The sequence below is a fragment of the Microtus pennsylvanicus genome, chromosome 14 (genome assembly GCF_037038515.1).
Source record: "Microtus pennsylvanicus isolate mMicPen1 chromosome 14, mMicPen1.hap1, whole genome shotgun sequence".
NCBI lineage: Eukaryota > Metazoa > Chordata > Mammalia > Rodentia > Cricetidae > Microtus > Microtus pennsylvanicus.
The window spans coordinates 14,348,467-14,418,777 of record NC_134592.1 but is presented as its reverse complement, the minus strand read 5'-3'; the positions used below and the strand labels follow the sequence as shown (position 1 = coordinate 14,418,777).

Here is a 70,311-nt window from a genome sequence, read left to right as displayed (position 1 = left end):
TTTATTTTAATTTATGTATATGTCTGCATGGTGCAGGTGCCTTTGAAAGTCAGAAGCGGGGCAGGGGGGGAGCTGATACCCTGGAGCGGGAGTTACAGGTAGTTATAAGCTGCCCACGGAGGGTGCTAGGGACTGAACCCAGGTCTATTCCTTGGGGAAGAGTTCTTAACCACTGAGCCATCTCTCCAGCCCAGGATGAGCTTTTTTAAAGAGAAAAGCAGCTGGATGTGGGATGCAAGAGTTTTAATCCCAGCTTCAAGGACTCTGCTCCTAGCCTGATCTACATAGTGAATTCCAGGCCAGCCAGGGCTACATAGTGAGACCCTGTCTCAAAAAACAAACAAACAAACAAACAAAGGCAAAGAAGTACAAGTGGAGTCCAGGAAATAATAAGTGCTTAGTGTTGAGTCAGTGAAATTCTCAGGCGCACAGGGTAGAGTTCATGTGGTACTAAGTGCTCAGTACGGAGAGCATAAAGGACTAGGTGTACCGGGTGCTTAGTGTGGAATGCCAGGTGTACCAGGTGCTTAGTGTGGAATGCCAGGTGTACCGGGTGCTTAGTGTGAAATGCCAGGTGTACCGGGTGCTTAGTGTGGAATGCCAGGTGTACCGGGTGCTTAGTGTGGAATGCCAGGTGTACCGGGTGCTTAGTGTGGAATGCCAGGTGTACCGGGTGCTTAGTGTGAAATGCCAGGTGTACCGGGTGCTTAGTGTGGAATGCCAGGTGTACCGGGTGCTTAGTGTGGAATGCCAGGTGTACCGGGTGCTTAGTGTGGAATGCCAGGTGTACCGGGTGCTTAGTGTGGAATGCCAGGTGTACCGGGTGCTTAGTGTGGAATGCCAGGTGTACCGGGTGCTTAGTGTGGAATGCCAGGTGTACCGGGTGCTTAGTGTGGAATGCCAGGTGTACCGGGTGCTTAGTGTGGAATGCCAGGTGTACCGGGTGCTTAGTGTGAAATGCCAGGTGTACTGGGTGCTTAGTGTGGAATGCCAGGTGTACCGGAGGCTCCATGTAGAGTCCACAAAGGACTATGTGCTCAGTGTGGAGTCTGTGACACTGTGATTAAAGCCAGCATCTCCGGGCTGACAGAAGCATTGGAAACTTGGGCCCAGAAAGGAGAAGTAAGAGCAGGCCCAAGTTCATGAGCAAGACATGGAGACTTTTAACTGCAGCTTCAGCTCACATGGAAGGAGGTGGCACTGATGGAGAGGGACCAGGCTGCTCTCAGACACACATAGAAAGGGGAGTGTGTTGGCTTGCTGGGGCTAACTTTGGGAGTTCTCGTTTTCTTCTAACAAGGTTTAACATGTTTTCTTGCACAGTGTTTAGGCTTTGAGGCAGCTGTGGATTCAACCCAGGCACTGTGGCTTGTGTCACAGAGTCACATAAGTGTCCCTGTCTGTGTGCTCTGGGACCAATGGTGAGGCAGAGAGACTATGGGTGTCTTAGCTGCTTAGAAAGAACAAGGGTGATGGAAAAGCACAGGATAGCCCCAGCAGACAACGGGCCAAGTTCCCTCTCCTGCAAAAACACTTTAAACAACCAGCATGAGTGCATGCAGAACCAAGTCCACTCAGAGGCAAAGGGGCAGGCAACAGGAAGACGGAAACCAATTTTTATACCTCATTTCTGCAACCCACCTGTAGGTATCCGAAGACTCCCGTGAAAGCTAGCATGACATCCAAGTCCCTGCAGAATAACCTAGGCCACTGTTGTATCCTCACATGAGAGGCGTCCCCACACCAACAATGCTACACGGTGACGGAAGGAAACTAGTCATGTTCTGCCCAGCTGTTGTGGAGACAGGGTCTCAGCTAGCCCACCTTAGCTTAATAACGACCAGGATGACCTCAACCTCTGAAGCCTAGAGTTCTGGAATTAGAGAATGCTGGGATTAGGGGCCTGGACTTCACGGCCACTGAGTTGACTGCTTGTGTTTTTGTCGTGATCATTGCCACGTAGAATTTTAATGACCATTTCAGGACGACTCTGATGATGGAATCGCTTGTTTGGGGCCGGCAACTCCAAAAGGCTGAAGTCCAAAAAGCTGTGTGTCTCCATACACGTGGCCAGATCACCGCCCCACACCCTCCTCACCTTCCAGTCACGGCTACCCCCGCCCAGCACACTTTGCCAGTGCCTTCAGCATGCCGGACCTGGGAGGGAGCTACCACAGTCACATGGTTCGAGTTGGATGCCAGAGCAGGAGGTGGGTAGCCTTAGCCAGGCCCTGGCAGCGGTGACTCACTCACATGCCAGTGATGGCTGAAAGGGAGGGAGAGGGGTGTTCGGAATCCCGGGGGACGGGACAGACTGGCAAGGCTGGGTGGGCTTGGGTTTTTGGAAGTTAGCCCTAAAGGGCTTGATCTGGAAACTGGGGTCTGGGTGGGGTCCCTGATAGCTGAGTCTACACTGGTGTCTAGGTCTGGGGTCTCTAGGTAGGGCCGGATGGTCTCAGAACCAGCCAGCGTCTGCTCCCAGGATATAGGTATCTGATGGTTGGTGGATAGTACAGGGTTGAGGAAGTCCTGAGTATGGGGTGACAGTTGGTGTCACAGAAAGACCAGTGGTTATGATATGAGGGTCTCTGTGATGGAGGGGTGTCCAGGAAAGGAATCCAGTCTGATAGGACATCAGGATACAGTGAGAAACATAGTTGCTAGGTCCCATGAGGAATCAGGGGACCAGTGAATGGGGGGGTACCTGCTGCAGGGGTCTAGCCTGCAACCGTGTCACCACCTGTGTTAAAGTCAGTTCTCCTCCATGGAGCACAGGCTGGGAACAGCAGTGTCCAGGGAGCCTCGGCTGTTGGAGAGGGCTGGGGAGGCTTCCCGGAGAAATCAGACCCAAGCAACACCCTGTGGCGAGGGCTGAGCTTCCACATGGCCTTCCTTCAGACATGTCTGCTAGAAGCGCCCACACATTCTCACCTGTACCCCTGAAGTTAATCTGCTCAGAGCTCCCACTGACTCCATATTGCAGGTGGAGTGAGTTCAACCAAGCTGTCATGTGATCTCAGCTGCTATGCCTGTGTTGTAGGCTCAGGCCCTTCCAAGGAGCTCAGCAGCTCAGCTCCCCAGGAGGCCGTGCTCACTTCAAGGGTTCTCCCCGCTTCCCCATGGCAGAATTATCCCCTCGCTCCTTTCCAAGGCTGTTGCAGCCCATGTTCTGTATTGGGTTTGTGTCTGGTAATTTGGCATTTCTTGCCTCTTCCTTCCTAAACACCATGGGAAAGGCTCTATGTGCAACAGGGTGGGTCTTGTCTCCACTGCTCTCCCCTACAAAGCCCTTGTGCTCACTCTGGGGCTGCTGGGTGTTTGTTCTTTGTCTACTGTCACCTCAGAGAGGCTCAAATTTAGAAGGGACCAGTCCTCCTCAGTTTGACCTTTGCCCTCCTCATTTCTGAAGTGTTAGCCGTTTCGGCACTAGGGAATTTCTGTCCTTGGTCATGGACTGACGCCCTTCCATGGGCTCTGTGCCAGGGAAATGCCATGGCATTTCAGACTAGGTCTGAAAAACAGCTCTGTTCCCAGCCAGCCAGCACAGCCCTCCCTGGAAAGTTACTACCTCCTCAGGTCTCTGTTCCCAGTCTCCGAGATGCTGACGAACTTTCAACCAAAGCTGGGATTTGAAAAATGAAAAGAGGTCAACTCAGTTAGAGGCAGTGGTGAGTCTGCAAATTACATGTGGAAATGGGAGGCTTCAGACAGGCCTCAAGTGGATGATACTTCTAGAATCTTCCATCTGCCCCAGCTAGCCAGTGGTCTTTGCCTGGGAAAACTGGCTTCCTGTACTTCCCCTGTCCCCAGCCTTCCACCAGGGCAGGAAAGCCACAGTGTGACCCAAGGACAGTTCCAACAGGGTGAGAGAAGCCTCAGGGTGGGGGCTTGTGAGTTTGTGGAAGGCTACAGACCCCGGCTGGGGTTCAGAGAGGCACACTGACAGTTGGCGGGCCCGGGCAGTACTGAGCTGGCATCTTCCTCCAACCTGGTGATTCAGCAACCTTTGGAAAGTTCCAAAGCTCTTCCACTGGCCCAGGGTGTGGAAAATCCCACAGGAGCCACGGGAAGCGCAGAGGTGCTCGGTTGGCTGGCACGGACACTGCCTCACAGCAACCCGGTGTTGCCAACAGGCAAGGCAGGGCACCCCACACCGACCTCAGGGCAACCTCCACCTTCAAACCCAACCCAGGCTTCTCTGGGGGCCTGGACACGCCTAACAAAGGATTCCAGGAGCAGGATCCCTGCTTGGCTACATGACCCACACCTGGAGGGGTCGCCTCCCCCCACCACCTCCCAAGGGACATATCCTACAGCACATTTAAATAGCCGGCTTGTAGTTTTATTGCGGGCCTCTTTTCCTCTGTTTCCTGCAGAGAATTTACTCCTCCTGCCTTACTGGCCGCCTCCACCAGCTTTGGTCCCCTCCCACACAGTCAACATCAGGCAGGAGGATGAAAGGACTGTTTGATGAAGCTCTCAGGACTTCCCTGACTATCCAGAGAGCTTCCCAGGGGCCCTCCAGAGTCAGGCCAGGCTGAAAGGCTGCCTGGAGATGTGGGGATGGAGCCCTACAAGGGCTGTGAGGCTACCGTGGCTTCTGACAGGAAAAGCCCGGGCCCACCTGAATTCAGCTTGCTTCTAGGAAGTCTGTGGTGTTCTCAGCAGAGACAAGAGAAAGCTGGTGAGAAATAGCTCTGCCATGGCATTTAATCAGGGAGGAAGCGAGGCTGAAAGCCTTGACCGGGAGTCAGTACATCGAGTTAGATGTTCCCCATCCACCTGGTACCCATGCCTGAAGATTCAGCCCTGTGCTTTTATCTCAGACAGCTCTGCAAAGTGACGATCAGTACCAGTCTGCTCTAATGCAAGCACAGCCCTGGGGATCTAGATGGAATGTTTAACTCTTCTAACCTTCCATCATCTCTAGAAATAGACTTAATTCATCCACATGGGCTGTTACTGGGAATAACGGTGCAAACATCAGGCTTAATGTTAGAAGTTAGGAGCTGGACAGATGGTTTAGTGGGTAAAGAGCCTGCTGCATGGGTGTAAGAACCAGAGTTCAGATCCCAGCAAAAACTGATTGTGGTGGACACATCTTTAAGTCTGGCACTTGGATGGAGGCAGAGACATGAGAATTCCTGGAGCTTCCAAGTAGCCAGTTGATGAACGTTCAGTGCAGGAAGAAATCCTGCATCAAAAGACAAGGTGGAGTCTGGGAGTGGAAGACACCAGCACCAAACTCCAGCTTCCACACATCTGTACAACCATCTACATTCATACTCTCATGCACATGTGCACACACATACAACACACATGTACGTATATACTATACATATACATACAGAGATAGAGAGAGAGAGAGCTTGGAAGTTATTCTTGTTTTTACTGATAATAGCAAAATGATATTTGCTTGTAACCTAAGAGTTTTGTGAGGATTTGAGGGAGTTTTGTTGTTGCTGTTGTTTTGTTTTTGTTTTTGCTTTTTGGTCTGTGTCCCTTGAATCTTACACAGAGAGGAACTTAAATAAATTTTAAAAACCCTGTTAGATAAATGAATGAGTGATTGTTATTGCCTTCAGGAAACTGTCCTGTTAGCCTATGAAAGAAAATCCAAATTTGTCCAAGAGCAAAAGTAATAAACATTGAAGTGGCCACGTCATCAGTAATGATTCTGTTTGTTTTGGCCACTCACTGATTCAGCCTCTTTTGTCTTTCTGCCCCGGAAGGCAGAATCCACGTTCTTCATCTCCAACATGCTCTGGAGGTTTGTAATATTTCTTTTCTACCAGGGAAATTATTTTCAGCCTCCTCTAGGGGGCAGTAAGGATGATAGCGGTGATGGTGGTGACTGCAATAGTAGAACTGGTTGGCAATGGTTATGACGGTGGCGATGGTAGTGATGGAGGAGATGGTGGTGGTAGCGGATAATGACGATGGTGGTGATGAAGGTGACAATGACGATGATAATGATAACTGACACATTGATAGTTATGGTAGTGAAAATGACAGTGAATGAGATGGCAATAGTGATAATGGCGGTGGTGGCGACCGTGGTATTTTAGATGGTGATTGTTATGGTGGTGATAACTGTAGTGATAAAGATACTAATGGTGATGGTAATGGCAACGATTGTGATGATGGTGATGGAGATGATTATAGTGATGGTGGTGATGATGAAGAGGGTGGTGATGATAGGGGTGATCGTGGCCATGATCGTGATGATGGAGGTGATGATGCTAATGGTGATAGTGATAATGGCAGTCAGAGTAGCTGTGGCGGTGCTGATAGGTGCTAGTAGTAATGATGATAACGACGATGACAGTGATATCAATAATGACGACAACCACGGTCTGATGGCTGTAGGAGAGACAGTGACTGTGGGTTTGTGAAGGTGATGGTGGCGGTGGCAATGTGAGGATGATGGTACTGATGGTGGAAACGATGATGGTGGCCATGCTAGCTGTGATGGTGAGGATGCTGGAGTAATGATATCGATCCTGATCATGGCATAGCAACCGTGATGGTGGACGCAGTGCCAACGCTTGTGATGATGGTGCTGATGTTCTCGACTAAAAAATTTCACCCAAATAATAATTTTATCTTAATATCACATGGTAGAAAGATCAAGAACTACATTATATACTCTCTCCACATTCTAAATTTTGAATGCTTTTTAATCTTTAGAGACTATCTTGACCTGTTCTTGGTCATCTATCCCTGAGTGATGACAAATGGCTGGTGTGTGTGCTGATGGTTGAGAGGGAAGCGGCCATGTGGGAACTCTTGCCTAGCTGCCACATAGCTCACCAAAGGTTCCAAGTCCCAAGTAGCCCTATGTGGCTTTCCCAGCTCCCATTTCTTTTTTATAATTATTTTTATTGAGCTATATATTTTTCTATGCTCCTCCTTTTCTCTTCCCTCTCCTTCTATTCTCTCCCATGGTCTCCATGCTCCCAGTTTACTCAGGAGATCTTGTCTTTTTCTATTCCCATGTAGATTAGATTCATGTATGTCTCTCTGAGGGTCCTCCTTGTTGTCTAGGTTCTCTGGGACTGTGGATGGTAGGCCCAGCTCTCGTTTCTTATGGGCCACTCATGCCACCACTGTCCATTAGCCATTCCACCCAGATTTTTGGCAGCCACCCTAATGCTCCCAGAATGGCCTAATGCCACCAACTTTCTGGGGCTGCCACACCTCCAAAGCCATTTCTGGGTGTTATTTTGACCAGGCCCTCACCAGGTCACTAATTACTGCAACACTTACCTAATGAGTAGTCCTTGCCCAGATCCAGCGTCTCTCCTATCTAAGCCATCTGTCAATGCCAAGCTCACCTGCCTCCCAAACTTCTCTCACCTCTCATGTGAGGCTACAGGACCTCTGGAAAAAGCACTGTGACTGGGGCCTGTGGTAAATCCTCAAATCTCATCATTCTGGCAGGCAGAAGTGACCATCAGGTTGTTGCCAGACTGCGCTCCCTCTAAGTTTCTGGGGAGGCTCCTTGTCTTTGCCCAGCTGCTGCCAGTGGTTGGTTATTCCTCATCACTCTGACCCCTGCCTTTGCCATCCTCTAGCTGGCCTCTTGGAGTTCAAGGTCTCCTTTCAGGAAGGACACCAGTCACGCTGGATTAGGGCCCACCTTGCACCTAACATTAATTTTCCTCTGCAAAGATCCTAATTCCAAATACAATGCCATCCTAAGCTCCTGGGGTCGTTGAGACTTCATATCTCTTGTGGGAGGGGAACACATCTTATCCCTAAGAGCTGCCCTTCCCTTCCCTTTTGCCTTAATCACATTCTAGTATCTATTCTTCCCAAGGAGTCATCTCCTCTCCATCCCTATCTGTTGTGTAATCACTTAGAATGGAAACATTCCCTGCTGGAGCGAGGAGGGGGCTCGTAAGACTCAGGCAGTTAAAGAAGTAAGAGTCATGAGGTCCTTAGCCAAGGCAATGAAGGCAATAAATAATTGCTGGGTAGGGTAACTCTTTAGTGGAGCTACCTATAAGCTGTGCAGGAAGCTCCCAGGATATGTCTTTCCTAAGCAGTCACCCACGCTGGGGTGAACTTTGCAATGATACAGTTGCCTTTGTGTTCCTCCAAACGACCCAGTCACCAAGCTAGACTTGAGTGTGGTGAAGGAGAATTGTCTGTATTCTGTCAATTATGTTTTAAATAAATGCCGATTGGCTGGTAGCCAGGCAGGAAGTATAGATGGGAAAAGCAGACAGGAAGCAGAGGTGGGGCAATGAGAACAGGAGTATTCTGGGAAGAAGGAAGCCCATTCCTCCCCAGTCCTGCCCAGACCACGGAAGAAGTCCCCACTGAGAAAGGTACTGAGCCATGTGGCTAGCATAGATAAGAATAATAGGTTAATGTAAGCTACAAGAGCTACTATGAAGCCTGAGCTAATGGGCCAATCAGTTTATATCTAATGTAGACTCTCTGTGTGATTTTCTTTGGGACTTGCTGGCGGTGGGAACTGGGCAGGACAGAAACCCCAACAAGCCGGCCCTCATCTTACATGGGTGGGATCGTTTCTTTGGTCTGTTGCTAGTGCCGTGTCTGAGGTGACTGCCCATTTGTTCATATCTGCCCAGAAAAGTCACACGACAATCTCCAACGCCCTGATTGTTGGTGCTCAGCCTTCTTTGGTCTTACAGCATAGCCTAAGTCTACAACAAAGCCCCAACAAAGTAATACAGAGCTGTTTATGGTTGAAAGGACATGCAGTGGTGGCGGGCGGGGAATGGAACCCATGTGCACATACCAGCTATGGCTCATTCACTAACTCTTCTCTAAGGGAGTCAGGGTGTCAGACCCACTGTGGAGAAACACTACACCACAAACCCTTGACCAGCTACCATCTGAGATTCTCAGGCTCGCACATCTGCTTCTCCAGGCTTCAATCCAAATGCCAGAGACTTTTCATGGTGACCTTGCAACAAACGCTGATCCCTTCTGCAACCCGGTCCTGCTAGGTACTATCTTAGTGCTTGTTGCCTAGTAGCTGTTTGCTCTCTGTCTCCTGCACACACTAGCATCACCTCCTCAAGGACAGGTTCCTTATCTTCTGGGCCCTAAAATGGTACCGTGCAGGAGTGGATGCTCAATAAATATTTGTTGGAGAGATGGCTAGACATATCTTGCATTTAATAGGGGTACTGAGACATGATTGTGCAGTTCAGGGAGTAAGCTTGGATGGCTGTTCTTTGGGTTTTGAGTAAATGAGTTTGCTGAGCACACAGCAAGTAGAAGATTGGGTGGGTGGTGGTCAATAGGCTTTGACAGAGTTGGGACATAGAGGGAGCTATTCCTTGCTTCCAGGATTGGTCCCTGCCCCCAACACACACCACACACACACACACACACACACACACACACACACACACACAGAGAGAGAGAGAGAGAGAGAGAGAGAGAGAGAGATGCTAGGAGAGAGCAGTGAAGGAGGAGTGGGGAGGGAAGAACTGGAAACTTTAAAAGTGAATTCCCAGGTCTGGAGCCCCACCCATAACCCCCAATGGGAGCAAATATCCAAATTAAGTTGATTGTTTTATATTTTATCTCTCAGTGACCATTGCTTTAACAGGTTTCTGCTTCTCTCTCCCTCCATCTCTCTCTCCCTCTTTCCCTTTCTCCCCTCCTCTCTCTTTTTCCTGCCAGCTCCTAGGCAGGGTCTCCCAGACATTCTTCCACCTCACTTCCTTTCTCTTGTCTCCACTTCCATTCTTCTTTCTAAACTGTACAACCACACGACCCCCATAAACTGGATAATATGAAACAGGTAGCAGGGAGAGAGAAGCAGCAGACAGGGAAACACAGATCACTTGTTTATTTAAGGGGTGTGGCTCTCTGGAGTATATGGGAAGTACTGAGAGTCTTCCATCAGAAATGTGTGGAAATTCCCCAGGTAGGCCCATGATGACCCAACATGGGAACTTGTGCTGGCTCTGGTTAGACCTGGAGGTCCTTGAGGAGTACTCACTCAGCCAGAGAAAAATATGGGAGAGCCATTTTCCCTAGGGTCTGGGGCTAGGAATCTTATCTAGGAAGGAAGTAGTATTTTGTTCCTATTGTTCTTTGAGCCAGGGTTTTTGTTGTAGCCTAGGCTGGCCTAGAACCCTGTATTCTCCTGTCTTGGCTTCCAAGGGGTGAGGCTGGCCCTATGTGCTCCCATGGCCAGGTCTCATTATTGCTAAGGACTGTTGAGAATGTTAATTTTGTGTTCTTTGTACATTAAAAACACTCTTTTGATGTTTTAAATGAGCAAATTGCCAAAAGTAAGTCAGGCTGTCATTTGATTGACAGCTGACAGACCCTTCCCATCCTGCAGCTGCTCTCATTGTGGATGGGCTGGGGGAGCTTCGCTTCTCCTCCCCGGTTTCTTAACAAAAAGTCTGTGATTGGCAGAAATGAGAAGCTTGGGGTTGGCACCACACATAAGCCAGGCTATGGTTGCTGAACTGGAAGCCATGCAGGAGTGATCTGCACCATTTTTCTGGCTATGTACACGGGCTACTTTTCAACAATGTAGGGTCAATCTGAGAGGCTCCTCGTCTGTGTACTAGTCCCCAGTGTAGCATAGCAGCACTGGGTCCCAGCAAAGGCTTCTCTACACACCTTCTATCGTTGGATCGCAGTCTTCTTCACAGTTGGAAGGGACTGGGCTGCCACACGAAGAGCAAGGTCTTCTGAGGGATTTTAGCAACAGTGGGAAGACAGTTGGAGAGTCCAGGAGAGCAGCCGAGGGCAGAAACTGTACAGCCAAGACCAAGAAACTATAACACTGTGTGGTGGTTTGAAAGAAGATGCCCCCCAAAGGGAATGGCACTCTTGGGAGGTGTGGCCTTGTTGGAGTAGATTTGGCTTTGTTGGAGGAAGTGTGTCACTGTGGAGGTGAGCTTTGAGACTCTTTTGCTCAGTGTGACAGACTATTTCCTGTTGTCTACAAGATGAAGGACTCTCAGTTACCTCTTGAGCATGTCTGCCTGCATGCCGCCATGCTCCCCACCATAATGGTAATGGACTGAACCTCTGGGCTGAAAGCGGGCCACCCAAATTAAGTGTTTTCCCTTATAAGAGTTGCCATGGTCATGGTGTCTATTCACAGCAATAGAAGCCCAAACTAACACAGAAGGTGAAGTTGTAAGAGCCACCATGGGTTAGTTAAGGGCACAGAATTCTGACAGGCAAAACTCAGGGACCACAGGACTAGCTGACTGGGGATGGGTTGCTAACACCCAAAGCCCAGAGAGCTTAGCCTCTGCCAAGAGCACCTCTTCTGTCTGAACACATAAGCAGCAAGTCTGCACCTACAAATCCACGGCAACTCTTGTTGCCACATTTTTCTCTGGAATGTAAAAGGTCCATCTTTATCAGTGAAAAATGTAACAGAGACAGTGACAGAGGGCAGCCGCAGTGTGGGCTGCCAGTCCCTAAGGTTTCTCAATCAAAGAGAGCCAGGAAGCAAATCAAACTTCAGTGACGCTGGCCTTCAGTGACCAGCTGAGAGAAGCCCCCACCCTGACTCCCAGTTCTGCCACTACCATCCCAGCTAGCAGCCACAGAAGAGGTCTCAACATCGGTTTGAACTCCTAAACTCTGAAGCAGCTGAGTGTGAGAAGAACCAGGCTTTCCCAGTGAGCAGCTGGAGTCCACAGTAACATTGGACCAGGTCTGTGGGCTACTGAGAACACGATCGGGTTTGGGTTTGCTTTTGCTTTTCCTGATTGGTCCTATTCTATGCATAATTTGCATGTAATCATGTACACACACACACACACACACACACACACACACGCACGCACGCACGCACGAGTCAGTCCATCTTGGTCCTGCTGGCTCCGTATAACAGGGTACACATATGGTTTTCTCTAGTCTGGCTCCTGCTAGACTGAGGCTGGGGTCTAACCATCTAGCCAACTGCTAGGGCTCTTCAGAAGAGGGAGACTGAAGATGCAGGGCCAGACTGAAGATGCAGGGCCAGATTCATCACATCTCTTTGCCCCCTGGAGGAGAAAACGAAGGGAGATTGCTCCAGCCCTCAAGACCCCAACAAAATAGCAAGAGCTGCCGGGGATGGGAGGTCCATTGTCCCTGCTACTCTAGCCAGTGACCCATTCTGTATAGAACTGTTCTGTCAGAGACTTCTCTTGGCAGGTACCCAGAAGATCAATCAGAGTTTCAGAGTGAAAACATTTGCCCACAGGTTTTTTTGTTTATTTGTTTGTTTTTGGCTGGCGCACTTGCACACCCTGTTGCCACCCAGGGCTTCAGTTTCCACTGTCCATTACAATTTCCACTCTCCTATTTACACTATTTCTGAGTTACAGATCAATGGAAGTTCCCTGCTGTGCTGAGTTGAATGAAGACCATTCCCCCTTTGTCTTGGGCATCTGAACACGTTTTCCAGTAGGTGGCGCTGTTTAGTGAGAGTTGGTGGGATAGCCTTGCTGGAAGTACGTACTGAGGGCTGAGAGATCAAAAATTGCAGAGATCCGATTCCAGTTCTCTCTCTTTGCTTCATGCTGTGGTTGAAGATGTGACCTACTAGTTTCCTGTTTCCGTTGCCACACCTGCTATCCCACCTCCCTGAGATGATGAACTACAAACTCTCTGGGTCTCTAAGCCAACATCAACCCCTTCTTCGGTCAGTTGTCTTGGTCATGGTGTTTTCTCAGAGCAACAGAAAATTAACAGACACACTATTGTTGGTTTTTCCTCCATTATCTGTCCACTGCATTCTTAGAGGTGGGGGCAGAATAACACTCAAAATTTAGAACTGACCATACGCCAGGGACTGTGATATGGTAACAAAATTCTGGTTCACACTTTCTGGTTCACAAGCGACTCCTGGTTATTTAAAATTTAGGGACCCCTCCCCCCCGACGCACACACACATATGCATGCACACATGCATGTCTCTTTCCTCAGGAAATACCTCCCACGGTGCTGCATACAGACATTAGCACTCTTTCCTCAAAGCTGAGCAACCCACAGCCAGGAGAGGATGCTGGGATATAGCCAAGCAGAGTGTGGCAGAAACTCAAGTCAGAATACAGCAGTGTAGCTTCAGAGGACACAGACTGGGAAGTGCTTCCTCCGCAGGATTCTCTCTTGTTAACACTGTAACATGTGCCAGAGGATTAAATTGGCAAACTGTAGTCAGACAGTCCAGGACAGGAAAGAGATGAGGTAGGGGTATATTGTGAAGTTACAAAAATGGGACCCCAGAAAAGGGGCAATCTGGTTTAGACCCTTGGCTGGGAGTGGGGTGAGGCGGGGTAGTCACAGAGTCTGGGGCAAGTATATTTCTGTTGATTCTTTCACCATCTCTGGGAGTGAAGATGGTGGAATTGATGACCCCGGGCATTACTGGGGAGGTGAATGTGTTAATGTCACCCAAGGGTTTTGTGTCACCTGAGCAGCAGTCCATGCTACCCCATTCCTTCCTCGGGAAAGTGGGGCTGGGTTTCCCCAGGCTTTGGGGTGGGAAGCAGCTCACGCTCCTCCAGGGTCACTACCTGCCATCTGAGTGTCCCTACCACCCTCCTTCATCTCTTCCTTTGTCCATAAGAAGCAAGCCCTGGTCCCAGTCTTTGAGGTCCATTATTTGATTTTGACAAGACTAGAAACTGTGCCAAAGAGAATGGCGGGGGGGGGGGGCATTAGCTTGAGACATAGAACTAGCAATACCATTGATGCATGTGCTTATTTATTTATTTTAATTGTTTGCAGGTTTCATGGATTTACATAATGAATTGCAGTCTTTTTCACACCCCATTCCCTCTTCTTTCCTTTCCCTCTCTGGATAGACCTATTCTCAACTGGTCCCTCCTCCGTACTTCCATGCCTTCTTCTGTGTGGGGAGATTTGTGACATATTTAAGATTTTATAATACGACCAATTCTAAAAGTGATGTCAGCTACATCTGAGCCCTTGATACGTGTGAGAACCTTTATGGATATAAAGCCCACAAAGATTGCATGCATCCCAGCACCTCAGGTGAGAGGTGAAGGGAGTGGAGAGGGACCTCGCACACCTTTGGAACAGGCACATGGACGTTGGCCCTGCTTTGTTCTATCTGTCTGCTTCAGATTCCTGTTTCTCTTTCAGCCCAGGCCATCCCTCTGCCTTGTTTTTCTCAGACCAACCCTGTGGCCGCCACACAGTAGGACTGCAATGAGAGGCAGCCTGTGGCAGGAGGCTAAGCTGGGCTTCCCATCTGCAGTCACACTATGTGACCATCCTGGGAAACAGCACACAGTAAAGCTGCCCTTTGTGTCCTCAGTTTACCTACCTGTGCACAGAGATTTCCCAGCCCTAGCCAAGCCGACTTTGGAGCTGGATCATTTTTACCATAAGCGATAACTATCCTTTGTGTAACATGAAGGCCTGTTAGTTGGGGTTTTTGTCCCGTCTGGTTCCCCCGCCATTTAGTCCCAGAGAAAATCACACAGAGAGTCTGTATCAGCTTATAAATTGATTGGCCCATTATCTTAGGCTTTGTATTAGCTTTTATAACTTATATTAACCCATTATTTTAGTATATGTTTTTTAGCGGGGCAGATTGCATTTTGCTTCTTCGGTGGTCTGGGCAGGACTGTGGGGGAATGGACTTCCTCCTTTTTAGCATTTTTCTGTTCTTGTTGCCCCGCCTCTACTTTTTGTTTGGTTAACCCGCCTATACTTTCTGCCTGGCCAATCAGCGTTTATTTGAAACATGATTGAAAAAATAAAGACAATTCTCCCATACTACCTCCATTCCAGGGTTTTCAACAGCTTTACCGGTGTCTCCTTATGAGATAGATGCCTGTTATGTCTCTCCTCAGCTGTAGAAGCCAGAAAAGTCCCCAGGTGACAAAAGTCACCTTGAATGCTGCTTGCCTGTGGCTCTGAGGCCCCACTCAGCCCAGGGCTGCTTCCTGAGATTTTGAGATTAAGTCAGGAAAGGCAGGGCTTCTGCAGAGACCTCAGAAGCGCACTGCTGCCATCTGCTGGACTCTTGTGGTCTGCAATCCCTCTCATGCAAATTAGTATCTGGAGGATGGCCCTGAAAATGGATGGAAATATAAGAATGTGAGGTTCGTGTGCGCGCTCAGTACAAGAGTCTAGTCAGGGAAGAATGCAGGCTTGGGAGCTGGTGTGACCCTGCTTGGAGAGGTGTGGGTTTCCTTACTCATGGTGATCTCAGGGAAGAGAGGCAGGATGACTCTCAGGGACACGACATCCATTCCCACATGAATAGTGAGAATGGTCTCTGGGACAGACGCTCAGAAGCAACTGGCGCTGCTGTGCCTTGTAGCTTGCTGATGTGCCCTCCCCTTCCCCACCCTGGGGTCTCCTGTGTGGTTGTTGGATGTATCCCTGAGTGTGTTTTGAATTTAGATAGGGTAAGTCCACCAGCTTTCTTCCCCCCTTTGTAAATAGCCGCTTTGATCCTCTCTGATTTTACCTGAATTCCCCCCATCCCCACAGAGTACAGATCTGAGAGAGAAGAACTTCATGTTCTCTTAGCCAAACCCATTCAAACCGGTGCTGTCTAGCATATACAATGGGTAAGCCATTGAAATTCGGGGCCCGTGATTAGGAACTGGAATGGTTAAATTTTTCAAAATCTGAGTTTCTGACTTCCTTGAAGAACGGGGGTTGCTTCTGGAGTCATCTTTGGGTGATACACTACAGCGGAATATCATCCATACCTTCCAGCCAGAGTGGAGTCCCACGGCCAGGAGAACGCGGTTTCCAGGACAGTAATGGAGCCTTTGTCCGCTCAGCATGCAGGGTCAGTAGCACCTGCTGTGTGCGGGTGACTGCTAAGAACTGATGTAAGTGCCTGGCCCCAGGCCTCCCCCTCCTCCTCTGACATCATTTGTCCACGTGTGCTGTTGAATGACGCTCATCTGCCAGGTGAACTTGCAGTGTGTTCTAAACAAATAAACAAGCAGCAAGGGACAGGCACACGGAAAGCTTTTCTGTCCAATCCAGCGGTATCACATCCATACTTCCCATAAAGATTTGTGGCCACTTGGCCTCCTGCGAACACAGCCTTGGCACTTGCCATATTCTGGGCAGTGACGACTTGAGATCAGACTCCCCAGGAAGCAGACAAGGAGGTTTTCCACAAGCTCCTATGATCGCCTTATTGCCATTGTAACGACCTGGTTCTGTGATGTTCTGGGGACTCTTTCTTTGAGGAGATGTAAAGTAGCCATAGGCATGGACAATTTCCCCACAGCTGCACAGATGGGATGCAGCCTTCAGCTGCCTTTCAAATGCACTCTAACACTGTGGGGACCAGGAAGCCCCATGCAGCAAGAGTAGATGCCTATAACTGACTGGAAGTGCAGATAGAGTGACTAGGATCTCAAGAGAGGCTCCGATGACCTTCCCACTGTTTCCTTCTAGGAGAGAATGTCATGTCAACAGGCCTGATCTTGAGGGTCTCTTTCCTGTTGTCAAAAGATGCTTTCAGGGAGGGACAGAGAGAAAGGGAGAGAGGGAGGGTGACGGAGATAAGAGAGATGCATGGCAAATGTGCCTTTGAAACCCCCACCTCCTGACACCTTCCCATGAGTCTTCTGAGCCAGGCTCTTGGGTTTGGAGGCTGTGGAGCATCTACCTTTCCACTGTGAGGATTCCTATTCAAGTCTCTCTCTTCCAATGAGTCTTGCTGGAGAAGGCCACTCTCCAGGCTGTCTTGTGCTGGGACTGGTCTGCCAAGATCTGTGAGGGTATCTGGTGACTCCATCCTGCCTTCCACAAAGGTTGTTGCAGTCCCTGCTGCTGCCCTTGGAGCCACAAAGCCTGCTGTATGAGCCACACTGCTGCCGTCCCTGCTGCCTTTTGAGCCACGCTGTCATTCTTTGGGTTGTTTGTTTGCCTTTGAAACCTAATGTGTTCAAAGGACCTTCAGGCACATCTGACCCTGCCACCTCTGGCACCCTATTATTCCAGATGACATGGATGGCCCAGCTTATCTGTTCCCTGACTTCCCACTCATATACCCGTGGCAGGCTGGAAACCTGCGTTCTCCTCGCCCATCCTGGAATGTCTCTCTCCAGTGTCTCCTCCCTGCAGTGTGAGGAAGAGGGTCTACAGCTGTTTTTTTTTCCCAGAGGGTTTCCGTGACAACAGGAACTGTGGCTGAACTGTGGCTTCTAGTGGAACTGTGGCTGTGTCTTCTCTCATCTCTTTAGCCTCCCTCAGAAGTCTGATCTAGTTGCCTAGCTACTGAATTTCCGCGTGTCCCAGCTGCACTCTCCCTTCAGCGTGGAGCACCAGCTATGCTTGTCTATAGGGGGGAACAGCCACATGAGGCCACTATTTCAAGACCAGAGCCACAGAACTCTCATTGCCATCCCATACCTCTGCTCTTCTTGTGTTTGAGCATTCCTTTCTGGAATGTTCCACGCCCTTCCTCAGGACCTACTCCAGAGCCCGAGATCTGATTCCAGGGCTGTGTGCCTGCATAGCATGGGGCAGGGGTCGATTTCAGGACAGTGTTTGCTCAACTTGCTGTTGAGCAGAACTTCCCGCCCCTCGATACGGAGAATTTTCAGGTGCCAAAATGCAAGCTGTTGCACAGGGCTTCTCTTCTTTGACTCTGCAGGGAAGGCTTGGCTTGGAGAGGATGGGCCCTTTGTGGTGTGGCCAGGGCTCTCTCCTCTCTGTTTCCATACTTGGCAACTTCTATTTCTGTCTGTGGGAAGAGGTGTCTGGTGAGATGTGGCTCTGGCATTGTCAGAAGAACAAAGGGGCTCATGAAAAGGCTCAGTATGTAGAGGGGCTTGCTGCGCAAGCCTGGAGACCCTGAAGTTTGATCCCTGGAACCCTCATAAAGGTGAAGAGATAACTGACTCCATGGTGTTGTTCTCTGCCCCCCCAACAAATCAACCAATCAATCAATGAATCAATTTAAAACTAAGAAGGGCAGAGGGCCAGGTGAACTTCCCATACCTCAAATCTCCCTTTTCACTCGAAGTCCCAGGACAAGTTTTAGGTTCACCTGAGGTTCTAAGAGTCACCCCACAGCCAAGGTTGAGTTGAACTGATCCCCAAGTGTTTACTATGAGCTGATTGGCCAGTTATCAGGCCCAGATTGGGAGCTCCTTCATGGCCCATTGCCCCTCCAAACCCCCATCTCTGTCCTAACATGCCAGGGGCAGGCGTCAAAAGTCAAAGGGCAGCCAGTGCATGCTCACAGTGGGGACATACTGTGTGTCCTAGGAGAGAGAAGTGACAGGTGCCAAAAAAGACATGGCTCCAATCTTGGGGCAAGTGGTGGGGCCTGACTGGTGTCTGGGTACCCCTGGTGTCTGAACAGAAAAGCCCTTCTTGGGGGAGTGGAGAGGTGAGTGATGGGAATACCCCAGTGGGACACACTTCTCGCCTTGTCCACGTGCTGGACCCTAGCTGGTCCAGACCTGCAGTTGACCTATGACCTACCACCCCCTTTACTGCTCATCTCATCTCCATACTAGACATGCTAGCCTTAGGGTCCCAAGTGTGACATCTCAGGGGTTCCAGTCTCGGAAATTACATTCTAGAGCTGAAACGCGGAGGCACTGGGCAGTCTCCCACCCTCATTTGACGGCATCTGGCCTGTGAGAACTAGCTCTCTCTGCAGGGACAGTGCCACCATTCCTCACAGTGACACTTGACTCCTGAGGACACTGGTGTTTGCTGCGCTTGTTCTAGTATGATCTCCTTTATTTTGGGGCAGGAGTCAGCCAACTGAAGCCCAGAAAAGGTTAAGTTTACATTCACAAAGCACATTCTCTCATGGTCTTTCCTAGGAAAACCCATGACACAAATACAAAGAAGCAAACCATCTGAGAGTGCCCTGGGAGGGTAGAAGGGTGTTGTCCTGGGGGAGGCTGGCTCACTTCCTGTGAGGAGTCTGTGTTGGACCCATGGTCCTCTTTGTTAATCATTAGCTGATCTGGAGACAGCGAGCGGGGAGCAGAAGGTTTTATTTTCCCAAGTGCCACAAGCCACTCTGCAGCCCAGAGAGCCACCCAGAGCCACTCCAGGACGGACTGTGTCGTGAGTAACCCAGGGATAAGGGGAACAATATCAAAAGAGGGCGGCTTGACATCCTGGTTTGCTCAAGACCAGAAGCTCTTTCTAGGTCATGGGACCTCAGAGCTAAAGCCAGGGACGTCTGGGGCCAACTGGACAGCTGGTCACCCTCCCTACCTGTTAGAAATGCTGGGACTAGATACAAACCCTGGTGTACCTGTGTTCAGTGCCCCTGCTCCTCTGCTAGGCCACTGGCATTTGAGCCCCTAAAATTTCCACATAGCTACCCCAGGGAGACATCAGCCAAATCTTGTTCTTCCGAAACTCCCACAGCAGGTGATGTTGACATACCAGAGGGCATTCTGGGTAATTCACTTAAAGCCACAGAACAGTACACGATTCTGGGGCTGGGCTTAAGAAACTTTGTAAGGAAGGGAGAGTCTAGGAAGCTAAATGTGTTGTTGAATCCTTCTTCCCACGACAAAAGCCAGGCAGGGAGAGCTAAGGCTGCGGTTGTGTCCAAGGTCAGCAAAGTACAGTTTCAAGATTCAAATGTGGCCCACTCTGCAAACAAAGAAACAAAGATGCAGAATGCCAATACAAAAATTCTAGTTTGGAAATAGAAGTTAAAAATGAATGTAAGAATTATCATTGAGCCGGGCGGTGGTGGCGCACGCCTTTAATCCCAGCACTTGGGAGGTAGAGGCAGGCGGATCTCTGTGAGTTCGAGACCAGCCTGGTCTACAAGAGCTAGTTCCAGGACAGGCTCCAAAACCACAGAGAAACCCTGTCTCGAAAAAAAAAAAAAAGAAAAGAAAAAGAAAAATAAGAATTATCATTGAATCATGTCGTTGAATGTGGTGACTCAAGCCTGTAATCCCTGTTACTCAGGAGATTGAAGCCGGACACCATCTTCAACGCCTTCTAGTGAGTTAGTTCAAGCCTACCCTCGGCATCTTAGTGAGATGCTATCTCAAGGCAAAAAGCAGGAATCCGGGTGGGTCTTTCACTGTACCTGCCACCCCGTGTTCTTACACTGCACTAAAAAAATGTACCAAGGAGGGTGGGCTTGGGAGATGGCTCAGTCAAGAGCACTCACTGCTCTGGCCTAGGACCTGGGTTCCATTCCCAGCACGCACATCAGACAGTTTGTCTATAACTCTAGTTCTGGGTGATCCAGACCCCTTTGGTCTCCTATGTGCACATATGCTCACGTAGGCACACACACACACACACACACACATAAATAAAAGTAAACAAATCTTTTCTTAAAGTTGAAAAAAAATGACTGGGGACACTAGAGTTAAAACTCAATGGTATGACATTTCCTAGGATGCACAAGGCCCAGAGATCAATTTCTAGTATTAGAAAAAAGAAGAAAAATAGATAATGTTTTGTGACACCATAAGGTTAATTTGAATTCAAGACTACAGAGTCCGTGCATAGAGTATTGTCAAAAGTGCTTGCCTTGCTCACAGTTGCTTCCCAGTGTCCAGGGAGGAGTGAATCATGGCCGAAGAGACTGGCTTGCAAGGCCATGGATGATACTATCTAGTTTTTTGTCGGAAGTTTCTCAACCCTAGTCTGAGAGAGAGACAGGAAGACAAGAACAAGGATCCTTTTGTGTAGGGTATTGGGGTCCAAAGAGAAACTGAGGCTATGCCATGGGAAGTGGGGGGAGGGCATAGAAGGCCAGAGACATGAGCAGGGTGGTCATGGGTGGCCAAGAACCTAGCAGTAGCAGGACCATTGGATGGAACAAGGATAGATTCAGTGTGGGAAAACTGAATAGCCTGTCTTGGTCAGGTCAAGACCATTTTAAGAAGGGAAGCGGTCTCACCATTGTAACCGTAGGCCAAGTCCTTCATTGACATCACTTTCCTCTTCCAGATGGGGCAATGGGAGGGAGACAGCCCTTCCTGTTCCCACCTGGGAAAAACACAAGGAAGTTAAGGAGAGTGGTCAGCACAGGGAGGGGGCAAAGGTGGTGTTCACACCTTCTTCATCCTTATCCTTTCCCTGGATGACCTCACAAAGGCACAGGGAAAGAACAGAAAGGAGGGAACAGTGCCTGGGAAAGGAAGTCCAGCTCTGCCTGGACCTATGCAAGTCAGGTTAGGACCCTTCCTTTCCTCCTGAATCTAGGCAAGCTCACAGTGGTGGCAAATAAAATGAGACGGGGGTATCGGTGTGTGCTTTGCAAATCTAAAGCTATGTCATCACACGCATGCGCGGAGGGTGCTGGCGTTCTCTGCCATCCTGTGACAGAGCTGAGCATGAGCCTCTATCCCGAGTGTGTGCAAAGTCAATAAACATGGAGAAATAGGCCAACAGAGGGGCTTTATTAGGAAATAGCAGGAGTAGTGGGGCTAATTCCAGAACACACTGGAGACATTTGGGCATCTTCTTATTGGAAAGACATGTCGTTACATGTAGAAGGGATCACATGTCGCGTGTCCAAAGATTCTCACAGGAGAATGTTTGGATTTATTTATTTATTTATTAAAGATTTCTGCCTCCTCCCCACCACCGCCTCCCATTTCCCTCCCCCTCCCCCAATCAAGTCCCCCTCCCTCATCAGCCCGAAGAGCAATCAGGGTTCCCTACCCTGTGGGAAGTCCAAGGACTACCCACCTCCATCCAGGTCTAGTAAGGTGAGCATCCAAACTGCCTAGGCTCCCACAAAGCCAGTATGTGCAGTAGGATCAAAACCCAGTGCCATTGTTCTTGACTTCTCAGCAGTCCTCATTCAGAATTTAGCTCTAGTGTGAGGTTAATTCTAGGTCAGTAGAAGAAGGGTTGGACAGCTCCAACTAGCTTGAACCAGTCTCTTGATGGTTTCCTAAGGAATCTCACTTGAAGTGATCAAACAAATACAGCAATTTAAATAGATATTTACATTTACTTGGCTGTCTCCCCACAACTAGCCTTGCAAACTCTTGACCTAGTGAATGAATCCCCCCACCCCTGGGGCCATGCCTGCTGCTGTCAGCTCAGCAGGGGTCCTGTCTGTTGCTAGAATGTCCTGGGGGGTGGGGTATCATTTCCTCTGCAGACCCAAGAGATCCAGCATGCATCGCACCCTCTGCCTGCTCCTTCTGGCTGGATACCTGCTGCTTTCTCACGGCCAGCCAGCCCAAGAGTCCGACAACACATCTAACCAGACCTATACAGAGTCCTCACAGTTGAACGTCTCCAGCTCCCAGATCATTGCCCCTGGCAATGCTGACTTTGCGTTCCGTCTCTACCACCTGGTGGCCGCCCAAAACTCTGAGAAGAACATCTTCTTCTCCCCACTCAGCATCTCCATCGCCTTGGCCATGCTGTCCATAGGGGCTGGTGGGGACACCCAGACCCAGATCCTTGAAGGCCTGGGCTTCAACCTCACCGAGCTGTCACAGCCTGAAATCCATGAGGGCTTCAGGCTCATGCAGGGCATGATTAGTCGTCCATCTCCTGAGATGGATATCTCTGTAGGCAATGCGCTGATCCTTAGCCAGGACCTGCAGCCTCTTCCTGAGTTTGTCAGCACCACGGAAGCCTCCTATAACAGCAAAGTCTTACTCGGTAACTTCAGAGACACGAAGGCTACGATCCAGCTCATCAACAACTATGTCAAGGAGAAAACCCGTGAAAAGATCAAGGATTTGATCAAAGACCTGAGCCCCAATGCAAGGATGGTTCTGGTGAATTATATCTTCTTCCGAGGTGAGCTCAACAAGGTGCCAGCCCACTGCTGAGCATATGCTCCGGAAGGGAGGTGGGCGAGGGTGGGTTGCAACCCCCAGGCAACTCTAGCTCTTTCCATGGCCTCTCTTCTTCTGAAGACCTCCAGAGCTCAATGGAGCTCAGTCTACTTTGCAAGTTCAGAATTTTTATGTTTATTCTCGAGGGATGAGTACATGCCACAGCACACATGTAGAGGTCAGAGGACAACTCTTGGGAGTTGGTTCTCTCCTTTCATCGTGTGTTTCCTGAAGGTCACACTCAGGTCATGAGACTTGGTGGCGGCACCGCTGTGTCAACCATGATCTCCGGGGCTCCAAATCTCAGCGTGTATCTGGCTCCGACTCAGGATCCACAAGGAACAAAATGTAAACATTCCGAGACAATGAGCCAGGCAGATTAGTCTCCACACCTGTGGGTCAAATGTGGCATGCTCACAGACCGCTGACCACTCAAAAGTAGCGCTCTCTTAGAGATTCGTTTTGCTGTTTTTTTTTTCTGTTGTTATTCTTTGTTTAGTTGTATGTCTGTGTGTGGGTAATGGGTGTGTAAGTACAGGAGTTGACCAAAGTCGGAGGTATCAGATCTCCTGGAGCCGAAGTTGCATCTGGCTGTGAGCCACCACGTAGGTGTTGGGAATCAAACCCCAGGCCTTCAGAAAAGCAACCGGTTCTCTTCACTGCTGTGCCATCTCCTTAGTCTAATGGTTCCTAATAAGGTTCCTCATGTGGTGACCCCCAAACCTAAAATTAGTTTTGCTGCTGCTTCATAACTGTAATTTTGGTACACCTATGAATCACCATGCAAATGTTTTTAGACATAGAGGTTTGTCAAGGGGTTCGTGGCTGAGGCTAAGAGCGACTCTTTGTTTATTCTCAATTGAATCAAACTGCTGATTGACATCAATAATTCTTCCCAGATGGCTTAAATTGGGCACAGTAACAGCAAGGCAGGGTCTTCAGTGGCTATACCCTGGTTCTGAGCTCAGGTGGCACTCCCTGAAGGAAGATTGGCTTCTCTGTCTCCCTTACACCCTCAGGTCTGTGGAAGAAACCTTTCCCTTCCCATAAAGTCACTGAGAGTAACTTCTACGTGGATGAGAAGACGGTAGTTCGGGTCCCCATGATGCTGCAAGATGACAAGGAACACTGGTTTCTGGAAGACAGACGTGTGCCCTGCACGGTTCTGCGGATGGAATACCAAGGTGATGACGCCACAGCATTTTTCATCCTTCCTCAGAAGGGCAAGATGGAGGAGGTGGAGCACATGCTGTCCCCAGGCATGCTGGCAAGGTGGAACCACTTGCTTCAGAATAGGTAATCAGGATGTCACAGGCTGTTCAATCTACATGATACCTGCAAATGGTGAAACTCAGTGACCAGAAACTGCAGTGAGCGCTGCCCTATGAAGGCATTGGCCCTGGCTGCGAGACTACCCTTGAAGCTTCTTAGACAGTGACCTCTCCCATAGTGGCTAGTACAGGTTCCCAGTCTCAGTGGAGAAAACCACTCTAGAGTTAGGCGCCTTGAGTTCTTCTGTTGCACAGGCCTTGGGTAGATTGGCTTTCCCTTTGAGGGTCAATCCTTGTACAGTGACTATGGGAACTGCCTGGGCTGATGTAGAAGGGTTAAGAAAATTCTACCCACCCATCAGATTCCATGCACAGAGAGAATGAGAGAGAAGAGGGAGGAAGAAAGAGGAACTTCCCATGCCCCTTTCAGGGGCTTTTACAGAAAGGTTTCACTGCAGTTCCCCAAACTCTGCATTTCAAACTCCTAGGCATTTGATGAGATTTTGCTAGACCTGGGTTTCCAGGGCCCATTCACTGGGCATGCTCACAGAGGTGCTTCTGGTGGCTAAACTCGGGTGAAACAAAGATGATCCTTCTTCTGAGGAGGGCTCAGACCAGCTGGGCCCCCTCACTGTGAAGCCCTGGGAAGAAGTGTTTCTAGTTGTACAGAAGAAAAGACTAGTCAGAGGCCTCATTCAGGCAGGGGTTCACATCAGCTGAGACAGGGAATCAACCAATAGAAATCAGCCAGTCCAGAGCAGAAGTGACCCACCTCTGAAGAGGCAAAGGCAGGCTGCCACAGGAAGGGGCTGGTATCTGTCTCTCAGGGTACCTGTACCCCGCTACAATACAGCCTCTAGGAAAGGTGAGTGCCCAAAGGCAGTAATGACCTTAGATATACTACAGGCAACTCAGGGACGCTAAGAGGAATCAGTCTTCCCTGAGGAAAAGCCCCTTAATTGGTTGTCCAATACCAAGTGGTCAGCCCTGAAATCACATCCATATAAGAATCCCTAAGTGGAGGAACTAGAGAAAGGGGAAAGGAAGGATGAAATAGTGTAATTATATTTCAGCAAAAAATCCATTCCCCTAGGTAGCTAAGTAGACATCTGTGGCCTGTCGCAGTATAGGCACCTAGCTAAGGTGTTGCCTGACTCACGGGTGCTTTTGAAAGCCAAACTCAAGTGGAGTAGGGTCATTTTCCTCTGAAGAAGGTTCACATCAACAAGGGCCCAGTTGCTTCAGGAATCTAATGTTTTGACCTGGAGAGGTGGCTCAGACAATGGAGAACCTGAGTCTGAATTGCAGAACTCATAGTTTTAAAAAAAGGCCAGGCATGAGGGCAGGTGCCTGTCATCCCGGGAGACAGGTGGGTTCCTGCGGTTTGCACACTAGTCAGCCTATTTGTTCCAAGATGATGAAAACCCTGTTCCCAGGGACCTGAAATTTGTCCTCTGCCACACATGTGCACCTGTACCACACACACACACACACACACACACACACACACACACACACACACACGAAAGAGAGAGAGAGAGAGAGAGAGAGAGAGAGAGAGAGAGAGAGAGAGAGAGAGAGGAGAGGGAGAGGGAGAGGGAGAGGGAGAGGGAGAGGGAAGGAGGGAGGGGGGAGTCAGTCTAATATGCCTCCTCTTCGTGCCCCTTCAGGAACTTTTACAGAAAGCTTACACTACACTTCCCCAAATTCTCCATTGCAAATTCCTACTCATTAGAAGAGATTTTGCCCTACCTGGGTTTCCAGGACCTGTTCACCCCGCGCGCTGACTTCTCGCGTATCAACGAAAAGGAGAAATTGCAGCTATCCAAAGTAAGTAATAAAGCATCATCGTCCCTATAGACCTCTGTGGGGGACTTTAACTCTGAGAAAGTGCTGGGCAATAGAAATCCTCCCTTCTACTCCATGGTCTCTGGGAGCCTGAGCATGCTTAGTCTTCCATAGATAAGAGCATTTACACAGACAGGGGCGCACCAGTTGCTGGTCACAGTCTCCGTGTGAAGATGAGATGACAATGGGCCAGCCCATGTCCTCAGATGCTGCTGGGTCAGGTCAGGGGTCTGGCAGTTGGGTGTGTCAGAGCAACAGAGAGTGAAAGATACACTATAGGAACAGCAAAAGGAGGAGGCTGAAGCCTGTAGCCGTGTGTTTTTAAAGAAGAGCCAGCGATCCCTGATTAATGTGGGGGGTAGACATATTAGTGGGTACACCCTAGGAGAGGAGTCTGAATTTCTGCCTTGCTCCTTACCTTGGAATGTTGCCTGACTGTTGATTTTATTATCCCTATCCCTAAAGTGATGCCACTGACCTCCTAGGAGGTGACATGCATACAAAGGCACAGCGAGGGGCTCTCGGGAGTGACATCTATTACTACTGTGCATTGAGAAGAGGCGGTGAAGCCTGTAATTTCTCTCTTAGGTTTTCCACAAGGCCACCCTGGATGTGAATGAAGTTGGCACGGAGGCTGCAGCAGCCACTGGTACCTCTGTCATGTTTTTCTCTGCCAAGCACAAGAAACATGTCCTTGTATTCAACCGGCCATTCTTCGCAGTGATATATTCCACCAGCACCAAGAATATCCTCTTCATGGGGAAGGTGTTCAACCCCACAGCATAGCTGTCCCAGGACTAGCTGGTCTGCCACCAGCAAGAGGATGTGGCTTGGGAGGGCTGGGGATGAACATCCATCCATAACTGAGGGCAGGGAAGGGTCCCACCCTCCAAAGAGGAGCCAATGGTACAAGAAAGAGCAGGGCAAGATGAGCTAGAAAGAGAGAGAGGCCCTCCTGGGGGTGGGGCTCAGACTCATTAAACCAAATGACAGCCCTGAGACCCTGGTGTGTGTGTGTGTGTGTGGTGCCTCACATGTAGCAGACACAGACATAGCCTTTGCCTGTCCCTCCAGGCCTTACCCTTAGCAAACCTGGCCCCAGACATGGAATAGGAGGTGCTTAAGTCGCATATGGCTGTCCAGGCATGTAGAGAAGAGAAGTCAGCTGACTGGGTGCAGTTAGTGTTTCCTTTCCAGAAGAGGGACTGAGAACGTTTTGGTCGGAAGACTCCCAACAGAAGCAGCCTGAGCCGCTTAGACCCTGGCCTAGTGTTCTTGTTACCTTTGCTTCTTGGTGACAATGCCTATCAGAAGCAGCTTGATTTAATCCTTGAAGAAAGGATTTAGATTGGTTTGCTGTTTCAGAGGGCTCTGTCCACAATGGTAGAGAAAGCCTGGCAACAACCTCCGTTTGTGGTGATGGTGGGGTGATGGAGGAGGTTGCTCGTATCATGGTGGACCAGAAAACAGACAAAGTTCTGAGGCCAGAACCAAGGGTTGGATCCAATTTTCAAAAGCCCACCCCCTGGAGACCCACTTGAACAGACAAGTTGGATAAGTTAACCCCCAACTGTTAGACATCCCACAGCCTCATAAAACAGTGCCGCCAGCTGGGAAATGTGTTCAAAATCATAGCCCGTGGAGACGCTTCCAATTCCTACCACAATATCCAGTGAGGAAGGCTCAGAGGGGTATGCTGTCTGTGCCTGAGATATGGCTAGTGCCACTACCAGCATAGACAGCTGTGGCCAGCAGCATGCTGCGGGAACATGAAACCAGAGCCAGGAGAAGCATTGTTAATGTATTGACCCTGCTGCTGATGTGGGCCAGGATTTCAAGAGAATCCCTTCCCTCTTGGAGAGGTTCAGTTTCTCCGGGAGAGTAATGTATTATACCCCTCTGTCCTTGACCTAGCTCAGATCATTTCAGAAGTAGTGAAAGCTCTTCAAGAAGGGTTGCTTCTAGAATCTGGGTGAACAAAACTACCCGTGGAGGAGACAGGCTGGCAGGAACTGGTTCTGTTTGCAGCAAACCTCTGATTTCCAGCAGATGCCTTCTCTGGGCCACACCCTGGGGGCTCACAGGGGCTAGGGTGACTAGCACCAGGCTGAGATTCAACATGGCCTCTCTGACGTCAACATGGATTCCCAGGACACTGAGAGCTGAGAACAGTGCAGCCAAGAGGGAGCCTCAGCCAAGAGGGGGCCTTATCCGTTCTTCTCTAGATCCAGATCACTCCCTGCTTTTATGTCCAGGGTGAGAACTCCCATAATGCTTTGACTCCAGCTGCTTATATTTCATCTACAAGCTAGGTGGCTCATTTTACTCCCATTGCGTGGTCAGTGTCACAAATTGTGGTTTTGGCTTTGCTTCTCTGGACCTCAGTACCCTCACTGATGAGATGGGACAAGTTTAGGTAGCTGCCTCTGCCTCATGGAATCACACTTCCTATGTGTGGGAAACTTTAAATTGGGGCTATGCATCCACCAGCCCTGTTACTCTTTCCATGAGTCCCACATCCCAGATACCCAGTGCAGCTCCTGTCACCTCTGAGCTTCAGTCTGTCCCCACCCAGGTCAACTCCCCTTATACATCCCAGGTAAGTCTCTTTTGGACATACTTGCTATTCAGACATGAACACAGCATCCCAGTACAGGGGTGGGTCTGAACCTGAGGACATTTTCTTGGCCCTTCTCTTCCTAATACCAATTCTTTTCCTGACTGCGCTTCCAGAAGGTTCTAGATAAGCAGCTCCACACCTCTCCCCTTTCTCTCTGTAGGTCAAACTGAGGAAGAACCTCTCCTCACAGCTTGTTCAGGGTGGAAATTGGGGCTATGGCCAAATCAAGGCATTTTTCCAGACTTCAAGATTAGGAGGCCACTGACCACACCTACTCTGAGGGACTTCATGGTGTCCAGAGCACCTAGAGATGGCTCTGAAAATTCAGCCCATGGCTGGAGAACAGGACCCAGGGTCCCCGACCCTTGTCTGTAGCATACAAGAAGCACCGTATTACAAAGACAGAGTGGTCATTGGTGGCCCAGGAGAGCAAGTTGTAGAGCTCCTTCCAGCTAACACCCATTCAAAACTCAGGGTACACCAGGGACTGCAAAGCCACAAATCCAGTAATAGGCCAGTTTCCAGCAAACCAAGACAAAGAGCAAGAAATAACCCTTCAGCTCACAATATAAAATGTTGCTAAAGGAAGTGGCAAGGGCAGGACCAAGGTGGCTGTTCCCCACTCAGGCCTCCAAAGCACAGCTTCGGATAGGACCCAAGTCAGCCTCAGGAGAACACTGACGAAGAAGAGTCCCAAAGGGGGCCATTGCTGACAGTTCTGGGGCTCACTACCCCTCTTCCAGGTTACACCCGCAATCATATAAGTGCTTAGGGCTCAAGAGGCCCTGCAGATCACAGAATTGCTCAGCTGAGCTCAGGACAAGTTGGCGTCTGGTTTTCAACAACCCTGTAGGAGCTAAAGTTAGACCTGGGCTGGCAGATGCCCCTTTTCACCCCATATTCACAGGCGGGCGAATGAGTAGAAGAAGGCTAGCTGGGGGCAGTCTAGGTTTCCTTATGGCAGCAAGCCTGCCAGAGTGATGTGTGAATGTGTGAGATGCTGGTTTGATGAAGGGGAGAAGATAAAGGTGCCTCACCCTCAAGTCAAGGAGATTGGTTGCTGGTCCTGATCCTGATGCTGATGCTGGTCCTGATGCTGATGCTGTGTTCATTTCTTTCTCACTCTAAAACAGTCAGTGGCTCCCTATTGGATACACGTTCAAAGTCCTCTGTTAACAGTCAAGGCCTCTCTGGTCTGACGCTAGCTGCCTCTCCGGTACATGACTGTGTGTCATGTGATTTTAACCACAGGTCGTTTTCATTCCCCACTTCTACGAGCTTCTCATCTCCAAACCTCTCTCTTAAGGCACTTATCTGAGAGCCCATACACTACCAAGGTTGTTCATAGCCCTCCTCACGCCAGACTGGCCTCGTGGCATCATTCATAGCTAGCCTGAGCATCACTTTTGTCCCTAACTTACTCTAGTGCCTACCAGGTGGAACATCTTCGAGACAGGACCTTGTTATCCCCAAATTTCCAAAGCTCCCCTGGCCTTAGGCAATTTGTATAGCACAAGCCCAGCCATAAAAATGAATGAATGGGTGAATGGATGGATGGATGGATGGATGGATGGATGGATGAAAAGGCAATGGATGGAAGTTTACTGAGTTATGTTTGTATCACCTTAGGCCCAGGATCAGACAAATATCGAGTTCAGTTGCTCAGGTTTTCTTTGCTTTGAAGCACTGAAAAAGAAAGTTAACTAAATAAAAAACTCTGTGCAGGATATTCTAGCCAGTTACTGTATCTTGTTACATTTGGGAGGCCCAAAACCTGAGTTCTGGCTGTGGTGAAGTATACTTATAATGGCAGTACTAGGAAGGCAGAGACAGGTGGATCACTGGGACTTGCTGATCAGCCAGCCTAGCTTACTTAGTGAGCTCCTAGCCAATGGGAGACCCTGTCTCATAAAAGCAGAATAGATGGCTTCTGAACTATGTTCTCTGAGACACACACACACACACACACACACACACACACACACGGGAGGGTGGAGGTAGCAGCCATGTTGGATTAGAGAATCTCCCTGATCCAGCATGACCTTGTTTTAACTAACTACATCTTCAGCAAGGATCCTATTAGTATCCTTGAGGTTACTGATGCCCTTGGGGTTGATACATCAACATTTGACATAGAAGAGGGAAGAATTCAGTCTTGGAGTCATGGCGAGGGACAGGGAAGTATCTGGAAGGCACTCAGGGCCTTTCTGCACTGATATCCATGAAGATAATTTCCTCTTAGTCATACCATAATGACGTTTGGATCTACCAGCTCCACCTTGTTCAAGCAATGACAAGCCCCCTGCTTAGGGACCTTGGAAATGTCGTAAGGCCTGAGCCAGCACTCTGCACCATGTTGGAAACAGTCAGTGAGTAAACCCTGACCTTAAGAGGAAAAAAAAGACAATTCCACAAGGCCCCCAGAAGTCCTAGGTGCACCTTTGTTAGGAACCAAGAGGGACACTGAGGTCCTGATCTGATGCCTGACCTGGAACATTCTCTTCTACCTCCTGGGCCTCGGTTGGGTTCTTAGGATATACGAGATGGACACAGTGACCCCTGTGTCTCTGACATTACCAGATGTTCTCATTGGAGCCACTATCAGACTTGTGGGTTTGTTATCTGGCAAGCACACAGGCCTGAGGGAAGTGGTTCAAAGACCTTTTCCCAGAGTCCATGGGAAACTGGCTGCAGAAAAGGAAGGAGTTGAGCCTGGAAAAGGAACGGGGTTCTGCTATGTCCTGTTCCATGCCTCTGCAATGTCAGTCTCCATCAGCCTGGCACGCTTGCCTTCTGGAGGGCCCCCAAATCCTGGCAATGGTGATGGAAATGGGTTTGGAAAGCAGAGACAGGCAACCCAACTAGAACCTGCATCCTAAGCCGTGTTGCCTGCAGCTGGCCTGTTATCTGGAAGCCTTCTAAGACAAGACAGTGCAGGCTGGGGCAGTGACTTGGACCAGCAGGTCGTTCTTCAGGGGCAGGGTTCAGAAGACAGAAGACAGAGAAGATAAGGTAGTTTGGGATCAGGAGGTCTCACACAAGCTCCATCCTATGCCAAGCAAACTTCTTAAGACGTACAGTATCTTAGCCAGGCAGTGGTGGCACAAGCCTTTAATCCCAGCACTTGGGAGGCAGAGGCAGGTGGATCTCTGTGAGTTTGAGGCCAGCCTGGTCTACAAGAACTAGTTCCAGGACAGGCATCAAAGCTAAAGAGGAACCGTGTCTAAAAAAAAAAAAAAGAAAAGAAAAGAAAAAGAAAAAAGAAGAAGCACAGTATCTTACATGCTATTTCCAGCAGAAACTATCATAAGGTGGGGCTAAGTCAGAGGGGAGCTAATCAAACAGTGTTGCATAAGGGGAACACAGGATATCTCAAGAACATTAAGACCAAGCACACAGCAGTCTTGAAATTGATAACTCCATTTTCTTCAGGAGAAAAAGCCAAGTCCTGGGAACTGAAACCTTAATTCTTTTGAGGCCCAGGCCTCAACCCCAGACTGGCCTTGACAAGTTCCCTGCTGAGCAAAAACACAGAACTAGATTCCTTTTGTTCTTTCACTGGGGCCTCTGAGCATCTTTATCTTGTCCATACACTTGAATCTTTAGGGCCTGTGGTCCTGGTTGTTGATGTGAGGGAAGGAATCCCAAGACTCCGGGAAGGGGAAGAGAGAGAGAGAAGAGAGAGAGAGAGAGAGAGAGAGAGAGAGAGAGAGAGAGAGAGAGGATATTAGCATTACCATTGTTTGTAATCTGTACTGAAAGTCTCTTTGTGGAAAAGACAGTAGACCCACACCTTTTAGTGACAGCAAAAGCCTGGGGACCCCAAAATGTTTCTGAGTAAAAAGCATTAACAGTTTTCCTCTGTCCAGAGGTCTGGCTCTACAGATCAGACAGAGATGCTTTCAACAACGAGAAGCACTTTTAAGTCTGTACTTATAAAACAACCAAGGGAAATTTAAATTTGATTAATGTTAAAACTGAACTTTTGAAGGCTTAAAGCATTTCCTTAGATCTCACAGCTTGCATGTGCACACCTTACCACACATTCATAGACCTCACAACTTAAGTTTTCACATCCCAGACCTTTGTAACTTACATTTATGTGCCTGAAATTACCTCTTAGACTCCCACAACTTACAAACTTCAAACCTCTTCTTCCCATCCAGCCAGGAGACGTAGGTGGTTGATTACCGAGAGCTGTCTTTACCAAGCAAGTTCCTTTAAGTAAGGGAAGAGTGAAACCTGCTTTGTGAGTTTATCATTGTTCTAGAGTGAATTCTGCAGGGAGGTAATTGTGTCTACCTTTCTCAGCAGGAGACCTAGCAGCTCTAGCAGGGGTAAAGAAAAGAAACAAGGCCAAATTTTAAGTATATTTGATTTTAAATAAACTTTACTTGCCTTTAATTACATATTTTAGCAATAACCATGAAGACATATACAGGAGGTAAAATAAACCTTGTTCCTGTAATGAATCATGTTTGTACTCAGCATGACTGTGAACACAGCTCTGAGCACACTAAAGAACTTGTCATTTATAAGGTGTCTGAACATGAACTTATGTGTCTTGATTTTTTTTTTATTTTCGAGACACATTCACAGCAAGTTAGTAGCATTTATAAGATTGGGATTTTACAGCTTTGTCCATGTTAAGTTTGAGCTTTAAAGATTTGAGTTGAAGATTTTATTGAGGATTCTATAGCATCAAAATAAAATTTTAAGCCATAAATACAGTTCGTTTATTTCTCTTTGTCCTTTCATAGTTCACCTTGAAGAACACCACAGCCTCTTGTATGACTCAGTTAATCCAAATTGCTAAAGCTTAACCAAGCTGGCAAAGATAAAGAGAACACATCTCTTCAAGTCAGTGTACTAACCTGGGTAGACCTTAGGAATTTATAAACCTTATTTATCAGACATACCTTACTTATTAAGTATGTGTTGTTTCTTATCTAAAATTTTCTAGAAGCCTGGCGTTGAGCAATTAGCAAGGACATACATAGTTAGACATACATCTCTAAGTCAGTTTCTGTTAACCTGAGCACACCTTTATAACCTTGGGAATCTGTCATTATGCAAAACTCCATCCCTATCAAAAATAGTTTGTAGACCTGCTGCTGCTTCCTTAGTCTGAGAAGAAGATGCAGTGGTAAGCTGAGTACTCAAGAGGCCTAGGTTTCATGAGTGCTGACTTATTTGGTCTATACCATGCGGTCTTTTTAACCAAGATGATGGTTAAGTTACATGGCATGTACTCTATTTTTTTGAGGGGAGGAGGGATAGGGTTTCTCTGTTTAGCTTTGGAGCCTGACCTGGAACTTGCTCTGTAGACCAGGCCAGTTTCAAATCTCACAGGGGGGGGGTCTGCCTCCCGAGTGCTGGGATTAAAGGCGTGGGCCACCACCACCCTGGTGTACTCTTTTTTTTTAAACCTTAGTAAAGATGGCTTCCAGCTACATTGTTGCTTTCATCCTGATGAAATGGTCATCAGCCAAGATGACCATGAACCACATGATTGCTATTTAAAAACATCTGTTTTCCTAAGCAAGAACTGAGCCACGTAATATGCAGTAACAAATTAAGATGACCTATAGATTTTTAAAGGATCAACCTTCAGTTACAGATTTCACAGATTTTTAACCATACTCAATAAACTTAAAAATTCTGAGATAAAATTTACATAAGACTTTTAAGAGAATTTTTTTTTTTAGAGCAGAGAGCAAAGAAATCATAAAGATGAAATATTTTCAAGAGTGGAAAGCAGAAAAAGCTTAGAGATAGAAGTCTTTGGAAAGGGTAGAGCAAAGAAAGCTTAGAAGAGATTTGGGATCCTTTGCTTGTGCAGTAGCAGAAGCTGTCACCCAACGAGAGAACCTGAACTCGAGTGCACCGTTCTCCCACCATTGAGCTGTTTGACCAGGGGTATTGAGTTAAAATTGCATCAATTTCACACTGTGAATCTAAGGAAATCTAATAAAAATTTACAGCACGGATCTGTCAATATGGAGCTCAAGTGGCCCTTGTGAGCAATATTTTGTCTTTCAACTTTTACCTACATATTCCTGTGTCTTTAAACTTACAAAACCTTATTTTAAGGTCCCAAGGGCAGGTCTTTTTGAATGAAAGTAAAGATTTTTAAGAGCACTTTAGCACATTATAGGAACTAGAATACAGAAGCAAAGAAAGCATTTAAAGGAAAAAAAAATGTTTGTCTTCATTAGTGTTTCAATCGCTGTGGAGACACCACGACCACAGCAACTTCTGCAAAGAAACATTTAAATGTGTGGCTTACAGTCTCAGAGCTTCAGTCTGTTATTATCATGGCAGGACATGGCAGTATGCAGACAGACATGGTGCTAAAGAAGGAGCTGAGAGTTCTACATCTTGATCCTCAGGCAACAGGAACTGTAACACTTGAAGAAGCTTGAGCACAGAAGACCACATAGCCCACCCCCACAGTGACAATAAGACCACATCTACTCCAATAAGACCACACCCACTCCAACAAGACCACACCTACTCCAACAAGGCCACACCAACTCCAACAAGACCACACCAACTCCAACAAGACCACACCAACTCCAACAAGGCCACACCAACTCCAACAAGGCCACACCTTCTATAACAAGGCCACACCTTTTAATAACGCTACTTCCTTTAGGGGCTATTTTCTTTCAAACCACCACAAGAATCTTAAGAATTTTGCTATCTCATGTTTTAGTGCTGGTGCTTTCTACTTTTTTTCTTCAGGCAATCTCTCTGGCCTGGCTTTTAAAAAAATTATCTATGTATTATGGCCATACTTACTCTTTTTCTTATATTCAGGTATCCCTGTTTAGTCACTACTTGACCTGGACTAGCAGGTCATTCTTTGGTGACAGGGTCCTGAGAGAGAGGACCAGGAGATCAGAAGAAATAGAATAGAAGATAAAGTTTATTATTAAAGGACCAAGGGGTCTTTCTGTCTACGTCCTCCATCAAACAAACTTCTTATAAGGTACAGTATCTTTTAAACTATTTCCAGGGAAGAAATGGGACAGAGTCAGCAGAAACTGTTATACGATAGGGCTAAGTCAGAGGGGAGGTAACCAAACAATGTTGTACAAAGGGAACACATGGTATCTCAAGAACATTACAGACTGAGCACACAGCAACCTTGGGACTGATAACTCCAGTCTCTTCAGGGGAAAAAGCCAAGTCCCTGGGACAGACCAGCGCTGCCAAGTCTACTCCTTTTGTCCTTTTATCAGGACGTCTGAGAAAGCCTTAGATCAGCCCAGATCTCAATAGGGCGGAGTTGGGATGGGGTGGGGGCACGGCCTCTGTGGTCAGTGACAATTGCAGGCTGTGAGTTAGTCTGCCCTCTGTCCTCTCCTAAGCCAGGTGGACTGCCACCGTGACATTTAACCACATTACAGAGTAAGTACAGCTGCTGCTCTGGGATCTGGTGGACTTGGGGAGGTGGGCAGACCCTAGGCATGCCTGTCCAAGCTGTAGTCAGGGACTCCTATGGACGAGGCTTAATACCAACATCTGAAACTTACTTAAAACATTATGAGAAAATTTTTGGTGATTTTTTTTCTTTTGTAACGCCATTGCACTGTTGGTCTACAAGTCTGTCTTGAGCCATTACCTGCATTGTTGCATTGTCCGACCTTTCTACAGCTCTGAGTACCACTACTTCTCTTTGCAGTCCCATGGCCTCAGCCTCCTAAGTTATCTCTTAGAGGATGTGGAGACATCCTTTAAGGATGTCAGCCTACTCAAGGAGTCTCTCCCACTTTGACCCATGACTTTTCCCTGCCTGAGAACAGTTTCCTATTCTTCCATTCAGAACCGCTGCCACAATGAGGATCTTCTCCTTTCTATGCTTGCTGCTCTTCAGCCTTGGGGTGACCTCCCGCTACCACTCCCGTTCCCAGGAGAAGAAGAAGGCCAAGGGGTCCTCTGTGAGTGCTAGGGTAACTCCCAGAAGCAAGGACTTTGCCTTCAGTCTCTACAGGGCCTTGGCTTCTGAAGCCCCTGATCAGAATGTCTTCTTCTCCCCCCTGAGTGTGACCATGAGCTTGGCCATGCTGTCTATGGGGACTGGATCCCACAGTAAGACACAGATCATGGAGGGCCTGGGCCTCAGCCTCCAGCAAAGCCAAGAGGCCGAGCTCCACAAGGAATTCCAACATCTGCTGCAGAGGTTCAGTCAGCTTAGTGATGGCCTCCAGTTGAGCCTGGGCAGTGCCCTTTTTATAGACCCAGCAATACATATTCGGGACAACTTCTTGAGTGCCATGAAGACCCTGTACATGGCGGATACTTTCTCTACCAACTTCGGGAACCCTGAAATGGCTAAGAAGCAGATTAACGACTATGTGGACAAGCAGACCAAGGGCAAGATTGTAGACTTGATCAAGGAACTCCATAGCACCCATGTCATGGTGCTGATAAATTACATCTTCTTCAAAGGTAAGCCTCAGGCTCAGACTTTCACTTCCTCTCTTTCCTGTTTTATCTCTCACGGTAGCATTCTGTCCCCCTCAAAAGAACAATTCATCCACATGCCAGCTGGATGGAAGGGAAGACAGACGGTGATTTACCAGATAGCGGCTGGCCCTTGTCACATCATCATGATGAAACAATAACAATGCTGACACCAAACCCACTAGAACCAGGAATACAGATCTGATCAGGGTTAAAAGGGCAGGGAACGGGAGACCAGGGATTCTGAAGGCAAGTGCCTTAGTTACTTTTCTATTGCTATCATAAGACACTATGACCAAGACAATTTATAAAATACTTAAGTGGGGCTTGCTTATACTTTCACGGAGTGTGTATATGATCCATTATGGCAAGGCATGGTAGCAGGCAGGCAAGCATGATTCTGGAGCAGTAGCTGAGAGCTTACATGCCAACCACAAGACAAACACGATGTACAAAGAGAAACCCTGGGCCTCGTGTGGGCTTTTAAAGCCTCAAAGCCCACTCTCCATGTCGTACTTCCTCTAGTAAAACCACACATCCTAATCCCCAAGCAGTCCCACTAACATTTGAGTCTGTGGGAACCATTTTCCCCAACCCACATGTCAAGGGTTTGGCAATACAGGAGAACAGGCGTGTGAAAGGTTCAGGCTGCCCCAGTCATGAGGGGATTTGGCTTTTGAGGCTCATAGATGTGGCTGCTAAGGCTCCTGAGGCTACTCTGCAGAGACACTCTTTGGACTGTCTCCACTGGTCAGGCACAGCCAAGGGTGTCTCATTTCTACCCAGTGCTTTTGCTCCTACCCCATGTTCACCTTTAGCAAAGTGGGAGACGGCCTTCAGCGACAAAAACACCTACAAGGAAGATTTCCATGTGACCCCCAAGCAGACCATACAAGTGCTCATGATGAACCGTGAAGACGAGTACCACTACCTCGTGGACCAGGATATTTCCTGCACCGTGGTGATGCTCCCTTACCAAGGCAATGCCACCGCTCTGTTCATTCTCCCCAACGAAGGCAAGATGCAGCAGGTGGAGAACGGCCTGAATGAGGGAGCCCTGAAGAACTGGCTGAAGACAGCCACAAAGAGGTACTTTCTAAGTCACACTGGGGTTACATCCCTCCACCCATGCCTGGGAAGACACATGACCCAGGACAACACAAGGATGGGAAGTGATGGTTGGGCATCTTAGGCAGGAAGCTGTCTCCAAACCGAAAGTCTTCCTGTAATGTCCTCAGCCCAGGACCTGGCCCAGCTTGAGGGATAAAATCTGGAAAAGTGGGACACTCCAGCAGAGATGAAGGTTCCATTAGGTCTAGGGCCACAGAGGGAGGGTGCTAAGGACATCTCAGCATCTCATACTCTTTACTCTCTCTAGGCGGTTAGGCCTTTACCTCCCCAAGTTCTCCATTGAGGGTACCTACCATCTGGAGAAAATCCTACCCAAGATGGGCATCAAGGATGTCTTCACCTCCCATGCTGATCTGTCTGGCATCACTGACTATGCCAATATCAACTTGTCTGAGGTGAGTCTGGACACTCCTGAAAACCTACTTTAGAAATTATCACACCATTCCACCCCATTTCACCTGATGCCAACACACCCCAAATCCCATCCCACCCATCCCACCCTGTCCCACTGCACCCGTTCCCAACACACCCACCCTACCCCATTCCACCCTATCCCGTCTCATCCCATCCCACCCCACCCCACCCCATCCCACTCAATCCCATTCCATCCAATTACCTTGTTCTGCCCCATTCTATCACTGATCCTCTTCGATGCCGTCCCACCCAATTCCATTCGGTCTCACCTCAGCTCATTCCTTTCTATCCCATTATGATTCCTTCATACTAGAGATTCAAAGAATTTCCTTTGTGCCTTGTTCTTACAATGAAAGCCCATATTTGCCACATGGTCTTGGAGGAATCTGTGCCTGTTTGAATGCTGTTTTGTCAATCTCTCTCTGTGTGTGCATGCATCCATCCCAGAAAAAGAGCAGTCTTTATTGAACAGCACAGAAAGCATCATACGGGGAAGGAATGGGATACTTTACAGAAATCTTCTCAGACTTGTATAAGGGATTAAGTCGCTGACTCCAATTGACCCAGACATCAAACAGAACTACAAACATCATTGTTTATAACTTTGTTTTAGAAGATTACTTTCAACTTCCGTATCTGCTGTTTTCAGCAAATGACACACAGTGCTGTCTAGATCGGGGACAATGGAAGAGTATGTAATTTAAGACTGCATGGGGAATCCAAGGCAAGTAAGGTTGTTTATGGCACCGTTCACTCAAAAGCAGGTTAAACCAACAGGCTGAGTACACAGAAGGATGGCAGGTTTCCGTGACCTCTGAATGTATTATTAACTCTGGCTGTGAGGTCCCAGTTCCTTAGAAATACAAGCAGTATTTTTATCACGATGCATCACCACAACCCAGCCCTACTGTCTGCCCGCAGATGATGCACAAATCCTTGGTGGAGGTAGACGAGTCAGGAACTGTAGCGGCTGCTGCCACCGGAGAGGTCTTCATGTTCAGATCTGCTCGGCCGAGGACTCTGCAGATGAAATTCAACAGACCTTTTCTGTTTGCCATCGTGGAAAACATGGATCTCTTGTTCCTTGGCAAAGTGGTCCGGCCCTGAGCTGGGACTCTTTCCGAAACCCACAGGCTGACCCAGAGGAAGCCACGAGGATACGACAGCTCATTCATCTGTTGGGAGTTGGTGATTTGCTGAATAGATTAACTAACAAGGTGTTATGAATAATACTAATACACTAATGGCGGCTTCTCTGATCACACTTGTAAGGTATGGGTTCTTGCTCTCATTTTTCATCAGCCAGCTGCTTTCTCCACCATATCTGTATCACAGTCATACCCAGTGCCTGGGCCATCTGCGCTCAGTCTGTCACTCTAAAGCTTTGTGAGAGACTGATCACTATAGGTGATGGTCACTAGAACGCACATTTTTAAGCCTGGTCTCCCACCTGTCAGCCCCAATTATCAGTTCATTGTGCTTTAGGAATGGGAATGACGATGCCCCTCTCTGGACCTTTGTTTCTCTGTGCATCCAGTGAAGGATTAGAGCAAGAAGTCCATCCACTGATACGTAGAAATCATTCCACAGGCCAGTCAGGATTGATATAAGAACTCAGCTTAGCAGCACACTTGAGTATGAGGGTAGAAGTGTCTCGCCACGGACACAAGTATCAACTGGCAAACCTGACTAGGCTGGGATGACAGAGGCCTGTCGCAAACCGTAGAACATGGATTAGAGACCGACTTGCTGATTTTCACCTTGGCAATAGCAATAAAACATTTCGCAAAGACTGGGTCTCATTGTCCTTTTGGAGACAGCCCTGAGGAGAGCGACACTTGCTATGTGATGCCATTATTCTGGTTTGGCTGACAGAGAAAGGAAGGCTTGCTGAGGCCGAGGCGGCTTGCCCAGTCACACGGCTTGCACATGGTACAGCCAAGATGAATGAGAGACTGGTGAGTTTCTCATCGCCGAGACCACACAAGGAGCAGTTTAAGAGTCTCTTTAGGCTCTGGTTTGATGGGATAGTTCACCATGGCGAGGAAGGCATGGGGCAGGGGAGGGCTCAGCTGCGGCAGCAAGAGTGTGAGGCTGCTTTCTCGCGCCTGAGTGGATGTGCAGGTCTGAGACAGAAAGGAAGGCTGGGCTATAAACCCCACGGCCCATTCCTCAGCTAGCCACGGTTCCATCTACGTCCCATCTCCCAGAGTTTCCCACAACCCCCAAAACAGCATTGCCAGTGTTCAGATACACGAAGGGAACATTTTTCACCTAAACCGTAACAGATGGGGAGTGTAGCCCCACAGCTACCCTCAACCCTGTGTTCTGCTGAGGAGGGAAAATGGAGACAGGATAACAGGTGTGTCTAGATCTCAGCACCCTGGGTTGACTCCTGTCCTCTGGCCAAAGAGGGAATTTGGCACATCAAAAAGCAAATGAGTAAATGAATGATTGAGCAAAATTGCCACCAAACCTCAAGCTGTCTCCAGGGCAGAGTACTTTGCCCACCCCAACGTGAATATTACTGTTATGGTTCCCATGGGGCTGTGCTCAGAGCTCCGATTCCTGGATTGTATTGAAGACGGGTATCCACTGGAAATAACAAAGTGTGTTTTAGTCAGGGTTTCATAAAAGAACACAAATGAGTGTGTGGTGTGTGTGTGTGCATGCATACATGCATGCGTGCACATGCGTGTGTGTGAATGTGCATGCATACGTGTGTATGCATGTGTGCGTGTTTGTGCACGCATGCGTGCATATGCTCACACATGTGTTTGTGCGCGTGCGTGCGTGTGTGATTTATAAGAGGCTTACAGGATGCAGTTTAGGCAGTCCAACAATGGCTGTCTCACACTGGAGAGGCTGAGAACCTGACAGCCCATGCCGAAGCTGCCTGTCTCAGTGGTTCCCTTTGAGACTTGCAGGCCCCGAGGACTGCTGGAGAGCAGCTGATCGTCAGTCTGCACTGGAATCCTTAAGAAGCTGGTTCTGATACGGGCAAAGAAACGCCATAGCTACAGGACAGATGCCTTTGCTGATGAGAGCAAGGGAAAGCAGGCAGAAAGCAAACTTTCCTTCTTCCTTGTCCTTTTATCTGGGTTGCCATTAGAAGGTGTGGTCTAGATTTAGGGTGGGTCTTCTTGCTTGAGACAATCTCATGGAGTCATTATAGTTGTGGACAACAGTTGGGTTTTAGTTGATTCCAAATGCTGTCAAGTTGGCAACCAAGGTTAGCTATCACACAAGGTCAGCACCTTTAAAAAATATTTATTTCACTTTTATTCATCTGTGTGTGTGTGTGTGTGTGTGTGTGTGTGTGTGTGTGTGTGTGTGTGTTTGCAGGTGCCGGTGAGATCCCTGGGAGTTGGTGTTTCAGAAAGGTATGAGCCTCCCATTGTGATGTCTAGGAATTAGCCCCAGAGTTTGACTGCCCCCTAGAGTACTTACCAAGGACTGCTCTGTCAGTCTGCTGTGGGAACTTTTCATTTGCAATCGCTTTCCTTCCTCAGGACCCTGCAACAAGGTCTGTCCCTGTCTCTGGTTTACACTAAGAACTAGCTGGTGACAGCAAAGGCCTAGACTCTGACGCCTGGCACATAGTGCTGGTGTGCAGGAGTGCACGTGGCTATGACCAGATCCAGACATCTCAGCAGTGACTATGCTAACGCAGTGACCGTCCACAATCAGGCCTTACCGTGGGGTCAACCCACCCCCTCATGCCTTTCCCTTGTATAATGTCTAGTGATTCGTGGCAAATTGTGTCTCTTCCTGTTTACCTAGTCCATCGGAGGTCAGAGAGGAGTCCTGTCTAAGGGTCATGTATGACACCAAGGTCCAGTGCTTCCAAAAGTTTACTGAACAAGCAGACAGAAAGCAAACACTGCGTGGGCCGAGAGGTGGTGGAACAGTGCCTGGAGCCTCTGTTGCACATCACACGTGAATGTTGTCTTAGAACTTACTGGAAGCTATTGGATTCAGCTGCCACATGATTCGGGGATGTAGAGACTAACAGTTCAGGGAGTTCAAAGGTTTTGCCAGAGAACAGCACGGAGCTGGTTTTGATGTAGGAGTGGAGCTCCATAGACAGCAAATTTGGGACAGGTAGAGGACTTGCTGACAGAGGGACCAGCAGGAGGGAAGCATGAGACAGACAAGATGTGGTGAAAGAGAAAGTACAGACACAGGCCATGAAGGAAAACAGGGGGAAAGGAAGTCGCTGTCCTGGCTGTTTGGGAACAAGGGCCTTGGATACCTGGCCATGATTTTTCCTAATGTCTCTCAAAAGTGACATTATATTGTGACAGTCGTTCACACCACACCCTGAATGTCCCTCTTCCTGTCCTTCATTCCCGCCCACACATAAACTGAGACCTCCACTTGATCCTTTCGGGGACACTCACACTTTCCTCTCTAAGGCTCCACCAGTGCGTCACCCACTGGAGAAGGACTGTTGTGTGGGGCTTCTGGGCTTCTGCACACATAGCAGCTGCTCCCCCAAGACACTCATTCTTAGCCTCCTGGGACAACCACGACACCTATACATGCATCCACAGACACTTGGACATGTAGGCTCTATCATCTACACACCTGCATGGACACAAACTATAAATAAATAAATAAATAAAAATATAAATACATTTTCCTGGCTCAAGACAAGGAATTGGAATGTTGATGGCAAGGCTCTAAAGCTCTCCCTTGAGGTTTGTACATACACATGGTATACACATGGTATACACATCACTTTAAAGGTAGAGTTATGGAGCATGGCTGAGGCTCTGAGGAAAGGTTAGGCCCATGTGGCAGAGTGGCAGCCCCTTCTTATAGTTTTCTCAGGTAGTAGAGTGGCAAGGAGATTGGAAAGTTTCCTTTTTTCATTTCATTCTAGGGTAAGCAAGGAGTAGTGAGTTAAAATAATAATGTTGGGGATAGATATAGATATACATCTCTTGTGGAAGACCATTATTGAGGATTGATAGTGTAGGGAAGGCCAGAATCTATAGAAATGAATTATTTTAGTTCTGGAAATCAAATGACATTAAATTCCAGAATAGTCACAGTTCAACCAAAATGGAGGAGTTTTAGGATGGTGTGGCCCAAGCTAACGATTTCCAGGGATAGAGAGTGGGAACTACCTGGAGTTTTGTATAGCATATACCCATGGAAAGATGGACAGAAGGCCCCTCTACCAAAAGTTCAGAACAAAACTCCAGTCGTAAGAGACCTCAGAAGCACACAAGAGCTGCAAGACCCAGGCAGTAAGTGGGCCATAATGACCATCACTGAGGTGGTAGCAGGCAAACCCTTCACGCCTAATGTCAGAGCACTGCAGTGACTTCAAAGATTCACAACCGATTCCCCCCAGCACAGGTGACTACCCTGGGCTGCCACAGAGCAGGGGTACAGCTCCAGGGCTGGAGTCAGGTGACCTCGACAGTTGGCTTTTCTGCTCTGAGGTCATTGTGTTGTTTCAGTCAGGCTGCGTATAGGTCATCAAGGACCAAAGTGTATTGGTGAAGAGATGGACACCATCCAGCTGGTCTGGTTCAGACCTGGTTTGGCTCAGGATCAACTGGCATGGGGCTTTGGAAACCTTCACAGAAGACAGTCATCAGTGAGCCCACCTCTGAAGTTGCTGGTAGGAAGACAATAGGGGTTTAGGCAGGAAGAACAGAGCAACCATGGTAGCCGATGAGTCCTGAAAGAAGGATAGAGGGGCAGCTACCACCTAGGGAGGAATCTGGTACCACACAGTGTGGGGTGAGCCTGCATGCTGTCTTCTGACCACTCTGCTCTTACTCTTTTCCTTGGCCCTAAGGACTAAGAGGGAGACTGGTCTCTTCTCACTCATCTGCTGATGGGGAATGAATTGTCCCCAAATGCACATCTGGAAACAATAAACATGGAATACCCCACAGTGTCAGGCATCCATGAGGAGCCAGGCTGGCTGGTTCATCCTCAGGACGGTCTCTCGCGAGTCACACTGTTACCTGAAGACTTGTCACATGCTGGAGGTTCCATGTCTAAGGTCACTCTCATGACCATTTTCTTTTCCTGAATACTGGGGACTGAAACCAAGGTCTTGTGCTTGCTGGGCAAGCCCCTACCGCTGAGCTAACCCCAGCCCTTTCAAAGTTTTGATGGGAAATCTCTCTGGGCTTACTCAAAGGGCTGAGCTGAGCCCCCACCAACACCACCAGGCTGGCTTGCCAAGAACTTCTAAGGAGGAAGAGAAAGAGAGGAAGGGAGAGAGAGAAAAAGAGAAGAGGAGGAGGAGGGAGAGAAGAGAGGACAGGGATGAGGAGAAGAGAAAGGAAGATAGGTGAGACTTGGGAAAGAACTGGACAGCTGAGGCAGTCTACTCCTGTAATCCCAGCACTAGAGAGGCTGAGGCAGGGAAACCAGGAGAGTGTTCGTAGGTGTGTGGATTAATATCAGGATCTTTGCTTTGCTTCCATTGGTCCATCTGTCTGTTTTTATGACAATACCAAGCTGTTTTCATTACTGTAGCTCTGTAATAGACCTTAAACTCAGGGATGGTGGTGCCTCCAGAAGTTCCTTTTTTGTATAATATGGTTTTGGCTATCCTGAGTTTTTTGTTTGTTCCATACGAAGTTGAGCATTGTTCTTTCGAGGTCTGTGAAGAATTATATCGGGATTTTGATGGGGATTGCATTGAATCTGTAGATTGCTGTTAGTAAGACTGTGATTTTTACTATGCTAATCCAAGAGCAAGAGAGATCTTTCCATTTTCTAATAGCCTTCTTCAATTTCTTTCTTCGAAGACTTAAGGTTTTAGTCATATAGATCTTTCACTTGTTAGAGTTACCCCAAGATATTTGATGTTGTTTGTGGCTATTGTAAAGGGTGATGTTTCTCTGAGTTCTTTGTCAGCCAGTTTATCATCTGTATATAGGAGGGCTACTGATGTCCTTGAGTTAATCTTGTAAACCCCCCCACATTATTGAAGGTGTTTATCAGCTGTAGGTGTTTCCTGGTGAAATTTTATGGGTCACTTATGTAAACTATCATATCATCTGCAAGTAGCAAGAGTTTGACTTCTTCCCTTCCAATTTGTATCCCTTTATCTCCTTTTGTTCTTACTGCTCTAACTAGAACTTTGAGTACTATACTGAACAGATATGAAGAAAGAGGACAGCCTCTATTTCAGTCTTTAAGTCTTGAACCATTGCCTTTACCTGCTTGATTACTTTTTTTTTGTTTTCTTTAAGGGATTTATTTGTTTCTTCCATTTTTTGTTTGTCTTTTCCTCCATTTCATTAAGGGGGTTTTTCATTTTCTCTTTTAAGGGCCTCAATCATCTTCATAAAGTTATATTTAAGGTTATTTTCTTCTGCTACATCTGCATTGGGGTGTTTAGTTCTTGCTGTTGTAGAGCCATTAGTTACTGGAGGTGCTGTCTTATTCTTTATGTTGTTGAGTGTTTCCTCACATGGTTGTCTACCCATCTCTTCCTCCAATCAATACAGGGGTAGCCAGTGCTTTAGGGGGTCTTTCTTTCTCCAGCTGGTGTAGTTGGGAGTATCTTTGGCTCCATTGATTGCTCCTTTATGTGCAGGTAGAGAAAAGCCTCCAGTGCTTGCTCTTCTAGGTGCAGGTGCTTCTGTGGCTCGTAGGTCATTAATGTGACTGGGTATCACATGCAGAGAATAGCACCAGAAGCTGGCTGGGACACAGGTAATCTTTTTCCAGAAGAACTTTTCACTATAGTTTCTGGAAATGGCTTCTGCCACTCACACTTCTACTCCTCCCCAGCAGGGACTCCCAGTCACACCTCACTGCTCATGCCTCCACTAGAGGGGACACCAGGCCACACTGCTGCTGCTCCAGTGCTTTTTCCCTGGTTTGAGCACAAAATAGAAGCAAGGAGACAGTAAAAGTAAAAATTATCAAATTAGACTGCTTTAGAAGTAGAGATTTATTAGGGACCAATTGTTCAAGTCTTTCTCTTGGGAAGCAATGTGAAGAAGCAAAATATCAGAAAAGAAAGCAACTTTTATAGAACAGCAGGGTAGGAAACTTTGAGCTGATTCAGACTATCTGGATTGGGGGGAACTAGGTACCCATGCTGAGATAGCTGACATTTGTGGGAAGTTTAGGATGACCCCTGGAAAGCATAAATTTCCCATAGGTAATCTCTGGTAAACAGAGACCTGCCTTTAGGACTCTGTTTGTCCAGGCAAAATCCTTCATGTTAGGACCAGCCCCTTCATTTGGGAAACTTCATCTTTGGATCTAACTCTGGTGCCTGAGTCTCTATCAACACTGTTGACCCTTAACACACACTTGTCATCCTCAAGAGACTAAGACTAAGTTGTAATCCTCAAGAAATAAATATCCTGAAGCCATTCTGAATGCGAATGACCTGAGAGCACAGACTTAGGCTACCCAAATTCCATGTCTCAGTGTGGAAGCAGACTCATGAAAACGTTATAGCGTAACTACACAAAGAAAGTCACAAGTCAAAGCAAGTTTGAGATGCAGGGGTGGGAACCTCAGAGAGGTGGCTGCATCAAGATGGGGGGTTTCTCTGCTGGCTGAAGATGTTATCTGCTGGCATTCTTAGTGTTTGTAAGATGTTTATAAGTTAATAGAATCTATTGTCATGGGGTTGAGTTCTGACGTGGAGGGAGACAAACAGGCTGTTCCAGAGAGGCAGCACTCAGCCCAAGAGAAGGTAACTAGCGTCTGGTCCTGCAATGTTCCAATCTCTTCCCAGTACTGAAATTAATATCATCCAGCCAGGCTCTGCAGACACAGAATTCTTTAAGGGATTTCCTTTCACTTCCAGACAAAGCAGCTTTCCTTCAGATGTCTGATGTCAAAGAGGGCTGAGCGAGTGTCTATTGAGAATATGTCCATTGTTGCCAGACAGGACGGTTACACAGATGGAACAGAGTCGGTCTTTTTTTTTTTTAACCTCTGTTTACTCCCCATCTCCACACTGAACTTTGAACCATTGCAGAAAAAGAAGCTGTGACCTTGAAATCCAGCTAGAGCTGCCTTATTGATTGACACACAGTGACAGATGTTTTCTGCTAACAAGAGTTTCTAAATTCATGTTAACAGAAATCATCCTGCCTGCCAGCTTCCGGTAAGATCACAGAGCGCACCTTGTATGTGCCAGCATTTCCTAAGAGGTGGGAGGTGTTCCTGGTGGGGATAAATAGACCTGAGTGTGCATCAGAGAACAGCACCCCAGGGGAGAAGCAACCCCAAACACTGGACTCTGCTGTCACAGACACTGGCAGCTCTGCAGGTAATACCCATGATTTCTTCTCTCTGGGGAGAGTGGAAGGTGCTTTTACAGGACTGCAGTACTGGCAGTGACCGGGGGTCTTGGTTTGCAAGAGGGGTGAGGAGTTTTCCTGGGGTACTGGGTTGAAGGCAGGGGACATTTCTTTTTTTAAAATTTATTTATTAATTAAGGATTTCTGCCTCCTCCCCGCCACAGCCTCCCATTTCTCTCCCCCTCCCCCGATCAAGCCCCCCTCCCTCATCAGCTCAAAGAGCAATCAGGGTTCCCTGACCTGTGGACCACCCACATCCATCAAGGTCTAGTAGGGTGAGGATCCAAACTGCCTAGGCTCCCCCAAAGCCAGTACGTGCAATAGGATCAAAAACCCATTGCCATTGTTCTTGAGTTCTCAGTAGTCCTCATTGTCCGCTATGTTCAGCAAGTCCGGTTTTATCCCATGCTTTTTCAGACCCAGGCCAGCTGGCCTTGGTGAGTTCCCGATAGAACATCCCCATTGTCTCAGTGTGTGGGTGTACCCCTCGTGGTCCTGAGTTCCTTGCTTGTGCTCCCTCTCCTTCTGCTCCTGATTTGGACCTTGAGATTTCTGTCCAGTGCTCCAATGTGAGTCTCTGTCTCTGTCTCCTTTCATCACCTGATGAAGATTAATATTCAGGAGGATGCCTATATGTTTGTCTTTGGATTCACCTTCTTATTTAGCTTCTCTAGGATTGCGAATTATAAGATCAATGTCCTTTATTTATGGCTAGAAACCAAAAATGAGTGAGTACATTCCAAGTTCCTCTTTTTGGGTCTGGCTACCTCTCTCAGGAGAGTGTTTTCTATTTCTATCCATTTGTATGCAAAATTCAAGAAGTCCTTGTTTTTTACTGCTGAGTAATACTCTAATATGTATATATTCCATACTTTCTTCATCCATTCTTCCATTGAAGGGCATCTAGGTTGTTTCCAGGTTCTGGCTATTACAAACAATGCTGCTATGAACATAGTTGAGCATATACTTTTGTTGTATGATAGGGCCTCTCTTGGGTATATTCCCAAGAGTGGTATTGCTGGGTCCAGGGGTAGGTTGATCCTGAATTTCCTGAGAAACCGAAACACTGCTTTCCAGAGTGGTTGCACAAGTTTGCATTCCCACCAGCAATGGATGAGTGTACCCCTTTCTCCACAACCTCTCCAGAAAAGGCTATCATTGGTGTTTTTTATTTTAGCTATTCTGACAGGTGTAAGATGGTATCTTAAAGTTGCCTTGATTTGCATTTCCCTGATCACTAAGGAAGTTGAGCATGACCTTAAGTGTCTTTTGGCCATTTGAAGTTCTTCTGTTGAGAATTCTCTGTTCAGCTCAGTGCCCCATTTTATAATTGGGTTGATTAGCCTTTTACGGTCTAGTTTCTTGAGTTCTTTATATATTTTGGAGATCAGACCTTTGTCAGTTGCGGGGTTGGTGAAGATCTTCTCCCAGTCAGTGGGTTGCCTTTTTGTCTTAGTGACAGTGTCCTTTGCTTTACAGAAGCTTCTCAGTCTCAGGAGGTCCCATTTATGCAATGAGGCCCTTAATGTCAGTGCTGCTGAGGTTATACGTAGGAAGTGGTCTCCTGTGCCCATGTGTTGTAGAGTACTTCCCACTTTCTCTTCTATCAGGTTCAGTGTGTTCGGACTGATATTGAGGTCTTTAATCCATTTGGACTTGAGTTTTGTGCATGGTGATAGATATGGATCTATTTTCATTCTTCTACAGGTTGACATCCAGTTTTGCCAGCACAATTTGTTGAAGATGCTCTCTTTTTTCCATTGTATACTTTTAGCTCCTTTATCAAAAATCAGGTGTTCATAGGTTTGTGGGTTAAAGTCAGGGTCTTCTATTCGATTCCATTGGTCGACTTCTCTGTTTTTATGCCAATACCAAGCTGTTTTCAATACTGTAACTCTGTAATAGAGTTTGAAGTCAGGGATGGTAATGCCTCCAGACAATCCTTTATTGTATAAGATTGTTTTGGCTATCCTGGGTTTTTTGTTTTTCCCTATAAAGTTGATTATTGTCTTCTCCAGATCTGTGAAGAATTTTGATGGGATTTTGATGGGGATTGCATTGAATCTTTAGATTGCTTTTGATAGAATTGCCATTTTTACTATGTTGATCCTCCCAATCCAAGAGCAAGGGAGGTCCTTCCATTTCCTGGTGTCCTCTTCAATTTCTTTCTTCAAAGACTTAAAGTTCTTGTTAAATAGACCTTTCACATCCTTGGTCAGAGTTACCCCAAGATATTTTATGCTATTTGTGGCTATCATGAAAGGTGATGCTTCTCTGATTTCCCTCTCTGCTTCCTTATCCTTAGTGTATAGGAAGGCAACTGATTTTTTGGAGTTGATCTTGTATCCTGCCACATTACTAAAGGTGTTTATCAGCTGTAGGAGTTCTTTGGTAGAGTTTTTGGGGTTGCTTATGTATACTATCATATCATCTGCACATAATGAAAGCTTAACTTCTTCCTTTTCAATACGAATCCCCTTGATCCCCTTATGTTGTCTTATTGCTATTGCTAGAACTTCAAGCACTATATTGAAGAGGTATGGAGAGAGTGGACATCCTTACCGTGTTCCTGATTTTAGTGGGATGGCTTTGAGTTTTTCTCCGTTTAATTTAATTTTAGCTGTCGGCTTGCTGTAAATAGCTTTTATTATATTTAAGTATGACCCTTGTATCCCTAATCTCTCCAAGATTTTTATCATAAAGGGGTGTTGAATTTTTCGAATGCTTTTTCAGCATCTAATGAAATGATCATATGGTTTTTTTCTTTCAGTTTATTTATATGGTGGATTACATCGATAGATTTGCATATGTTGAACCAGCCCTGCATCTCTGGGATGAAGCCTACTTGGTCATAATGGATAATTTTTCTAATGTGTTCTTGGATTTGGTTTGCCAGTATTTTATTGAGAATTTTTGTGTCGATATTCATGAGTGAGGCCTGTAATTCTCTTTCTTGGTTGGGTCTTTGTGTGGTTTTGGTGTCAGGGTAACTGTAGCTTCATAAAAGGAATTTGGCAATGACTCTTCTGTTTCTATATTGTGAAATACATTAAGGAGTATAGGTATTAGTTCTTCTTGGAAGTTCTGGTAGAATTCTGCATTGAAACCATCTGGTCCTGGGCTTTTTTTCGAAGGGAGATTTTTGATAACCGTTTTTAATTCTTCGCGACTAACAGGTCTATTTAGATCATTTACCTGGTCTTGGTTTAGCTTTGGTATATGGTACTTATTTTAAAAAATGTCCATTTCTTTTGTATTTTCCAGTTTTGTGGCATACAGGCTTTTGTAGTAAGAACTAATGATTCTCTGAATTTCCTCTGTGTCTGTGGTTATGTCCCCCTTTTCATTTCTGATCTTATTTATTTGTGTGTTTTCTCTCTGTTGTTTAATTAGTTTGGATAGGGGTTTGTCGATCTTGCTGATTTTCTCCAAGAACCAACTTTTTGTTTCATTGATTCTTTGGACTGTTTTCTGTGTTTCTATTTTGTTGATTTCTGCCCTCAGTTTTATTATTTCCAGTCTTCTACTTCTCCTGGGCGCGTCTGCTTCTTTTATTTCTAGAGCTTTCAGGCGTGTTGTTAAGTCGGCAGGGGACATGTCTGGGGGCACATAAATCTTATCGGTCTAAGTCTTCCTGTCTATGGAAGATGCGGGTGTCATGGGCTCTGCTCCTGGAGACTGAATGGAGCCTGCTCCTTCCCACCCTCCACAGGGAGAAAGTATTGAGACCTTATCTAGACTAGGTCCTGCTGTCATAGATGTGGGGAGACAGGAATGCTGCAGAGTCCCCCTGGGAGCAGTGGCAGCCCTACAGTGCTTGTAGCTGACAGGGGATGCCTTGGTATCAGAAACCCCAATTCCCCAGGAAAACTCATGGCTAAGGAGAAGAGCTCCACCCTCTCATAACCAGGAAAAGAAGACAACAGCTTAGCCACACAGCCAAGTCTCCTGCACAAACAGACTAGCAAGTTTTCTGTGGAAATAATTTTGAGGTGAAATATAGTTGAATGATTTTTCGAAGAAATGAATGCATCAGCTTAACTGGAAACACAGGGTAGAGGCAGCTGAAGACCCTGACCCCTCTGCAGTCATGTGACAGCCCTGGGGACATGTGGCTCAGCTCCAACACCTCCCTCCCCTCCTTCCTACATTCCCCTCCTATGTTCTTCTAGTCTTCTCTCCCCTCCACCTTCCCCTTGGCTCCCTCATCTGACCCCTCCCTCCTGCACCTCTTCTCCCTCCCCCTTTTCACTCCACTTTCTCACTCCTACTTCATCTCCCCATCTTGTCTTCTCCCCTCCCTATCCGTCTTCGCCATCATCCCTTTCCTCTCGTGTCTCTAGTTCTCTTCTGAACTCACCTATAGAGGAGACAGAGGCTAAAGTTGGGCACCAATGTTTACCATGATCACAAGCTTTCAAATGTGGTCTTTTAGGATGCTAGATGCTCCTACTCCACGGGTGTGTGGAGGAGATGGCCCTCTGAGCATTCCCTGCAAATACTTCCAATTACCATAATAAGCCTGACACTTTCACTAATAATGTGTCCTGGGCCACTCACCAGGCTGCCCAGAAATGTCCACCCATTTGTTTGGTAACACACAGCCATCTTGACAGTTGAAATGAAATATGGTCCAGGGGTCAGAGACTGGGAAGACATTCCTTTTTCTACCTCCTAGGAGGTCTTCCAAGCTGAGACACAAACCACCATGTGGAATTCTGGCAGGGCTGAAAGAACCAAATCCTATTAGTCCTAATGTCTGTTCTCAAGGGTGGCCAGGCATTGGCACTGCAACAGGTATCTGCCTGACTTCCTCTCAATTAGCCCACCCCATGCCCTGAAACATGAACCAGATGTAGCCCAGGACAGTGAAACGTCACGGACATATCATCTGGAGGTTGGGGTGAGCCATTTGCTACTGATATAATTCAAGGATCCCTCACTAAGACCTGACTAGAAATTGGTGCTGTGGGATGGGGCACAAGTGCAGATTAAGAGTATTCATTGATTTCTTATGAGTCCTTATGAAAAGGAGAATCTAAGATTACACAAGGCTTTTGCCCATCCCCAGGTTCTTGTCTTCCTTCCTTTGTGACCCTGGTGTGTCCCTTTGTCTCTATGGATCCTGACTCTCTATGAGGAAATTGACTACTACAGCATTGCTTTATCCAGTGGTGACAGGGTGCATGGGATCTGGTGCTGCCATTTGAGTGGCCAGAGCATCTCCTATGGACAGCCCCAAAGGCAGAAAGAAGCAGCAAAACAGGGATATAATTCAGGCCAGGAAGGAGGACTAGGAGATGATCAGGATACCACCAGGACCTCCCAGACCAAAAAGATATTTCTTTTCAGCAGGAGAAGAGAGACGATGGCCATCATTGTAGCTCTTGTACTTTTGATTGCTGGGTTCTGCCCTGCTATTCTCTGCCAACCAGATGGTACAATAGGAACCACAGTCCAAGAAGAAAAAAATAATGGGGCAAGAGTGGACAATCTAGCACTGGCCTCAACCAATACTGACTTCGCCTTCAGCGTCTACAAGGAGCTGGTTTTGAAGAATCCAGATAAAAACATTGTCTTCTCCCCACTCAGCATCTCAGCTGCCTTGGCCGTCCTGTCCCTGGGAGCAGGCAACAACACACTGCAAGAGATTCTAGAAGGTCTCAAGTTCAATCTCACAGAGACCCCTGAGGCAGACATCCACCGGGGCTTTGGGCAGCTCCTCCTCATGCTCAGTCAGCCAAATGAGGAGCTGCAGATCAGCATAGGCAGCACCATGTTTGTTGAAAAGCGCCTACAGATCCTGGAAGAGTTCAAGGAGAAGGCAAGGGCGCTGTACCAGGCAGAGGCCTCAAGTGTCGACTTCCAGCAGCCTCATGAGGCCAAAAAGCTCATCAATGACTATGTGAGGAATCAGACCCAGGGGAAGATCAAGGAACTGATAGCAGACCTAGATGAGAGCATATTAATGGTGTTGGTGAACTACATCTACTTTAAAGGTGAGGATGGGCTCTGTTTTGGGGGTGGTTGGAGAGGGTGTTGACTGTGCACCTTGTGTTCGTACACTAAGCACTGGAAAAGAGGGGCTCGTGGCCTTAAGAACACGGGTGCCTAACTTCTTATTACTAGCAGCCCTTATTTTGGGAATTTTTTTTGATATAGGTGTGGTTCCCGGTACATACACCACAGGATACCTTTTCAGTATTCAGTCTGAGACAGCTAAATTTCACTGTGACATAAAATTACTGACTAGCTGTAGTAATAGGGAGGCGGTGGCGGGGCTGCGTCCCCAACACCCCAAGCCGCCTGGCTCGGCTAGCTTATGCCCCGAAATAATTACACGGACACTGTATTCTTTTAAACACTGCTTGGCCCATTCTCTTCTAGGCTAATTCTCACACCTGGACTAGCCCATTTCTAATCATCTGTGTAGCGCCCCTAGGTGCGCTTACCGGGAAGATTCTAGCCTAAGTCCATCCTGGGTCGGAGCTTCATAGCATGCGTCTTCCCTGGAGCAGGTAGCATGGCGTCTCTCTCTGCGTCTGCTCCGGAGAGCAGAGCTGTGGAGTCTGACCTCACTTCCTCTTCCTCCCGGCATTCTGTTCTGTTTACTCCACTCACCTAAGGGTGGGCCTATCCAATGGGCCTAGCAGTTTCTTTATTGCTTAGCTAATGAAATCAACAGATTGATATATGACACTCCCACATCAACTAGCAGAACACATAGACCACATATCCACTCCTATGTGAGTGTGCAGAAGTCAGGGCTTCTCCCTGCAGAGACGGTGTCTTAGTCAGTGTTCTACTGTTGTGATGGGACCACATGTCTACAGTAACTTCTCTAAAGGAGAACACTTAGTTGGGTGGGTCACTTAGAGCTCATGAGCTCAGACCATTATTATCATGGCAGAGGATGGGAGTGTGCAGGCAGACATGGCGCTGGAGCAGTGTCTGAGAGTCCTACATCTTACAGCCAAAAGAAAGTGATCGGGCACTCTGGGAAGTACCTTGAGCACTTATGAGACCTCAAAGCCTGCCTCACAGTTCCTCCACAAGACTACACCTGCTCTAAAAGAGCCACATGTCTTTATATTGTCACTCCCTATGAGCTTGTGGGGTTGGGGCCAATTCCATTCAAACTACCACAGAAGGAGTCCCTCACTCAGCCCACTCCAGCATGTCTAATGTGCTCCTAGAGAGTCTGTGGGCCAGAGAACCTCCTTCTCTAGAAGGATCCAGGTGCTCTGGGGACTTCCTGACCTAAGGAGCCTGGCCATCCCGGCCTTGAGGGGAAAGCATCATGGTTGACAATTATATAAGTGACTCGTGGGGACTTCTCTGCTGGACCTCTCCTCTGAGCCTTTTCTGTCAGGCTGGACATGGAAAAGCAAGGACTGAGGAGAAGCCATTAGTGAGAGGGAAGTGTCAGCCAGCCAGTGGCCTGTGTTTAGTGTCTGACTAGTTCGTGGAATTTTAGTTTGTAAAATTAGGAGCCCAGGCATCGTGCGGGGTCACAGTGCTGAAGACAAACTCCCAGGAAATGAATCTGGGGTTGAGAGTTGGGACACTAGGCTGGAATTACTTAGGGTAAGAGTTTATTGGGGAGACATCTAGACTCCACACCCACAAAATCCTGTGTGATAGACCAAGGAGTGGGGTAACGGCCCCACATGATGAGGCCCAATGAAAATACTGATGAGACTTGTGGTGGATTTGGAACTCTGGACTCTGGATAGTCAGGGCAGAGGAGGTGAGGATATGAGTCCATAGACATAAAACCAATAGACTGCGGAGAGAGGAAGGTAGAGGATGGGAGTTCAGGCTGATCCCAGAGCTCCTGCAGTCTGAGGGGAGGGAATCAGAGGGATGGCTGAAGATGAGGCTACAGGGCGTGACTCTCTGCTGGCCACAGGACTCCTGCTCCAAGGCTGCTTGACTGTGAGGTGGGGATGTGTACTTATGCTTCTGGATCCTGAGCCCAAGCAATTGTCAAAGTATCAAGTCTTCTAGGGTGTAATGCAGATAGCCATATGTACTTGGAATGTGGGCCAATCTAAGTAGTATAATTTTGATTCATGGATGTGCACATAGCCCACATGGGAGAAGAGGACTCCTTGCCTATGTCTTCACTATCTAAGTATGAGATCGTGGTAATGCAACACCGAGAATTTGCAGATCTCACGATTTTCAGTCTAAACCCACTCATGGTTCTGGGCACTGACTTCCATTAAGGGGGTTCATGCAGAAAGGTACCATCAACAGATCAGGATTTTGGAGAACAATGTCTCTCTTGTCCTGTTTCCCTAAAACCTGTCCTAAAATGACCACCTTCAAACATTTTTCCTCTTAAGGAGAGGTGATCCTCATCTCTCTGCAGGCTCCAGTCTCATAATTTTCAATCTCACGTGTCTATGACACAGCCCAACCTCAGATCCCTGCCTGTTTCTCAGACATCTCATGTAGGAAATCTTTGGTTATGAGATCCCTTTTCACACTAAGCCTGTGGGTCACTTCTCATTCACAGTTCTGCATCTACCAAGCTTTTTACTAATCTAGATTAAACAACCAGAAAGGGAACTCTGTGGCTGAATATGGACTGATTACTGTCAAGACTTAGGAACAGGGCAAAAATAGGGTGGAGGTGGAGTCTCTCTGTTGATGTTACAATTGATCTGCTCCACATATAGGGAAATGGAGGACGCCCTTTGATCCTGATTCCACATTTGAATCTGACTTCTACTTGGACAACAAGACCACTGTGGAGGTGCCCATGATGAAACTTAAATTTCTGAGCACACCCTACTTCCGGGATAAGGAGCTGTCCTGCACTGTGGTGGAGCTGAAGTACACAGGCAATGCCAGCGCCCTGTTCATCCTCCCTGATCAAGGCAGGATGCAGCAGGTGGAAGCCAGCCTGCAGCCAGAGACCCTGAGGAAGTGGAGGGACTCTCTTACACCCACGTGCGTGTCCACTGGAAACAATGCTGGCCTGGCTCTGCATCCTGCTATGGCCTGAGGCCCAGTGTCCCTGTACCTGAGAGTTTCACTAGCACCCAGTGTGAGGATTAGAGAGTCAGCAAAGACAGGTGGAGAAGAGGAAATTTTTTCTCTGCTGACTTGATAGTGTGGGGCCTGATTTTAATGTCATTCTTTTGTTGCTCACAAGATGACATCAGCTAGAGCAGGCACTGATTTTCCTATGTGTTTACCAGGCTGTAATTACACGGAATCTTGCATGGGTATGGGAAGGCAGAGGGAGTGAGGGTGAGAGGAGATCAGCTCTGAGAATCAGCTCTGCCCTGTGCAGCCATCGCATCCCCTCATCACTCATTCATTCACCATCACGGAATGATGGAATGATGATGGGAAGACCTCCTGTGTGCTCTGCTCTGATTTATACCCAGATTTTTATCAGAGACTAAAGCACTAAGTTTCTTAGCCTTGTGTATTCACCTTGTAATTGAGAATGAGAGAGTGGGGATGTGGAAATCATTTAGTCATTATTCAATTTGTTAGAAGGTGATAAGGCGTGACATTAAGAAGGGGATGTTTAAGGGCAGGGAAATCTAGAGTCAGGTGGGTGTGATTTTTAAATAGGTGGATCATTAAATGCCGTCTGAGTCCACAGGACAGGGGAAGGACTGCATTTTGTGGATCTGGGAGCAAAGCATATTCAGTGAGGGAACAGCTGGTACCAAGTCCCATTGCCTCTCCAGAACTCATGAATATTAATGCAATAGAAAAACAAAATCATGGGATGTAGACAGGGATGGGAAGAGGGCTTCTCTCCAGTGAGAGGGCCGTCTGTGGAAAGCTGCCCCAGCTACAGTGTGGTTTGAGGGGAACACACAGTTCAGTGACTCTTACATTTCTTTCCATTCTCAGCATAATTGACGAGCTCTACATGCCCAAGTTCTCCATCTCCACGGACTATAGCCTGGAGGGCATCCTTCAACAGCTGGGCATCAGAGAACTCTTCTCCATGCGGGCTGACCTGTCTGGGATTACAGGGACCAAGGACCTGAGAGTCTCTCATGTAAGACAAGACACACTGGTTGGTTCTCATTGGTGCCTGAATGTGGATGGTGAGGGCCAGGTGTGTGGGGGATGGCAAATGTGTGAGAAAGCCGGCATTTCTGAGATTCCTTCATCCTAGGAGAGATGATTACAACCTAGATACTCCTGCTGGATACCATGCAGCCAGTCCCTCCTCTGTTCCCTGAAAAAAAAACCTCACCCAGGAGCCCAGGGTATGGAAGAGCCTTATTGGTCTTCGAGCATCCCTGGACACAGCCAGTGCTGTAGTGCAGATCCCTCCCACAATCCACTAAAGGGCAGAGCACATACAGCCTCTGCTTCTTTTTTTGTGGGAAGAATTTTTTGTTTATTTAATTTAAATTTAATTTTTATTGCTGTATAAATAATACCATTCAAAATTTCTACTTCCTCTCCTCCTTCCATTTCCCTCCCACTCCCCCGCTCTCCCTCCCTCCCCCTCCAGTCCTAAGAGAGGGCAGGGTACCCTGCCCTGTGGGAAGTTTAAGACCCTCCCCCCTCCATCCAGGCCTCGGAAGGTGTCCATCCAAATATACCAAGATCCCGAAAAGCCAGTACATGCAGTAGAGACAAATCTCAGTTCCATTATTATTGACTTCTCAGTCTGCTCCAATTGTCAGTCACATTTAATAGTGTCTAGTTTGATCCCAGTCCAACTGCATTTGGTGAGCTCCCATTAGCTCAGGCACACTGTCTCAGTGGGTGGATCAACCCCTGGCAGTCCTGATTTCCTTGTTCATATTCTCCCTTCTTCCCCTCTTCAACTCGACCTTGGAAGCTCAGTCCAGTGCTCAGATGTGGGTCTCTTTCTCTATCTCCATCTGTCTCCAAACAAAGGTTCTATGGTGATATTCAAGATAGTCGTCGGTCTGTCTAAAAGACAAGGCCTGTTCAGGCACCCTCTCCTCCACTGCCCAGGGTCCTAGCTGGGGACATCCCTGTAGACACCTGGGAACCCCTCTAGAGCATAGCCTCTTGCCAACCCCAAAATTGCTCCCTTAATTAAAATATCTTCTTCCCTACTCCCATATCTGTCCCTCCTCCATCTCAACCATCCCACTCCCCCAAGCTCTCCCCAACTCTCCCTTTCTCCTTTCTCTCTATCCCTCTCCCCTTCCCCCTACCCTTCCCCACCCCCATGCTCCCAACTTTTGCCTGGTGATATTGTCTGCTTCCAATTTCCAGGAAGATCTATATATGTTTTTCTTTGGGTTCACCTTATAAGCTTCTCTAAATAAGCTTCTCTAGAATTGTAAACCGTAACATGAGGACCTGCTTGTCAGGGTTTCTGTCCTGCCTAGTTCCTGCAGTCATTCAGCCCCAATGAAATCAAACAGAGAGTCTACATTAGGTTATAAACTGATTGGCCCATTAGCTCAGGCTTCTTATTTACTCTTATAACTTATATAGCCCATTATTCTTATCTATGTTAGCCACATGGATCAGTACCTTTTTCAGCGGGGCATCCTGCTTCTTTGGTGGTCTGAGCAGAACTCTGGAGGAATGAATGGGCTTCCTTCTTCCTGGAAGTCTCCTGTTCTCATGGCCCCGCCTCTACTTCCTGTCTGGTTGACTTACCCATACTTTCTGCCTGGCCAATCAGTGTTTATTTAAAACATGATTGACAGAATACAGACAATTTTCCTGCACCACTTCCCCCTTTTTTTTTTAAAAAAAAAAAAAAGATTTATTTATTTATTATATGTACAGCATTCTGTCTGTCTGTATGCTTGCTGGCCAGAAGAGGGCTCCAGATCTCATTACAGATGGCTGTGAGCCACCATGTAGTTGCTGGGAATTGAACTCAGGACCTCTGGAAGAAAAGTCAGTGCTCTTAACCTCTGAGCCATCCCTCCAGTCCCCCTCTTTTTTTTTTTAAATTCAAGATGTCATTGGTTTTTACCTCTGAGTAGTACTCTAATGTGTAGATGTGCCACACTTTGGTTATCCATTCTTCTATTGAGGGACATCTAAGTTGTTTCTAGGTTCTGGCTATTACAAATAATGTTGCTATGAACATAGTTAAACAAATGTTTTGTAGTATGATTGAGCACCTCTTGGGTATATTACCAAGACTGATATTGCTGGATCCTGAGGTAGGTTGACTCACAGTTTTCTGAGAAACCACCACACTGATTTCTAAAGTGGTTTCACAAGTTTGCATTCCCACCAGCAATGGATGAGTGTTCCCCTTACCCCACATCTTCTCTAGCATAAGCTATCATTGGTGTTTTTGATTTCAGCCATTCTGACAGGTCTAAGATGGTATCTCAAAGTTGTTTTAATTTGCATTTCCCTGATTGCTAAGGAAGTTGAACATGTCCTTAAATATCTTTGGCGATTTGAAATTCTTCTGTTGAGAATTCTCTGTTCAGTTGAGTGCCCCATTTTTAATTGGGTTATTTAGAATTTTAATGTCTAGTTTCTTGAGTTCTTTATATATTTTGGAGATCAGACCTTTGTTTGATGTGGGTTGGTGAAGATCTTCTCCCAGTCAGTAAGTTGCCTTTTTTTGTCTTGATGACAGTGTCCTTGGCTTTACAGAAGCTTCTCAGTTTCAGGAAGTCCTATTTATTCATTCTTGCTCTTATTGTCTGTGCTACTTGGGTTTTATGTAGGAAGTAGTCTCCTGTGCGCATATATTGCAGGTTACTTCCCACTTTCTCTTCTATCAGGTTCAGTGTGGTGGGATTTATATTGAGGTCTTTAATTCACTTGAGTTTTGTGCATGGTGATAGATATGGATCTATTTTCATTCTTTTTTTTTTTTGTTGTTGATTTTTCGAGACAGGGTTTCTCCGTAGCTTTTTTGGTTCCTGTCCCGGAACTAGCTGTTGTAGACCAGGCTGGCCTCGAACTCACAGAGATCCGCCTGCCTCTGCCTCCTGAGTGCTGGGATTAAAGGTGTGCGCCACCACCGCCCGGCCTCTATTTTCATTCTTTAACAAATGGTTTTGGCATAACTGGTTGTCAACCTGTAGAAGAATGAAAAGAGCCTCAGCTTCTTCACTGCAGAGTAGGCCTGCTACTTTTTGACTAACACAGAATAGCTGCAGGAAAGGAAACACCAAGGGTTGACTGGTAATTGTGACGAAAAGCTTAAGAGTAGGGGAGAAGATGCCTTAGGACCTCACACTACATTCACAGATGCACAGCCTGGCAGTGCCTTGTGTTCTGTCCATTAGCTGCTCTTGAGTGCTGGGTGGACATCTGTACCAGCAGACCATGGCATTCTGGGAAAGAGAAGCCATGCAATGTGTATTGCTATTGTATGTCCTGTATGTCCTAAGGAGACTGGAGCATGAGGGGGACTGAAGCCTGCACTGACTGCCAGTGTCTAGCCTTTCCCTGTGGGTCTCCTGAGAAGCTGCCTGTGGAATAAGAACTGACACTGCCTACTCCCATTCTCCACATAGTACTGGGTTTAGGACAACACAGATTCTCAGAGACTGAGCATTCCCAGGGTGTGCCTCATCTCACACCCTGAGCAGAGACTTGGAAACCCCAGGGGTAGACCTCATGGCAGGAACAAACAAGCTCACCAGTGTCTGAGGCCAGCAGTCAATGCTTGCTCCAGGAATCTCCTCTCCTGACCTCCCTGGTCTCCAGTGAGTGATGTCTTTCTATTACAGGTGGTCCACAAGGCTGTGTTGGACGTGGCTGAGACAGGCACAGAAGCAGCGGCTGCCACGGGAATAATATTGATGGGATCGGCTCTAATTTTGGATCCTCTGGAAGTGCATTTCAACAGGCCGTTCCTGATGATTATCTCTGACACAGATACTCAGTCTTCACTCTTTATGGCCAAAGTCACAAATCCCGAGGGAAACTAGAACTTCCCAAGTGGTGAGGCTTCCTCCTGGGAGCCAGGGATTGAGCCTGTATGTTGGTCTCTATGTGCATTTTGGCCTCCATGCTCTGATTGGCTGTGGTGTGCCTGGACTGGACAGTGGCAGTGACTAACTGTATGACTCGACCATGCACAGGGTCCTGTGGACAGTCAGTGTCAGGTTCCCGTCCTCTTGACAGCACTAGCTCATGCTCCTGAGCCTGAACTCTGTCTTTGTGGCCCCTCCCTCCTGTCTCTCCTCTATGTGCCTCTGCCCAAAGCTCGGTCCTTGGCAGGTAGACTCAGTTCCTATCTAGGCTCTGGTTATGTCTGCCTTCATGTTCCTCAGCCTTCATGGGACTATGCACACTTAGAGGTCAACCATGTTGACCTCACGCCCAGGATTTAGAAGGGAACCAACCACACCCCGAGTCAATTTCCAGCGTCTGTGACCACTTGGTGTTCAGTTCCTGCCTCTCCCTTTTCCTCTTCCAGGCTCTGCCAACCACTGTCCCTTGCAGGGTCTCCTGGTCCTGCCCACATCCTGCACTGTGTTGGCGCACTTGCTCCTGCAGCTGCCTGAAGCTGGTTGGTCCGACCAGCTCCTTTTCCCCTAGTACAGCTGTTAGTATTTAGGCATCTCTACCAGCCTGACCTTGGGGTACACATCCTCAGCCACTAAGAGTGCCTCCTGTGTAGTCGTTTCCTTTTAAAATGGTCCTGCCCTCTTTCCCCCTCCCGTGTGTGTGTGTGTGTGTTTCTTTCTCTCTGTGTGCGATTCTCTGCTCCTCTTTTCTATTCTACTGCTCCTGTCTCCAGAGGCTGGTCTTCCCCTCCCCTTCCCACTTTTTACATGCCTAAACACTTCTCCCCCAATAAATCCCCTACACACCTGAGCTGTGCCACATGGTGTCTTTCTTTTTCACACTGCTTTTTAAAATTACAACATTTGAAAGTGGTATTGGCACATGTGTCCAGAGCCTTACAGCAGTCACACAGCACATGATGTAGTGACATATGGCTGTAGGCTGGCTAGGCCCTTGCCTGAGACCTGACAGGTGCATCTTGCTGCGTGACATGAGGCAGGCTGGTTTAATGCCTGAACGTTAACAATCCCACATTTTGCTTATTACAAAAAAAAATGGGGAAATGAAAGGAAATATCAGGTGGGACAGGGATGAGGGCACTGACTTCTCAAGACTACATCTAGCTGACCCAGGCATGGGAATCTTAGGGGAACCTGAGAAAGTTGGGGAGCTGGCCACATCCTGGAGTAGCTGGCTGTGTCACAGCTCTCCAGGCTCTGGGGAACCATCCAGTGTCTCTTGGACCTGACCAGATGCTGTTTGAGGTGGATCCAAATCGACTTCCGGGAACACCTGGGCATGTTTGAGAGACTTTGTGCCTCCAGCCCTGTGGCTAATGGTTGATGGTCCTGTAACAACACCTACACCTTACTGGTTTGATTAGAGAGAGGAAATTGATGAAGTACAGTGTGATTACTAGAAACAGGAGAACACAAAGCAGCCTAGGGGAGGGAGAGGGTTGTTCCCCTACCCCAACAATAGGGAGACAAGAAGGAGAGGTGGATCACCAAAAGTCCCTCAGGACTGATGGCATCCGGTGTCTAAGAAAAAGAAGATGGACCATCCTGATACTGTGATATCTACTCACGGGATTATATCTTTGTTGGCTTGTTTCCCATGAGTGAGACAGAAAGATCCAATGACTTTTTAAGCGAGGATCAAAGATAATGGCTCAAGCCATTTAGTTGCTTGTCAGAAAAACAAAACCAAACAAAACAAAAAACAAGAAATCAGGGCATGAACACACAAAAAAGGAGATGGGTCTGAGGGACAAGGCAGAAAGGCTGGAAGCTGAAGGACCTGTGTCTGAGGAATGAAGGCACAAGCTTCTTAGTTAAGGTGGAGAGCTGGGGATGCTAGGCCTGAAGGATATGAAGTCCAAGGGACAAAAAAGCTTCACTTGCAGGAAATTGTTGGAGGTGATTGTTGGTGAAACGGACCAGCTGTAGCCTTGAAGGCGGTGGCTGGAGGCTCTTCTGTTTCCATGAGCACCAGAAGGAGGCTGGACACACAACACTCACTCCCAGAGGATTAGGGAAGCTTTATGATGACCTGAAGGAGGACATCTTACTCATCTTAGCCGATGCTGTGCAGAGTAGTCCAGAATACAGGTAGTTGGAAAGTGGGCTGTCATCTGGGTCATTCTGGTTCCCTGTGTGCCTCAGACCACGTGTGGGTGGGGGCACTGCCGGAACAGCCTGACAGACTCATGGCACCAATGTTGCAGTTTAGTGGTGGCTGAGCACAGACCACAATATACAACAAACTCACATGGGAGTTTATCCATCAGGGTAGAGTGAAATAGAAAGTCGTGCTGGTCCACCGGGAAAGGGAAGTGAGGCAAAAGAGAATGAGGGACAGGTGAAGCTCACCTTTAAAGGGGGCTTGGAGCATGCGCACGGAGAGCCTTACAGCAGTCATGACACAGTGACCTTCGACCATAGCCTGGCTAGGCTCTTACCTGAATACTGACAAGCACATGTGCGTTCATGGGACTCAGGGGATAGCTAGGCATTTGCCTAAATACTGAGAGGTGTTTCATGCCAGGTGTCAGGGATGGACCAGCATAATGCCGGAATGCTAAGAGCACCTACTTAGGGCAGAGAAACATTTTCTGCTTACCAACCTCACACAACAGATAGAAGCCTCCACCTTTTTAACCCAAAAATCAGGGCAGGAATCAAATTATCAATGAACCTAAGTGCACAGGAAATGGCCAGGCAGTGTTGGCAGGGGTGTGGCCTCCAGTGACAACAGGGTGGTAGGGATCATCACTCACACTCTGTGACATGTGTGGAAGCCCTCTGACCTACATGTTATCATTAGTTCCTTTTATGGATGAGGAAACTGAGGCCCAGAGAAGCTTAGTCATTTTTCCCATATATTATGAGGAATGATTCAGTTAGTTCTCTTTATAAATTTAATTCTCTTATTTTGGGAATATTTGTTGTTAATCTTTCCCAAAATTTACTTCAAGGTTTTTGTCAGGGTTCACTTTCTGCCTATAATTTTTAATTTTTTTTATGGAATGGTACTACAATTTCTACTGGGTCTATTCCTGCTAATTGATGAAGTCTCAATATTCCTTTTAGAATTAACTCAAAGACCTTTTCTACATAAGTCTTTTTCTTTTTTACTCAATTTATGTGGTAAAAAGGTCCATTCTAAGATAAGATCTCTCCCCTGCATTGAAATTCCTGTAGGGGAATGCTTGGTGATTCATATGAACACAATACAGTTAAGCTTCAGATCCTCATGATTCACATGTACAATGTGTAAATTCTCTTCAGTCAAAGCCAATTCTCTTTCAGTTTCAGCTGATAATTTCCTGGGACTATTTGAGTCCTTGTCACCATCTAAGGTTTTGTCTAAATTAGTCAGTTCATCAGGTTTTATCCCAATAGTGGACCATAGATTGGAAATGTCTTCTAGTAGTCTCTGAAAATCTTTAAAAGTCTGCAACTGATCTTTCCTAATTTGCACCTTTTGGTGCCTAATTTTATGTAAACCTATTTTTATAACCTATATAATTAATAGAATCTCCTCTTTGTATTTTTTTAGGAGAAATTTGTGATTCCCCAACAAGGCAATTTTTTCTTTACTTCTTCAAACATTTTTTCTAAAGTATCTACATTTGAATCAGATAGTAAAATGTTGTTCATGTAATGGTAGACTATAGATTGTGGAAATTACTTATGTATTATTTACAATGGCTGCTGTATAAAATATTGGCACAGGGTGGGGATATTTATCATTCCCTGTGGGAGAAACTTTCATTGATATGTCTTAGCAGTCTGAGAATTATTAGAAATAGGCACTATGAAGGCAAATTTTTCTGTCTTTTTCTTGTAAATGTATAGTTAATAAACGATCTTTTAAATCAATACCTATAAGAGGCCATTCTTTTTTTAATTAATTAATTTATTTATTAAAGATTTCTGTCTCTTCTCCGCCACCGCCTCCCATTTCCCTACCCTCCCCCAATCAAGTCCCCCTCCCTCGTCAGCCCAAAGAGCAATCAGGGTTCCCTGCCTTGTGGGAAGTCCAAGGACCACCCACCTCCATCCAGGTCTAGTAAGGTGAGCATCCAAACTGCCTAGGCTCCCCCAAAGCCAGTACGTGCAGTAGGATCAAAAGCCCATTACCATTGTTCTTGAGTTCTCAGTAGTCCTCATTGTCCGCTTTGTTCAGCAAGTCCGGTTTTATCCCATGCTTTTTCAGACCCAGGCCAGCTGGCCTTGGTGAGTTCCCCATAGAACATCCCCATTGTCTCAGTGTGTAGGTGTACCCCTCATGGTCCTGAGTTCCTTGCTCGTGCTCTCTCTCCTTCTGCTCCTGATTTGGACTTTGAGATTTCTGTCCGGTGCTCCATTGTGGGTCTCTGTCTCTGTCTCCTTTCATCGCCTGATGAAGGTTAATATTCAGGAAGATGCTTATATGTTTTTCTTTGGGTTCACCTTCTTATTTAGCTTCTCTAGGATCACTAATTATAGGTTCAATGTCCTTTATTTATGGCTAGAAACCAAATATGAGTGAGTACATCCCATGTTCCTCTTTTTGGGTCTGGCTTATACGAGGTCATTCTTTAGGCAATAGAGAAGGCAAAGGAAATCCAGACTGAGGAGAGTCCATTGACAGAATGAACTTTTCAACTGTTTTTAAATATGTTACTATTCCACTGAGGGAAGAAAAGGTTTGGACTGAGTCACAGCTTCAGAAGTTCAGGCCAGGACCTACTGACATCTTTACTTTGGGCCTGAGGTAAGTCAAGGTTTGTGCATCAGAGACACTGTCAAGAGGATGAGGTCTGGTCCGGTGGGTAAAGAGCTGGTCTCACATGCATGGGGACCTGAGTTTTATTCCCTGATAGAGAAGAAAATCCCAGATCTGGGGAGCTGGAGACAGGTGGATTTCTGGGACTCCCTGATGAGCCAATCTACATCATTCAGTGACTTCCAGACATACAAAGAGGCCATATTTTAAAAATAAGGTGGATTAGAAATGACAGGTGAGGTTGAATGCTGACTTTCATTTGGATGTCCACACATGGGTGCACACATATACATTCACAAACATAGAGAACCGTAAATGTTCAAGAAGAAAGAGAAGTAGGTTGGGAAGCTTGCTTAATGGTGGAATGCTTGCTTGGATTGTATTTGTGAAGTTTAGGATTTCCAGTACTGTGACATTGAGAAGACATGTCTCAAGATAGGAAATGGCTGCAGTTCAGCCTCTGTATCTAGAGTTCTGATGAACTCAAACAGTTGGATAACAAAAGCCATCCTTCACACCACCAGGAAGGCAGTATGTTTCTTCAGCTGTTACATTAGTGTGTCCTCACAGCTGGTCTGGGTGAGGGTCAGTGAGGACCAAAGCTGTGTTGGTTGAGAGGATGGACACCATTCAGCTTGTTGGATGACACTCCTGGCTTGGTTCAGCATTAACTGGTGACCCTGGGATGCTACAGAGTTGGCAGTCAACAACAGAGCCCAGTTCGGCAGGTGCTGATGAGGATGCAGCAGGGTCTTAGGCGTGAGGGGTGGAGCAACATGGGGGCCATCATGTTCTCCATGGGGTGAGAGAAAGAAGGGCATGAAAGTGGGCTCCTGTCTAGGAAAGAATCCACTGTAATACATTGCTGTGGTGTTAAATGATCCACACAAGGCAGTTTCAGCGACAATGCTATTAAGCCAATTAATGGTTTAAGTACTTTTATTAATGATCAGACAAAGAGCGAGTTTATGTCTTCAAAAAGTCTATAGGTGCTAAAGCACAAGAGCACAACATATTTAAAGACAGATACCACAAAGATCATAATTTATATTCATTTAAATGCAGATCAGATTTATTTGAAATGTTCTTTCCTGGCAGAGCAGAGTGATTATCTCAATCATAACATGACAGTTAATGTTGACATAAACTACTCTATTTATTATGATTTCCCTTACTTACTCTGGTTGACTCTTCTGCACCATGGACAAGTCCATGGAAATCTCAAATACATGGAAGGCAGATGTAATTGCTGGGGGGCAACAGAGATGACTGAGCCAACCCAAGACAAGAGACTAAGGACTTACCTTAGTCATTTCAGGGTGAACCTGCATGTTGTCTTGTGATGTGTCTGTCCTTACTCTCTCCCTTGATGCTAACAACTCTTATAAGAGGGAGTCTGCTCTTCTCACTCATCGGCTGATGCAGAATTGTCCCCAAATGCTAAGCTTGAAACAATAAACATGGAATATCCCACAATGTCAGGCACCCATGAGGAGTCAGGCTGGGTGGTTTGTCCTCAGGGATTCTCAGGAGTCACACTGCTGGCTGAAGATTTAACAAGTGCTGGAGGTTCTATGTCCAAATTTAATCCATGACCATTTTCTTTTTCTGAATGCTAGGAACTGAACTCAGGGTTTTATGCTTGCTGTGCAAGGCCCCTACCACTGAGCTAAATCCAACCATCTCAAGGGTTTTGATGGGAAATCTCTCTGGGCCTTCTCAAAGGGCTGAGCTGAGCCCCCCAAGAACACCATCAGTCTGGCTTGCCAAGAACATCTAAGGGGGAAGAGAAAGAGAGGAAAGGAGAGAAGAAAAAAGAGAAAAAGAGGAGAAGGGAGAGAAAGAGAGAGGAGAGGAGAGGAGTGAGAAGAGAAGAGAAGAGAAGAGAAGAGAAGAGAAGAGAAGAGAAGAGAAGAGAAGAGAAGAGAAGAGAGGTTGACTTGGGAAAGAACTGTCACAGCTGATATTCACTTAATTGATGTTACCTTACATGATAAACACACTGAAGAAAAAAAAACACAAAATACTGTACACATTCTTAACAAAAGATGACAGAAACATGTCAATTACAATTCTTCTTTCTGCAACTAATCACTTGGCCTTACATGATATTTATAGCTACCTTCCTCTACTGTTCTTGCTGGATTTTCTCCACTCTCAGCAGGTCATTTTTTCTGGAAGAACAACTCATACCTTCATTCTTGAAGAGTCTATGCCCTTCCGTGGTCATCCTGACTGGATTAGGCCATTGTCGTTTTCCATAGACTTTAATCACAGGACAAGGTTGTACAGAGAGATGCCCTGAAGGATCTCTTGCACACCAGGCATAAACTTTCTTACCTCCACTATGGAGAGCAATGCAATTTTCCCTTGGTAATCTGGATCAATCACCCCTCCTAACACTGTTATTTCATTCGTTGTCTATTTGTTTAGGGGCATCATAAGGCCTTTGTGGCCAGGCAGAAATCTTAGCTTCCAGTTAAGTGGAATGGTCTTTGTATCTCCTGGCAGGAGCTATCCCTCCTCTTAAACCATAACTTCTAGGTCAAAGAAACAAAAAGTAAAAATTTTCCTAGAGAGTCACCATGAGTGATATTGATAGGAGCTATTCTATTTTTAACACCCCAATTCTGGGACCTGTGTGTCCTGGATTTTGGAGAAATTCTGCAATGTATTGGATGCTGATTCAAAGCATATACCCCTTCTGAAGAACCCTAGACAAGCTCACCAGGCTGATGCCACCTGATTGGCACTGTAACTGTGTCTCCAAAAGGTCATTCCATAATTCTACCAGGTCTTCTGCTTCAGGAAAGTAGGTAACATGGTAATACCAGTGAATTCCATGATCATGGATCCACTGATGTACTTTGATGGCTGTGAATGAGTTCCTTAATCAGAAGCCATACTCTGTGGAATACGATGACGGTTGATAAGGCATTCGGTAAATGCACAGATGATGGTTTTGGCAGAAGCATTACATGCAGAAAGGCAAATGCATAACCAGAATAAGTATCCACTCCTGTGAGAGCAAAGCATTGTCCTTTCCATGGAGGAAATTGTCCAATGTAATCGACCTGCCTCCAGATTGCTGGCTTGTCACACTGGGGAACGGTGCCAGGTCTGCTGCTCGGTGTTGGTCTCTGCTGCTGGCAGATCTGGCACTCAACAGCAGATGTAGGCAGATTGGCCTTGTTGAGCCCATGGATGCTACCATGATGACTTTGTTGGTGAATCCACCAGCAGTGACAGGGATGACTGGAGAAAGAAGTCAGCTGTTGACAAAACGGGTCATCCTATCTACTTGATTATTGAAAGCTGAAATCAGCTTCTGATGAGTGTTTACATGGACATATGGATATTCACATACTTGACCTTTTTGGAGAGAACAACCCACATACTTTCTTCCCTAAATGTCTTTCTCACCAATTTTCCAATTATGCCTTTTGAAGACCCTGATCATCCAGCCACTCTATTGGCAATAGCCTATGAAACAGTGAACAATCTCACATCAGAGGTGATGAGGAAAGAGCGGGTGAGGTAGAACAGGGCTAAGAAGATGGAGCAATTGAGAGGATGCTGGTGGGAAGGGTTAGGTTGAGTAAATGTCCATGGAGGGGCCACATACTCTATGCCAACATTGAAAGAAGAGGGAGCCAAAAGTTCAAGGTTCTGATCAGTCGTAGGAGGAGGCTTGGCCTCTGCCAGGAGAATCCATTGAGTATGGC

The 70,311-nt window shown here is 47.1% G+C and overlaps 3 protein-coding genes and 1 long non-coding RNA gene across 5 annotated transcripts; 3 read left to right on the top strand and 1 right to left on the bottom strand.

The window, feature by feature from the left end:
- Positions 1-13,718: 13,718 nt before the first annotated feature.
- On the bottom strand, positions 13,719-15,823 carry LOC142835094 (uncharacterized). Its single transcript, XR_012907744.1, has 3 exons — positions 15,708-15,823; positions 14,765-15,058; positions 13,719-13,864 (listed from the first exon to the last, which is right to left on the bottom strand). It is a non-coding gene; the product is annotated as an uncharacterized LOC142835094 (long non-coding RNA).
- A 3,095-nt stretch (positions 15,824-18,918) lies between these two features.
- Positions 18,919-26,893, top strand: Serpina4 (serpin family A member 4). Of its 2 annotated transcripts, none has more exons than XM_075947614.1 (5): positions 18,919-19,053; positions 22,085-22,737; positions 23,795-24,071; positions 25,717-25,876; positions 26,483-26,893. In XM_075947614.1, exons 2-5 carry the CDS (start codon positions 22,101-22,103, stop codon positions 26,678-26,680), a joined length of 1,272 nt encoding a protein of 423 aa, XP_075803729.1. In that variant the 5' UTR covers positions 18,919-19,053; positions 22,085-22,100; the 3' UTR covers positions 26,681-26,893. The 2 variants fall into 2 exon arrangements, with proteins under 2 accessions (XP_075803729.1, XP_075803728.1); XM_075947613.1 differs by lacking the exon at positions 18,919-19,053 and adding an exon at positions 21,118-21,143.
- Positions 26,894-36,358: 9,465 nt separating this feature from the next.
- Positions 36,359-39,753, top strand: Serpina5 (serpin family A member 5). Its single transcript, XM_075948011.1, has 4 exons — positions 36,359-36,971; positions 37,805-38,075; positions 38,365-38,512; positions 39,453-39,753. Exons 1-4 carry the CDS (start codon positions 36,359-36,361, stop codon positions 39,636-39,638), a joined length of 1,218 nt encoding a protein of 405 aa, XP_075804126.1. The 3' UTR covers positions 39,639-39,753.
- Positions 39,754-47,731: 7,978 nt separating this feature from the next.
- On the top strand, positions 47,732-62,623 carry LOC142834839 (serine protease inhibitor A3N-like). Its single transcript, XM_075947741.1, has 5 exons — positions 47,732-47,811; positions 53,195-53,841; positions 56,530-56,803; positions 57,728-57,878; positions 61,531-62,623. Exons 2-5 carry the CDS (start codon positions 53,211-53,213, stop codon positions 61,729-61,731), a joined length of 1,257 nt encoding a protein of 418 aa, XP_075803856.1. The 5' UTR covers positions 47,732-47,811; positions 53,195-53,210; the 3' UTR covers positions 61,732-62,623.
- The last annotated feature ends 7,688 nt before the right edge of the window (positions 62,624-70,311 follow it).

Coding starts and splice junctions, on each gene's coding strand:
- Serpina4 (XM_075947613.1), top strand. Junction 22,738..23,794: donor GAATTATATCTTCTTCCGAG/GTGAGCTCAACA, acceptor TTACACCCTCAG/GTCTGTGGAAGAAACCTTTC. Junction 25,877..26,482: donor AGAAATTGCAGCTATCCAAA/GTAAGTAATAAA, acceptor TTTCTCTCTTAG/GTTTTCCACAAGGCCACCCT.
- Serpina5 (XM_075948011.1), top strand. CDS start 36,359: ATGAGGATCTTCTCCTTTCTATGCTTGCTGCTCTTCAGCCTTGGGGTG. Junction 36,972..37,804: donor AAATTACATCTTCTTCAAAG/GTAAGCCTCAGG, acceptor GTTCACCTTTAG/CAAAGTGGGAGACGGCCTTC. Junction 38,076..38,364: donor CTGAAGACAGCCACAAAGAG/GTACTTTCTAAG, acceptor TACTCTCTCTAG/GCGGTTAGGCCTTTACCTCC.
- LOC142834839 (XM_075947741.1), top strand. CDS start 53,211: ATGGCCATCATTGTAGCTCTTGTACTTTTGATTGCTGGGTTCTGCCCT. Junction 53,842..56,529: donor GAACTACATCTACTTTAAAG/GTGAGGATGGGC, acceptor CTCCACATATAG/GGAAATGGAGGACGCCCTTT. Junction 56,804..57,727: donor AGGGACTCTCTTACACCCAC/GTGCGTGTCCAC, acceptor TTCCATTCTCAG/CATAATTGACGAGCTCTACA.